The sequence below is a fragment of the Solanum dulcamara genome, chromosome 4, assembly GCF_947179165.1.
Source record: "Solanum dulcamara chromosome 4, daSolDulc1.2, whole genome shotgun sequence".
Classification (NCBI taxonomy): Eukaryota; Viridiplantae; Streptophyta; class Magnoliopsida; order Solanales; family Solanaceae; genus Solanum; species Solanum dulcamara.
This window is the reverse complement of record NC_077240.1, coordinates 2851944-2924032: the sequence shown is the minus strand read 5'-3', so window position 1 is coordinate 2924032 and position 72089 is coordinate 2851944. Positions and strand designations below refer to the sequence as shown.

At 34.1% G+C, this 72089-nt stretch overlaps 4 protein-coding genes and 1 long non-coding RNA gene across 7 annotated transcripts; all 5 read left to right on the top strand.

Annotated features, from left to right (window-relative positions):
* Positions 1 to 11552: 11552 nt before the first annotated feature.
* On the top strand, positions 11553 to 15378 carry LOC129885489 (uncharacterized). Of its 3 annotated transcripts, none has more exons than XM_055959777.1 (7): positions 11553 to 11717; positions 11802 to 11967; positions 12296 to 12354; positions 12658 to 12776; positions 13699 to 13933; positions 14312 to 14435; positions 15145 to 15378. In XM_055959777.1, the coding sequence occupies exons 1-7, from the start codon at positions 11658 to 11660 to the stop codon at positions 15222 to 15224; spliced, it is 843 nt and encodes a 280-aa protein (XP_055815752.1). In that variant the 5' UTR covers positions 11553 to 11657; the 3' UTR covers positions 15225 to 15378. The 3 variants fall into 3 exon arrangements, with proteins under 3 accessions (XP_055815752.1, XP_055815751.1, XP_055815753.1); XM_055959776.1 differs by having other exon boundaries at positions 15118 to 15378; XM_055959778.1 differs by lacking the exon at positions 15145 to 15378 and adding an exon at positions 14778 to 15111.
* Positions 15379 to 31945: 16567 nt separating this feature from the next.
* Positions 31946 to 33652, top strand: LOC129884498 (9-divinyl ether synthase-like). Its single transcript, XM_055958794.1, has 2 exons — positions 31946 to 32879; positions 32962 to 33652. Exons 1-2 carry the CDS (start codon positions 31987 to 31989, stop codon positions 33509 to 33511), a joined length of 1443 nt encoding a protein of 480 aa, XP_055814769.1. The 5' UTR covers positions 31946 to 31986; the 3' UTR covers positions 33512 to 33652.
* Positions 33653 to 37945: 4293 nt separating this feature from the next.
* LOC129885488 (uncharacterized) lies at positions 37946 to 42000 on the top strand. Its single transcript, XR_008766083.1, has 2 exons — positions 37946 to 38041; positions 41928 to 42000. It is a non-coding gene; the product is annotated as an uncharacterized LOC129885488 (long non-coding RNA).
* A 5059-nt stretch (positions 42001 to 47059) lies between these two features.
* LOC129885487 (9-divinyl ether synthase) lies at positions 47060 to 48703 on the top strand. The gene is made up of 2 exons (XM_055959775.1): positions 47060 to 48000; positions 48083 to 48703. Exons 1-2 carry the CDS (start codon positions 47108 to 47110, stop codon positions 48630 to 48632), a joined length of 1443 nt encoding a protein of 480 aa, XP_055815750.1. The 5' UTR covers positions 47060 to 47107; the 3' UTR covers positions 48633 to 48703.
* A 15388-nt stretch (positions 48704 to 64091) lies between these two features.
* LOC129885486 (allene oxide synthase 3-like) lies at positions 64092 to 66038 on the top strand. The gene is made up of 3 exons (XM_055959774.1): positions 64092 to 65007; positions 65116 to 65605; positions 65698 to 66038. The coding sequence occupies exons 1-3, from the start codon at positions 64143 to 64145 to the stop codon at positions 65807 to 65809; spliced, it is 1467 nt and encodes a 488-aa protein (XP_055815749.1). The 5' UTR covers positions 64092 to 64142; the 3' UTR covers positions 65810 to 66038.
* Positions 66039 to 72089: the final 6051 nt, after the last annotated feature.

The following is a 72089-nucleotide window of genomic DNA, read 5'->3' as shown; positions in this document are numbered from 1 at the left end:
AATATGTTATAGATTGTAATAAAAAAATATTTAAAAGAATAATTATTACAACAACAACAACAACCCAGTGAAATCCCACATCGTGGGGTCTGGGGAGGGTAGAGTGTACGCAGACCTGACTCCTACCAATTTAAAGGAATAATTATTAATGTAAAAAAATTCATTTCTATAAAAATTCTAAATCAAGCCGCCACGTAAAGTGCGCCTTATCACATTCATCTCTAATATCAATTTGCCACGTCGTGTAAAAAATCAGCATGGGCCGAAGTGATGTCATATTGCGGTTTTGGTGGTTTCCAGGTGTCGTCAGATTAGGGTTTTGGTGGTTGCCAGGTTTCGTCATATTAAGCCAACGCACAAAAAAAACTGCTTTGCATTTTGCATCTAAATATCTAATGAAGAGGGGCTTCAAAGTATAGCTGACACCTGGGGTATATGCTAAAAGCTAATTTGATGTTGAATTTCGAGTATTAAATGTTATTTAAAATCTTTTTTTTATATAATTTTAAATTATTTTGAAAAAATAAAATGTTTATTATTTAAATATATGATTAAAATTAAGAAGTTGAATTTAGAAAATTGAAAGCGTGCATCGGGACCAAGAGAGTATTTTAATTATAAGAAAAAAAAGAAGGAAAATTTACATTGTTCTGTATTAAGATGAATTTTTTACGTACCTTTTGACTTCTTGTATTTGACTTAATTTGTTTAATGAAAAAGTGCAGTACTTTTTGAATGTTAGGTTGAATTTCTAAAACAATCCGAAAGTTAAAAAATATTTCTATAAATAGAGTAGAGCAGGAATATGCATAATGTAGATGAGATGGTAAAGAAGAAATTGGCTTGTTTCTTGATTAAAATGGTTGTTATTCACAGAGGATTAATTTAGCAATGTGATTTTTTGTTACAATTTCATTATATCTTAATTTGTTATAACAAGCAACCAATCTTAATTCCTTGGTTATAATTAACTCCACCTTTTTTTTTGTATATTTATGTACTAGTACTTATTTTTTGTGTAGGGGAGCCTTGGAGTAACTGGTAAAGTTGCTGCCATGTGACCAGGAGGTCACGGGTTCAAGCCTTGGAAACAGCCTCTGGCAGAAATGCAAGGTAAGGCTGCGTACAATAGACCCTTGTGGTCGGGCCCTTCCCCGGACCCTGCGCATAGCGGGAGCTTAAGTGCACCGGGCTGCCCTTTTACTTATTTTTTGTGTGACCTTTAAAAAGTTCTTTTGTAATGTTTACGTATAAAATTTCATCTCATCCCGTTAAGCACATTAGAAGAATATAACATGGCGTTAATCACGTTCCCATAAAAATGAGAAACTAAATTAAATGTTGTGATTATAACTAATTAAACAATAGAGAGTATGTGTTTTTTTTCATAAGGTTTGGTGAAGTGATCTCAAGTTGAAAGCTTGGTTGAAAATTAGGTTTGTTTGTCCATTTCAAGTAGTTGCCTAGCTAAATGTAGATATACAATACGTGGGAGCATATGAAATAAGCCCCTATTCATGAGTTTCCTCTTTTGTTACGAAGGAGTACTCAGTCAACATAGTATGAAATCGTCTTTGTTAAAGAGATTTTTTTTAAATACTTTTAATATGAATTTGAATTTAATATCGGACAAAAAATAATAATTTTGCAACATCTCAGTTTAACATTATTTAATATTATTTTTTTAGCACATCAACTATATTAATGTCTTCCCATTAATTATTTGCAAACAGAATCAGGATGAGCTAAGCAGTATCTCACTAATTATTAAGGTTATTATCACATCCTGGACAAGCTATGACTTTGAGATCGTGCAGATTTATCAATAATACTTGTCAGCAATATTTTAGTTTTAATTATTTGATCCACATCTTGAAATTAGTGCTCCTAAGAGTTTAAAGAATAAAATAGAAGGCATTTTGTCTTAAGCTTCCAAATGTCAGGGTATTATGTATTTTTTAATTTTTTATATTAGCTTTAAAAAAATCATGACTTTCTTGTCAGTGTACTCAGCACCATAGATAACCTACTTTTGTGGTAAATTTGTCATCTTATTGGAAATAATATTATTTAATCTGAATCATTTGTCCTCTTTTGACTCTTGCTTATATACGTCGCCTAAATTAGAAAGTAAAATGACTAAACCTTACAAGATGAATGATCGACAAATTTAAGAAAAATTAATTATTAGAGTAATCATTTTTTATCACGTATTAGACTGAAAATTAATTCCATGATTAAACAACTAGCTAGCACATAAAAGTGTTAGGCATTATAAACAAAACAAATTGAAGTACTCTGGAAAATAATTAAGGATGACATAAACAAGAAAAATTTAATTCGGATATTCATATAGTTATAGAATATAGAATCTGCTATCATCAAGACGTATATAGCTAGTTTGTTGGGTATCTTCGTGTTTAATTTAAAGAAAGCATATTTTTCCCGATAACTTGAACTAATTTTCTTTATCTTGGTTAATAATATTAATGATATTCCCTAAATTTGCCACGTACACCCCAAAAAATTAAAACTTACTAACATCGAAATTCTATTTATTCATAGATATTAAGCTTAGGAATTGGCTTGACATGAATCAGGAAGCAGGAAAAACAATTTAAATATATTAGTATTGAATTAAGCATAATTGTTTTGCTACCTGAAGCTGTATTTTCTATGAAATTAATTACTGATCCAAATATATTCTAGAATCAAATGATTGGTTTGAAACTCTTTACGTGGCATTTTAAAAATAGAAGTGTTATTTATTTAGTTTCAGTATTAGTGACTGACAGATTCCACCAAAGTAGTTCAGAGAATTTGGGTTCCAATTTTTTTTTGGTTTAATCTACTGCAACAATGAGTTAATAAAATCAAAGAAGAATAGATGAGAGATTAAACGACAAAGAATAAAGGATCATTTTATATAAAACGACAACTATATTGTTGTTACTTTTTCTCTGAAAAGAGGCTGAAATTGCCAACTCCGCATTTGTAGAAAATTATATTCCCTACTTTATAATTACAAAGTGCAAGATCCAATAATTATAGTCATATGAATAGTAAATATACACCACAAATTAAGTGAAGATATTTTAATTGTTCCTCTTTCTAAGGGCTCCATGTTTGTCTAGTGATAGAATATGTTCCTCGTCAAATTATAGTAGTTCATTATGATTTAAAATATCATCCATTGATCTCGATAAGAAAGGCAAGAGGATTTTCTCCACAAAACAGACAAAGTGGTATTCTAAATTAATAATTTTATAAATGTATGAGTTCAGAACTAAAAACGTTTAAAAGTTAAACTCATTAAATCTAAATATCATATTTGTTACTATTATTGAATTATCCGATTGACCACGTAGGTACACGGCACGCACTAGCCAAAAATTATCATTATATATGTATTCAAGACGTGGCATTTGTTAAAGTATATAAATATTAATAACTCATCTATAAATTTAAATTATTAAAAAAAATACACCATTTTATTTATTTAATTATATTCTCAACTACTTTCAATAATATACTGTCAATATCCAGAGTAGTTAATAATGCTAATTGAGTTTGTGCTGAGTATTATATATATCTATATCCCTTTTTCTTGTTCTAATTATGATGAAAGTGCAAAACGTGGAGTGCTAAAATTTAAAATCTTTTTATCATTTCTTTGTTTTCTTTTTCTCTTTATTGCTTGTGATCAGGAATCGTACATATATAAAGCGCCAAAAAAAATGATTATGGGAGTTTTAGTTAGCCAATCAAATTGCTAATACATGTAAGAATACTGTAAATAAGAATGGCATAAGAAAAATCTCATGACTAGCAGCCATTACTATATCTTTCCTGCCTAATTTCATTATGTAATTTAAAATTTATGGTTGCAGTATTAATTATTATTGGATTATAGCTAGGGACAAGCTATTGACTTTAAGATCCTTCAGGTTTGGGCCACGTATCAATGCTTATCACTAATGCTTTTAACTTATTCAAATTTGATACCTTTGAAATTACATTTAGATTAACTTAATTAACTATATTATGGCTAATCAAATTCCTAAGCTAGAATCCAACGGTCTTAATATTATGCTTTTTTTTTTTTTTAATTTTAGCTGGTAATCTTAGTTTAAATAGTTAATTAGCTTATTAGCATAGATCATCTACTCTATCTTTTTATTTTTTTATTTTGTCGACTTGTCGGGAAACTATGTAACTCCCTAAATCAGAAAGTAAGAATCAGCATGCTTTTTAAGGACACAATATGAAATGATGCAATTAAAGAATTCATTTAGCTAATTAATTTGGAATGGAGTAGTGATAGATCATCAAATATTTTTATCAACCATATATCAACGATGAATTTCATAACTAATTTATGTTTTTAAATTTTAATTATAGGATGCGAAAGAATAAGTGTTCTCTTTTTTATCTACTAATAACAGCTAGCCTTATTTAAAACCCAATTATACATAGGATCATCAAAATCTTATCTATTAATGTAGCAGCTAGTCTTATTTAAAACCTAACTAATACCAATAGTATTGCCAAATCTTCTTACTGAGTAATATGTGTGATCACATATAGATGCTGCCACATGATAAATTATATGGCTCTGGCGTATATTGTAGACTTGTAATTCAGCCTAATTAATTAATTGGTGGCTGCTAATTTGAACAATTCAAGATAATTAAACAACAACACACACACACACACATATTTAACTCTAGTTGCTAATTAAAGTGTATCTGTTAATTGAGCATAAGGGAAATTAAATGTCATGATTTGAATCTAGACATGTCTCATGTTCTTTTTTCTTTATCCAATTTTGTCTCACCAAACAACATTGACTTCTTACTGCCAATTCACAAAGGATTATGAGGCTGACCACACTCTTCAAATTTCTTATGATAGACTAAACTTCTACTAAAAAAATCAAAAAAATTATATTCTGATGCGAGCATTCCGGGGCAAGACATAAACATCAATTTAATTATAAACTAAACAAAGTATCTTAAAAAGGTTAACCTAATTAGCAAGAAATGAAGATCAACTCGTTGGATTTACATTGTTGTCAACGCCGTTTTGTTGGATAGTTATATTTTAGTAGTTTAATCATGTCTTCTTATATGTAATGGGCCTTTTTAAAATCATAATGCTGGTAAAAAAACATTTTGTATTTAATAATTCTATTATTCTTATATATAATTCGAATCAGCGTGTGCTCTTCTTTCCTTTTTAGTTATTCCTATTTGCCTAAACTTGCCACGTTGCACCTTCCCCAAAATATAGTGAATGTATGTTATCTAATTAATTATTTAATGTTTTCGCTGCAATAACTCTGCCGTTTGATATAATTCAAGAACAAGATGACAGATTGTAACAAAGTTAAATGGAGCAGTTGTGCAACCATTGACATGACATATATAGTTTTTTTATTTTAAAAAAAAGGACAAAGTGGAGAATCGAACTCTCATTAACAAGATTGAAAGTTTAGGCAACCCGCCTATTAAGCTATTAAGATCCCCGACTCGGCATGAAATCATAAAAGAAATAGGAAAAACAATTTTAATTATACATGGATGATTCAAGAAAATTCTGGAATGAAATTATTGAAGAAGAAATACTCTGCGTTGAGAATAATTCTTTTAAGTGGAAATATATAGCATGCATGCATGCAGTAACTATCACTGCTCACTATATGTGGACATTAATAATATAAGTATATAAAGTATCACATTCCACTGTAATATCTTTCTCCAACGTTACTGTAATTATGAGTTAGTCTAAAATCAAAGTAAAAACCAAGAACTAGAAACCAAAGTACACTAATATTCCTACTTCTAGAAAGGGACAATGAAGAACACATATCCATCATATATTCATATTAAAAAGACAATCATTTATTCTTGCTTTTTCTTGTTATGTTATTATCTTTGAAAAGAATAAAATTGCCAATTCGTTAATTATCCCCATACATAACCCTATCAAAGTTAGATTAGATATACCACAATTTTGCATACACTGATTGAATAAGATATTTGAAATTGTCTAGATCGATCTCTTGCTAGGTGTCCATTTTTTTCTGGTAATATACGATGCATGGGATCCTCTTATTATCAAATCAGAGGGTTTTTAGAATAATATCCAAAATCATGATCCCCACTTGAAAAGAAACAGCGAATACTTGAGAAAGACACATCACTAGACGCTAGGGAGAACAAAATATCAAATATTTAAACTATATATATTGATAGTATGAATTTTGTTTATATTATTGATGTGTATAACATAAATAATTTTCATCAGCGTCTATTGGTCTATGTTTAACCTGTGTGAAATAGATGGAATTTTGCAACTCAAAAGAATGATGTAAGTAAACTTCTAAAAACATGTTAATTAATTAAATTATATATATATATATATATATCCAAAAATTTGTTTACATATTGTCAGCATGTACATTTAGAAATTGTGAAAAGCAGCTGATAAAATATTGGTGGAAAATGCACAATATTCAAGATAACGAGATGCTAATGCTGTCCAAAATAATGATACTTAGCAGTAGGGGTCTCAAGTCCAATTATAGATAATCCGTCCAAATTTTTATGTGTTGGGTCCAAGATAATTTGAATTGGATTAATATCATCCCAATCAAGTCTTAATCCAATTTAAAATAATTTTCAATTGAGCGCAATTTAATCTCTAATTTCAATCCATTTTAAGACTCTTTATTTGCATTGATATAATGTATGTTTTCATATTAAAGATACGAATTACTATCTATTTTATATCTTCTAGGGTTTATCTATCAATTTGTAACCTTTTATTTTTATTTTCTTGAATTCAAATTCAAATTGTTGTTATAAAAAATAAATAATAATATGTTAAAATTATTGATATTAACGGATCAAATTGGACGGATCATGACCCAACCCGAATTTTAGCTCATTTGAACCCAACCCATTTGAGCCCAAGACGGGTCATAACTCAATTTAATTTTTATTTCAACACATTTTAACATTCTCGATTTTAATCCAATCCGCCCATTTTGACATTCCTTACTTAGCAGTATTACTGCTGGAATGAATTTCTAATCAAGAAAGAAGCTAATCAAAAGCAGGCAAAATGGCCGCCCTTTAATTTATTGGGGCCTCATTAATTTTGACCTGAATCATACGTCAAAATTCCTATTGATAATAGATAACCAAAAGCAGGCAAAATTGCCCTTTGTTGTTACTTATATTTTTGATGTGGCTCTAGATTAATGTTAATTATGAAAGAAATCCTTATTAAGCATATATACATTTTTAGTAATTCCTTATTGATAATTCTCTTTAAATTTGATCTGTCATGTCATATCTGGATAATGTTGAACAAACCACAGCTATCAAATCAACTATTGAGGTGGCTTCAATGTTTTTTATCTCAGCAGCAAACTGAAACGTTGGTCCAGTTTGAGTGTTAATATCCTTTGAGTATTAGGGATTTTTTTTTTATACAAACGAATGTTTTTCAATTTGCTCATATTTGGATAACTTAAATGATTTGAAAAGTATTTTTCAGATGGACTTATTTTTTAAAAAATTTTAAAAAATGATTTTTCTAAATAAAGTAAGGAAACTTTTTTTCAAAAATTGTCTTTCAACCTCATGTTCACCACTTCACCTGACTCGAGACCTTAGATTTGACCTTGTCTCAGGACACCACTCACGATCTACATCGACCCTGACAACTCGAGACTCGACTCTCAACTCCGACTGATGACCCAACTCCCGATTATAGTTCTTATCCCAATTATAATATTTTCAGGTTCAGTGTCATAATATTTTCTTATATACCCATATATTTTAGGAATAATATTTTATTCTTACTAACCAATACCAAAAAAATAAGAAAGAAAAACTACTTAATTTCCCGAAAAAATATTTCTTTGAAAACATTAATTTTCCAACTAAACACACCTTCTTAATTTGGTTTGATATTGTATATATTCAGTATTTCTGGATATTGGGATTCCGTAATCTTTGACATTCATTGTACTTCCTTCATAATTAATTAAGGTCAAAAGGGTAAAATAATAATTCTTTTTTAAATAAAAGAAGGATGGCAAATGAAATGTTCACTTTATTATCTATTAATAGGAGCTAGCCTTATTTTAAACCTAACTAATAATAATAGTATCGACAAAATCTTCTATGTGTGATCATTTAGATGCTGCCACGCAGCTCTACGTATAATTAATTGTGTCTAGCATAGGAGACGAGTAATTAATTCCACCTAATTAATTAAAAGCCTAAATCAAACATAATTATATTCAACTCTAGCTGCTTATTAGATTGTAATTGGCAATTGAACAAAGGGAAATTATGTCATCCAAATCTACGTCCGACTAAACTTTTAATTTAAAAAATTAGATGCTGGCATTCCAGAGGCAACACATAATTAACAATTTAATTATAAACTAAACAAAGTATCTGAATAGAGTTAACCTAATTAATAAGCAAGAGATGAAAATCAGGTAGTTGGATATATATTGTTGTTAACGCCGTTTTGTTGGATATTTACTAGTTTAATTTTTTTAAGGGACTTCTGTCTAAATCTTAATGTTGGTTGAATGCATTTTGTGTTGATTATTATTTCTTTCGATAACTTGATCAGTTAGTATGTGTAATCTCTTTAATGTGATTTGGACAATTTTCACTTTTGAAACTATCTTAAGATAAAATAATTTTGATTATAAATGGATGATTCAAGAATATTCTGGAATGAAATTATAGAAGAAGAAAGACATTTTATGTCTTTTGAGTGGCAATAGGAATAATGATTCAAGTTGAGGCATGCATGGCGCAGTAACGTAACGTAACTATCAGTGTCCACTACATGTGGTTTAATTTATAAGTAGTATACATCAACTTCCACTAGCTATACAATTCATAGCATTTGGTTCAGATCGATCTTGCATTTCTGCATCACCAACTCTATTACAATAATAAGTTGGTCAAAAATCAAAGAAGAAACCATAAGTTAATTATTTTATCTCTAAAATTGCTAACTCCTTATTTCCAATCGTGGATTCGTAAACATGGTATATACCACAATTGAAGATATTTCAAATTCTCCATATCTCTTCATAGGTGCCCTAATTTCTCAATGTGGTTAGAAAGAGCATATCTTTAATGATTTAACTGAATATTATTTCAGTATGTACGTGGTTTCATGACCTTTGTCTGTTATACTTTTGCTAATTGAAGTGTCTGACTTTTGCTATTAGATATGCACACTTTAATTATATTATATCTCAATAACATGAAAAATTCCACACTAGTGACACTATCTGTATGAGACTTAATTTTTTTTGTTTCACAACAGAAAAGTGAATAAAAGTTTGTCGACCTAAAATATAAGATTTTGGTCTACTTTTTTGTGAGACAAAGAGAAGCCTAATACAATGAGTATCAGTTGTGTGGAAATTTTTTATTCTACAAGTGTAAGTTTAACCTATGAAATTAGTAACTTTAAAAGAAAAATGTAAGTTGTAAAACTATAAATAATGATCCAAAATTTTATTTACATTGTAAGTGAATATAAAAGATTAAATTGAAATATGACAAAAAGCTGCTGATAACATGTATGATCCAATAATATTGGTGGGAATGCACAAAATTCAGGATAAGGAGATGCTAGTGCTGTCCAAATGATACTTAGGTATAGATTTCTAATCAAAGAAAGAAGCTAAATCAAAAGAAGGCAAAATGGTCCTTTATTGGGGCCTCATTAATTTTGACCTGAATCATACGTCAAGGTTGATTAAAATTTGTTGGAATTAACGTTTAAATTGTTGTTACTTATATTTAATTGGATGCGCGGTTCTAGATTGAAGTTTTTTGTTTTTTTACTCGGTGTCGGTACCTATATTGGAGTTCGATTAAATCCGAATTCGCGTCAGAAAGTCCTACATTGGGGGCTAAAGCGCTGCCTAATAACAAAGGCGACTCCATACACAGAAAACTCAAACCCAAGACCTCTTGATAAAGGATGAAGGAGTACGTACCACTCCACCACAACCATTGTTGATGGCTCTAGATTGAAGTTAATCATGAAAGGAATCCAAATTAAGCATACATTACTAAACTCCTTATTGATAATGCTATTTAGTTAAGTTTTATCTGTCATGTGCATGGAGAATTAATATCTGGATAATTGATGTTGAATAAACCACAACTATCAAATCAACTATTGAGGTGGCTTCAATGTTAATTATCTCAACAGCAAAGTGTTTGATTTTTATATATGTTTTCACCCTCTAAGTAAGCCAAACATCATTGGAAAATTATTTAAATACCCAACTTATTTTATCATATTTTTTTAAAAGAATTTATTTGAAAAAATTATAAAATTTCTACTCTCTCCTATTCTCGGATACATCACTTATGTGATGTATCGGGACGTTGAGTGATATATTCGAAATCGAGACGCAATGTATCGATACATTGAAAGATGTATCCGAAATCGAGACACAATGTATCGGGACATTTTGGGATGTATCTGGATTCCACCAAATTTAAGAAATTTTTGTAATTTGGAAAGAATAGAAATATAATGTAATTAACTCTTAACACTATGAGATTTGTATAATCCCTACAAAATAATAGTACTAATAATTGGTTTACACTGCAAATAGTCCATTATTTCAATCAATGGGGCCAGAGTTCATCTGAAACTGTATTAATATCTTTGAATTTCATACAGATTTAGTTAGGAATAAATACAATAAAATCAAAAAATATATATAATAAAATATTACCACTAGTCGATCTTGTGTTTTGAAAAATAGATACTATCATGATATTTAAGATTTCACAAATAAAATTCCTGGGCAAAATTTCACTTGTAATAATTTAATTTCCAAAAAAGTGACAAGTTTACAATTACTAGGACTGCAAAGTTGTAATATGTGAGTTTTACACACACAAAAATAAATACATCAATGAAAAGAGTAAAAAAAAATTAGTTGAAAGTTCAAATATTTGCTATTCGTCTTCTCTATTATTTGGTTAGAGATTGTATTCCTGTTTTAATTTGTCGATGTTAACTCAGTAACACATGTACTAATAGTTATGGAGTGTTGCATTATCCTTCCTTGGAATTATTCATCCTCGAATGAAGACTATCACTTACTGTAGGCCTAACTCTGTCATTTTCTTAAAATTTTAACTAAGTTTCCTTTGTAAAGAAACTTGTCCAAAATCTATCAGTTAACCAGTATACATATAAATACACGTCGTATTCAGTGTGTTAGGATAAATGTTAGATTCAAAGTGAAAATTAATTAATAGTGGAATTAAATTACTCTAAATGAAACCAAATATCTTTTATAATCCATCCCAACTAGTTTAAAGTTATTCTTGATTAATTAAATAATTCTTCATACATTTATTTAGGTAATAAAGTGAGTAACTATCAGAACAATGAAACTTTGGTCCAATCCTCCCAGGCCCATAATAAAGTGGCCTATTTAAGTAAAATGGGCCTAAAACGAGAGAGGCCGGCTCAACTCCCAAGAAAGAAGAAGATTCAAAAGAAGCTTGCATTTCTTGTCCTTCAAGAACTTGGCCAACGCCGAATCAGTACGCTAATAATTCAACAGTCAATTAATGGAGTTTTATGCTGAGGAAGGAAATAATTTGAGCTCGGATAATTCCACGTTGATTCTGGTTTGTTTCTAGGGTTTTGTTCTTTACTGATTCTTCTACTGTTTTTGGTCATTTAATTTCTTTTTCGATCTTTTTTCACTGTAGCCGGCACTGTCCATAGGGAATGTAGGACAATTAGCGGTGGATCTTCTAGTAGCTTCTTTGAAAGCGGAGAGAATTGGATACTTTGACGATTCAAATGTCCTACCATGCGTTGGGAATGATGCTTATTGGCCTTCTCCACCTGGTGAACTCGCTCTTCCTCTCGAAGGTATCATTGAATTACTTATTACTCACTCCGTTTTAATTTGTTTGTCCTACTTTAATTCCAACTAAAAACTAGACAAACAAATTGAAACTGAGGATTACTTAATTTGTTTCATTTTATACTAGACACGATATTGAGGAACAGTGAAGAAAATATTAAAGAAGTAGTGACGTATTTAAAGTTAACTTGTAATTGATAAGTGGATTTGAATTCTTGAAAATCTTATAGAAAAGCAATGTTAATGGAATGGTTGGATATTTTATAACTTCACAAAATGGAAAGAGCCTTATATATTTTAGAACTTCACGATTCTAATTTTGGTTCTTGGCAGTATATGAATCATCTCCTGATGCATTGACTCTCGTACAACAGAGGTCTCCGGTTGTTAAGGTAATCATTCTTTCTTTATTCTCAACGGGTATCATTGTTGCTTGACTTGTTATGTACGGTGATGGTATAACATCTTTTTATACTATCGGGTGTTTAAAAGCAACTATAGCTAGTTGTTAATAGTAAGCGTGAATAATCAGAAATTTGGTATGCAAACTACTATACTGGATAAACTACATTGATAATGTGAAAATTCTTTACATTGCTAGTCTATATAACTTTAACCGAACTTCTTATTGCAATGCATCACATTAAGCCTTTTGCTTGTATGTGGTTGTTTAGTTCTAATCGCTTACCCAACAGGGCATGATGGTTGAATTTGCTAGGAACTTGGCAAATTTTGCTGCTGCCAACGGGAAGAAGCATGTTATTTTGCTCTCTAGCTTGGAGTTTGGGCGTTGGCAGAGCATTGATATGTCAAGGTATCAACATAAGAGCTTCTTATTTGAACATATTTTTCTGTTTTCTTTATGTGCTTCAATGATAGAAACTCTATGATTCCACTTTCTACTTATCTTGTGAATTGCAGACTGTTCCTGTTGGGGGAGTTTTAGCTTCTTACATCTTGATTCTTGACCAATACTGAAAATAGGGACTTAGGTTTTTTTTTTGATGAAGTAAATAATTCATTAATGGAAATCAAAGAGTTGCAGAGAGGACAAGCTATTACAAAAGATACGAAATACGAAAAGATTTTACAACTCCATACACTGAGGCCTATGCTAAAGAAGGGGAGTTGACAGAATCCAGAAAGGTGTCAGGTGAATCTACAGGGGATAAGGTGCTCCAACTATACAACTTTAATAGACATTTAGCTTTGAGGGAGAGGCTAGGAGATGAGAAACCATTAAAACATCTTTTGTTCCTTCCATTCTAACACACCAAAAAATTTAAGTAGGAATCCTTCTCCAGAGTTTCTTGGGGGTGTTCCCAACTTTCCAAGTGCTCTAGCTCACATATGCATCCTTGATACTCCCTGGCATCACCCAACTAAGTCCACAAAGGAAGATGAACATGTTCTAAATGCCAGCTGACACCATGCAGTGTAGTAAAAGATGTCTGTTAGTCTCTATACTTTGCTGACACAAATAACATCTGTTGACTATGAAAATAAAGACTTAATAAGTAAATACTAAATAAGACTCTTCTTTGCTAGAAATATTACTGCAGGATTGTTGGATGTGAAGAGTTCTTCTATTCGTCAAGACTAACATTACTAAACTGTCGTCTTTTCAAGTTATTAAGTTTACTGTTGCTTATTAAACCCACCTGTATTGAGTTCTTTTACCTGAACATGTTACTTGATTCTATTGTGAAACTGATCTTGTGGAGATTCTGTTCCAGTGGATCGCAGATTCATTATCTTTCTAGTTCCAACTCAGATGGAACAGACGATCAGTGTGAAAAACAGGGCTGGAAGAGATTACCCGAGTATAATCCTACACAGAGAATGTGGAAGCATTTAGACGATTTAGCCAAAAATACTGCCTCGGAGGTTGAGGAATTGCCTTTTGAAGAGCTGGGAGATGAGGATTACTATGCTAGTTTGCCTTATGCTGCGTTGTTCTCTTGTTTTAAGGTTGTAATATGTTTTTTTCACTTGTTCACCTGGATAACTTTATGCACAAATATCTTTCTTGAAAAAGGATTTTATTTTTCATATGTGACTGTCATATTATATAGAATTCTATGTTTACTTTGTAGTTGCTTCCAAATTGTATTTGCTTATGTTTATAAACCCTGCTGCCTTATTCTTGCTACATGAACATTGCACATGAGCTTCCATTTCTAAATAACCAGGTTTCTGGTATTGTTTTGGAATTGTGTTCATCCGGGGTAATTATGCTATGCAGAATATGTTATATGAACTCACATATTCATTGAGATTTTTTTTGTCAAGTACACATTTCTACCCTTATTGAGTTTCGTGTATTAATACATTGTTTTATTGGTCTAGGCCAAAGGTCTGAAAGTTACTTGTCTGCTGTGTTATTGCTCGGAGGGAGACAACATTCCTGATGCTTTCCATTTGGCTGATGCAGTATCAAAAGCTCTGGGGCTAAGACCTAACAGCTCTCAAGGTGAGTGGCTGTTTCCTGGTAGAAGAATCAGCTTTCTCTTATCGAAATCTCGAATATTATCCAATTATACGAAGCTTGGATAAAAAATAATGGTACTATAGCCTTCTGCTCCTAAATACATTCTAATAAGTCTTATCCTGTCAGCTAGTGCTTAGCTGCTGAATATTGACCTAGCCTATCGGCCCTATCTGAATCTGGCTGACAACTAGCACATATAAATATTAAAGTACTCTCGAAATAATTAAGGATGACATAACTAAGTGCTGTCTAATGTCTGCTTGTTAAATTTATGTAGTTTGGAGCATAATTCAGTTCTCTTTAATTGTTATTTTTGACTGTTAGGGCTGGAGGGAATATTCATGCATTTTGAGCTAAACTAAAAATATGGCAATCCAACACCGATAAATTGAATCATGAAGGTCAATATAGAAGAGTACTGTGTTTGTAACTTTTACAAGATTGATTCAAAACTTGTAGATGTTAGAGCTATTTATTAGGCCAAAGAAGGATCACAAATGCATATTTGACTGAAACGCTTAAATAACAAAAAAAAGAGAAAAAGAATAGATTTTTTCATGCAGGTCTATGTGGTGCTGGTTAAAGTTTTTGCGGCGTCAACCCACCCCCTGTCCTGTTTACCATCCGTATCTAAACTATGTTGTATCCTAATTTTCTGAGGCAGTAAATGAGCTCTTTTACTGGAGTTCAGGTAATGAAGGTGGAAGCTGGACTGTGCCGTTGTCGTGGAAGAGTGTGTATGGTCCTCCACCAGATATGTCTCTTTTCTAGGCTACTTTGTAGCTGTTTAAGTCTGCTGTTAAATGTTGTCTCGGCCTTTTGGCTATGTTCACATGAAATATATGTCTGGGGTTCACTTGGGCTAGTACAAGTTAATTTGTACGTTGAAAGTTTTCGGCATTAAAATTTGAATTCGGAATCATCATTTGAGCTCCGACTTTTTTCTCTCTTGATGATTCGAACTCACAACCTTACGATTAGAGGCAGAAGGTGTTAAATCACTTTAGGAACTCATAAATTACAATGAAATTCATCACACACATGTCACTTGGGGACATCCTATCATAATATGTCCACATACATTTATGGATGATTATGCATGTCTAATTCATCAAATTGAGAGTTGATTATTTTGTCGCCGTGATTAATTAAGAAAATTCAAAATCATTACAGTAGTTCGTGGTACGTTTAACTTAAGGAAAAAAAGATTGAAATGAATATTAATATATCAGACGAGAAATAGTCATAATCCATTGGAATTGATCCCAAGATCAAGAGCATACGTTCACGTATTCTTTCGTATTAAGATAATACTAATTGATATTACGTAGTATAATATAGATAATTATTTCATTTTCTAGGCCACTTGGAGCAATTTAAGGGTGTGTTTGGTACGAAGGAAAATGTTTTTCATGGAAAATATTTTCCTAGAAAATAAGTTGGTTTTCTAACTTATTTTCTCATTTTGGTTGGTGAGTGAAAAATATTTTCTTGTGTATGATTGGTGAATGAAAATACATCTTAGAAAATATCTTTTATAAAATTCGACCCCGAGACTCGAACCTTACTCGGGACTTGAGCTTGACTTGACTCCGACTCTCGACACCAACATTTGATTCAGAATTCAACTTTTGGATCGGAATTCGACCCCTCAACCCGATCCCGCCTCCGAAACTTGACCCTCGACCCGATCGCGACCCTGAGACTTGACCCCGACTCGAGACTCGGACTTAATTTTCTATTGGAGTTTTGGGATTAAGTTCCCCGTTTTGGGGACTATACTGAATTTGTTGTTGTTTGTGATTAACTTTTTTTAATAATCAATTTTTTCCTCCCTTTCCCAATCTGTGAGATATTTGTGTTTGTCCAACAAAAAAAAACTTCAGATTCACTTCGTAAGATCTTCTGGCTTTCGTTTGTGCCTTCCCTCTCTGTTATTGATCTGTCTTCGAAGAATCTTTTGCTGCTGCCACTGCTTCACAGCACCGTGGACAGTGCCTTGAGGGTGTTCGACGAAATTCCTCAACGAAATACTGCTTTATTAAATGCAATCATTTTAAGGTTTTTGGCCCAAAGATTTGTTCAACCCAAGATCTGCTACCCACACATTCCAAAGGTCGTTGTGAACTGCATCTTGGCAAGCTGACGTGGACAATAACTCCAACGTGTACAGTAACTCCGGAGTGAACAGTATTTTCCGACGGCAACCAAGTTCATTTCAACTGGAGTTGGTACCTCTGGTTTCCATATCTTTCCCTATCTATTCCTTGCTCATACAATTATAGTTACATTTTGCTGACTTTAAACCTTTGAATAATTTATTAGTTCATACGCATTTTCATGGCTTTGGATAATGATTGTAGACTAGGGTCATGTTCTCGCTCAGGGACGGAGACGAGGGTTAGAAGGGGTAAGTGGGTTAAAAGAGCGTCTAGACTGAGAGTAGGTTCTTGGAACATTGGGATGTTGACGGGAAAATCCATAAAGCTAATTAAGATTCTAAAGAAGAGGAAGATTAATATAGCTTGTGTACAAGAGACCAAATGGGTAGATTCTAAAGCCAAGGAGGTAGACGGGTATAAGCTTTGGTTCTCTAGTAGATCGAAGTATAGGAATGGGGTAGGCATTTTAGTAGATAGTAATTTAAGGGATTAGGTGGTGGAGATTAGGAGAGTCACTGATAGGATGATGTCGATTAAGGTGGTCGTTGAAGGGATCACGTTGAACATTATTAGTGCTTATGCGCCGCAAGCGGGCTTAAGCGAGGAGGATAAGAGGTGCTTTTGGAGGATTTGGACGAGTTAGTGGGTAGCATACTGCCTACTGAGAAGCTTTTTGTGGGAGGGGATTTCAATGGGCACATCGGATCTATTTCGGGAGGGTATGATGATGTGCATAGAGGCTTTGGCTTCGGGGACAATTGTCACGACCCAAAAACTGATGTCATGATGGCACACATCTCAAAACCCAATCTGATGTGTAACCCTAAAAATAAAACTCATACAAAACTCCCAAAGGGGAAAGTGATGCCACGATTTAAATAAAAAGAAAAAAAATAATGAAGAAATTATCCCAAAACCTGGTGTCATAAGTATAAAGAGCATCTAATACAAGGTTCGAATCTGAAGATACAATATAAGTCTCTGAATGATACAAAAGACTGAAAAATAAAGATAGACTAATGACGATCCGAATTCTAGGACCTCACCACTAATCTGAGAATACACAATCCGCTAGAATATTAACTGCCACGTGGGGTACCCCGACTAGTATCTGCATCAAAAAGGGACACAGAAGTAGGGGTGAGTACAATTCACATGTACTCAGTAGGTTTTAGATGACTGAGTATAAGGAATTAATCAAACCTATGAAATAAACTAAGGAACGCTTCCACCTGCATACAGAAAAGTCCCACTTCGGCATTGGTGCCGCCAGTTTATATATATATTGGCGCGAGTAAAGTAAACCCATAATAATAGCTCATAATCACAATTAATCAGATAATTCAAGCAGCACATATATCAATACAATGCAATGCAATATAATGATGCAATGATGTGGTGGTACGGTGGAATCAAGACTATCGCACAGCCTGTCGTATACACCTGCCGAGCTGTGCTACCAAGCAGGACCCATGGGGGTCTCGCAGACCATATACCTCAATCACAATATCTCATTATCCTTGCCACCTCCTCGTGGTCAAGGGATCACAATGCATCCACTACCCTGCCGGAAAACTGCCTCGGTCAGGGACTCAAGATACAAAGGTTAGGATCACAATGCATCCACTACCCTGCCGGAAAACTGCCTCGGTCAGGGACTCAAGATACAAAGGTTGGGATCACAATGCATCCACTACCCTGCCGGAAAACTGCCTCGGTCAAGGACTCAAGATACAAAGGTTTAAAGGTGTTTCATTTTCTTTCTCAAAAAGAATTTCCATATTTCTCAACTTCCCATGTTTCATGATATGATGAATGAGGATGAATGCATCAAAACACATATGCATGGAAGTAATAATCAACTCACATGTGGTATAAGGTTCAAAGTTCTCAAAACTTAACCTACACATGATATTCACCCTCAATAAATAGTAACGGGAAGAACACACTTTCATTTAAATATTCACCCCTTTCTCAACAATATTTCAATACTCAAGTATGCTCAAAACCCCCAACTCAATCTCTCAGGCGGCATCACAAGTCAAATAATATACTCAAGCCTCTCTCTTAGGCAAATCATAATTCACATGCTCTCAAAGCAAATAAGATAACAAATAAGGCCCCCACACGGGCTATGTAATACAAATAAACCCCGTCACGGCAACACATTAATAAATAAGCCTCCACACGGACATCACAATATATATAACATTCTCAACTCATACTACAACCCCATCCCAAAGTCTATAACATATGAATGACTAATTACCCCATCTCAATCTCAAAGAAAGATAGCCAAACCTACCTCAATTGCCGAAGCCGCACTCGAATACCTCCACCGGACAAGCAACTCTCGAATTCAGCGCCCGGAATGACAACCCACTATCAACAATGAAACATACACGTCACAAGGAGTCCAATGACACCCATATTGATAGGTTTCGAAACCGGGGGTAAAATGGTCCAAAAATTAACTATTTTCGAAAAGGGTCAAATCTGGAAATTTATTGAACAATCCCATTCTATTGGTAATAAGGAACTCATGGTTGAAAAACCCATAAAAATAGAGCTCAAAACGAGTTGGAAATCACAATTTTCCTTAAATTCGGATTAGGGAAGAAACAAAGATTTTTGGGGTTTGAAACTAAAATTTAAGAGTTAAAATCGTCAAAAACTTAATGAAAAAGGAAGGTTTTAGGTCAAAAATCACTTACCCAACACTTTGCCTCAAAAATCTCTTCTCAAATCACCTCAAAGAGTTCAAGAACTCAAACAAATGATGAAAAATATTGAAATGGGAAGAAAGGGGCATTTTCTGCCCAAAAAGTTACTGTTCACGCGTGTTTTGTACAAATTTTCGAAAATCACCCTCAAGGTCATTACATTATCCACCACTAAAAAGGATGTTCGTCCTCGAACATAAGATAAAATAAAGTACCTGGGGTCTCAAAAAGCTGAGGGTACCGAGCCTGCATATCAGACTTTAACTCCCAAGTCGCCTCCTCAGCAGGCCGATGCTGCCACTGCACCTTGACCGAAGCGACCTCCTTGGTCCTGAGTCTACGAAGCCGCCTATCTAGAATAACTGTCGGCTCCTTCTCATAAGTCAAATTCGGACTCAACTCTAGCGCATCATAAGAAATCACATGAGACTCATTCGGTATGTACTTGCGAAGCATGGAAACATGAAACACCGGATGGACAGCTGACAATTTAGGGGGTAAGGCCAACTTATACGCCACTCCACCTACTCTCCTCAAGATTTCAAACGGGCCAACAAACCTTGGGCTAAGCTTGCCCTTCTTTCCGAACCTCATCACACCCTTCATGGGCGATATTTTAAGCCACACGCAATCACCCACCATGAACTCTAAGGGACGAACCCTCCTATCAGCATAACTCTTCTGACGACTCTGAGCTGTCAATAGTCGACCCTGAATCAAACGTACCCACTCCACAGCATCCCTAAGTAAGTCAGTATCCAATGCATCAACCGCAACAGAATCAAACCATCCAATGGGTGATCGACACCTACGACCATACAATGCCTCAAATGGTGCCATTTGAATGCTGGAGTGATAACTGTTATTATAGGCAAACTCTGCTAAGGGCAAGTGTTGGTCCCATCGGGCACCAAAATCAATCACACAGGCCCTAAGCATATCCTCCAACACCTGAATAGTTCGCTCGGACTGACCATCGATTTGGGGATGAAATGCTGAACTCATCTCTAGCCGCGTACCCAAACCATGTTGTAATGCCTTCCAAAAGTAAGAGGTGAACACTGAACCCCGATCCGATACAATAGAGATAGGCACCCCATGCAGCCTAACAATCTCACGAAGATAGATCCTAGCTAACTGATCCGCATTGTAGCTAGTCTTCACCGGAAGGAAATGGGCTGATTTGGTCAATCGATCCACAATCACCCAGACAGAGTCATACTTACCCAATGCCATGGGTAATCCAGACACGAAGTCCATAGTGATACGCTCCCATTTCCACTCAGGAATGGGCATCCTTTGCATAGGACCACCCGGTTTCTGATGCTCATACTTCACTTGTTAGCAATTTAAACACTTAGCCACAAAATAAATAATGTCTCTCTTCATGCCACACCACCAATAGTGTTGTTTCAAGTCATGAAACATCTTTGCCACTCCCGGGTGAATCGAATACTTGGAACAATGAGCCTCCTCCAATATCATACGTACCCATTCACTAACCTTGGGCACACAAATGCGACCATTAATCCTCAAAACTCCTTCCGAATCAAGAGAGGCTAATTTTGCTTCACCACTTAACACTTTGTCTCGAATGGCCCTCAACTTTTCATCTTCAAACTGGTGTGTACGAATTTGGTCCATCAAAGTAGACCTAGCCTCCACAAAGGCCAAAATACCATGATGTGTAGAAATATCAAGTCGGACCAACTGTCTAGCCAATGACTGAACCTCCAATGCCAAAGGCCTCTCCACAGCCTTAAGAAAGGCCAAACTACCCATGCTAGAAGCTTTGCGACTCAGGGCATCCGCTACCACATTAGCTTTTCCCGGATGATAAAGTATGGTAATGTCATAGTCTTTCAATAACTCTAACCACCTACGCTGCCGCATGTTCAGATTCGGCTGAGAAAAGATATACTTAAGGCTACGGTGGTCAGTATAGACCTCGCAATGCACTCCATAGAGATAATGCCTCCACAACTTCAGAACAAACACCACCGCTGCTAACTCTAAGTCGTGGGTAGGATAGTTCTTCTCATGTACCTTCAACTGTCGAGAAGCATAAGCTATAACTCTACCTTTTTGCATCAATACACCACCCAAACCGACTCCCGAAGCATCACAAAACACAATAAATGCCACGCCCTCCTCGGGTAAGGCTAGAATAGGTGCTGAAGTCAATAATTCCTTGAGCTTTTGAAAGCTCGCCTCACACTCATCAGTCCACTGAAATGCCACGGTCTTTTGAGTTAGCCTAGTCAATGGGGCTGCAATAGAAGAGAATCCTTGAACAAACCGACGATAGTAGCCTGCCAACCCAATAAAACTCCGAATCTCGGTAACCGAAGTAGGCCTAACCCAATCACGAACCGCTGCAACTTTGGTTGGATCAACCATAATACCATCCTTGGTCACTATATGACCCAAGAATGTCACGGACTCAAGCCAAAACTCACATTTGGAGAATTTTGCATACAACTTCTCCTCTCTCAATCTCTGAAGGACTGTCCTCAGGTGCCTAACATGATCCGCCTCATTCTTGGAATAAACCAAGATGTCATCAATAAACACGATCACAAACGAGTCCAAATAAGGTCGAAATACCCGGTTCATCAACTCCATAAAAGCAGCCGGGGCATTAGTCAACCCGAAGGACATAACCACAAACTCATAATGCCCATAACGAGTCCTGAATGCAGTCTTCGAGATATCAGATTCCCGAACTCTCAACTGATGGTAACCCGACCTCAAATCAATCTTTGAGAACACCGATGCACCTTAAAGCTGGACAAATAAATCATCAATGCGAGGGAGAGGATACTTGTTCTTGATAGTGACTTTGTTCAACTGTCGATAGTCAATACACATCCTCATAGTACCATCTTTCTTCTTCACAAATAAAACCGGTGCACCCCACGGTGATACACTAGGTCTAATAAACCCTTTCTTCAACAAATCTTCTAATTGTTCTTTCAACTCTTTCAATTCTGCTGGAGCCATCCGATAAGGAGAAATAGAGATGGGTTTAGTGTCATACTCTAAATCAATCACAAAATCGATATCACGGTCAGGAGGAACTCCCGGCAAGTCTGTAGGAAATACATCCATAAACTCTCTCACCACCCTCGTAGTCTCTATATGAGATGACTCCTTGGTGAGATCACGTACATGAGCCAAATAAGACAAACAACCCTTATCCATCAAGCGACTAGCACGAATATAAGATATCACCCCTTTAGGATACGAACTCGGATTACCCTTCCATACTAAGCTAGGTAAATCGGGATAAGCTAAGGTCACGGTCTTTGCATAACAATCTAATATAGCATGATAAGGAGATAACCAGTCCATACCCAATATCACATCAAAATCAAGCATGTCTAGTAAAATCAAGTCTGCACGGGTCTCTCTACCCGAAAATATCACCAAATATCCCTTGTATACCCGATCCACTACTAAAGATTCACCTATTGGGGTAGAAATAGTAATAGGCACAATAAGGGACTCACTCACAAAATCAATACCCACATCGAAAGAAGTCGACACATAAGAATAGGTAGACCCTGGGTCAAATAATACTGACGTAAAATGATGGCAAACCAGAACAATACATGTAATAACCACATCAGAGGCCTCTGCCTCAAATTTACCTAGTATAGCATAGCATAATTAATGGTCACCCTTAGCCTGTGAACCACTACAACCACCACCTCGAGTACTCCATGAAGCACCTCAAACAACTAAAACTGGTGTATTGCAGACAACTTGTGACCCTGGCTAAATAGAAGAAGAATCACATATTTGCCCCTTATTCAAACTCACCATCACAAAACAACCTAAGTAAACTACTCCCAACTCATCATAGGAGGACCGACAGGTCTATGAGCAAGAACAGACCTCTATCACTTCTTAGCCATTCCCGCAATTATAAAAAGAAATAAGACATTCCATGTGCCTTCAAGATACCCAATTTTGAACAACCTGTCCAAACACTTGGTCAAAAAGATATAAGCCTTCTCAACAGTGATAACCTCAAACTTGGGAGACAATACCCTGACGAATCTCTCCAAATCTCTTTTGCTCCTAAGTAAACATAGCAACGCTAGAAGACATAGGTGGAACCACAGATCTCAAAGGAATCCAAAGTGGGCTAATTAGATATCTAAAATTTGAAATCTAACTATCAAAGTCTAACCGACCATCTTCCATACTTTTTTTTGTTGCTCCACATCTTCATACTCATAATCAGGCTCGAATAGGCATCACTAAATCATCCTTAAGCAAGAGCCGATATTTCGAACCCGACAGTTACTTTTAATGCGGAAGGAATAGATCAGAGGTAAATAACACTTGATATGAATAAATCGCACGAAGGGAGTAAAAAGAAAGAAATTCTCCTATTAAGTATCTTGTAGCCTCTCGAAGATAAGTACGGACGTCTACGTACCGATCCGCAAGACTCTACTAGACACCCTGCTCTTTAACTTATAAGACCGGTGAACCTAGTGCTCTGATACCAATTGTCACGACCCAAAAACTGACGTCATGATGGCACACATCTCAAAACCCAATCTGATGTGTAACCCTAAAAATAAAACTCATACAAAACTCCCAAAGGGGAAAGTGATGCCACGATTTAAATAAAAAGAAAAAAAATAATGAAGAAATTATCCCAAAACCTGGTGTCATAAGTATAAAGAGCATCTAATACAAGGTTCGAATCTGAAGATACAATATAAGTCTCTGAATGATACAAAAGACTGAAAAATAAAGATAGACTAATGACGATCCGAATTCTAGGACCTCACCACTAATCTGAGAATACACAATCCGCTAGAATATTAACTGCCACGTGGGGTACCCCGACTAGTATCTGCATCAAAAAGGGACACAGAATTAGGGGTGAGTACAATTCACATGTACTCAGTAGGTTTTAGATGACTGAGTATAAGGAATTAATCAAACCTATGAAATAAACTAAGGAACGCTTCCACCTGCATACAGAAAAGTCCCACTTCGGCATTGGTGCCGCCAGTTTATATATATATTGGCGCGAGTAAAGTAAACCCATAATAATAGCTCATAATCACAATTAATCAGATAATTCAAGCAGCACATATATCAATACAATGCAATGCAATATAATGATGCAATGATGTGGTGGTACGGTGGAATCAAGACTATCGCACAGCCTGTCGTATACACCTGCCGAGCTGTGCTACCAAGCAGGACCCATGGGGGTCTCGCAGACCATATACCTCAATCACAATATCTCATTATCCTTGCCACCTCCTCGTGGTCAAGGGATCACAATGCATCCACTACCCTGCCGGAAAACTGCCTCGGTCAGGGACTCAAGATACAAAGGTTAGGATCACAATGCATCCACTACCCTGCCGGAAAACTGCCTCGGTCAGGGACTCAAGATACAAAGGTTGGGATCACAATGCATCCACTACCCTGCCGGAAAACTGCCTCGGTCAAGGACTCAAGATACAAAGGTTTAAAGGTGTTTCATTTTCTTTCTCAAAAAGAATTTCCATATTTCTCAACTTCCCATGTTTCATGATATGATGAATGAGGATGAATGCATCAAAACACATATGCATGGAAGTAATAATCAACTCACATGTGGTATAAGGTTCAAAGTTCTCAAAACTTAACCTACACATGATATTCACCCTCAATAAATAGTAACGGGAAGAACACACTTTCATTTAAATATTCACCCCTTTCTCAACAATATTTCAATACTCAAGTATGCTCAAAACCCCCAACTCAATCTCTCAGGCGGCATCACAAGTCAAATAATATACTCAAGCCTCTCTCTTAGGCAAATCATAATTCACATGCTCTCAAAGCAAATAAGATAACAAATAAGGCCCCCACACGGGCTATGTAATACAAATAAACCCCGTCACGGCAACACATTAATAAATAAGCCTCCACACGGACATCACAATATATATAACATTCTCAACTCATACTACAACCCCATCCCAAAGTCTATAACATATGAATGACTAATTACCCCATCTCAATCTCAAAGAAAGATAGCCAAACCTACCTCAATTGCCGAAACCGCACTCGAATACCTCCACCGGACAAGCAACTCTCGAATTCAGCGCCCGGAATGACAACCCACTATCAACAATGAAACATACACGTCACAAGGAGTCCAATGACACCCATATTGATAGGTTTCGGAACCGGGGGTAAAATGGTCCAAAAATTAACTATTTTCGAAAAGGGTCAAATCTGGAAATTTATTGAACAATCCCATTCTATTGGTAATAAGGAACTCATGGTTGAAAAACCCATAAAAATAGAGCTCAAAACGAGTTGGAAATCACAATTTTCCTTAAATTCGGATTAGGGAAGAAACAAAGATTTTTGGGGTTTGAAACTAAAATTTAAGAGTTAAAATCGTCAAAAACTTAATGAAAAAGGAAGGTTTTAGGTCAAAAATCACTTACCCAACACTTTGCCTCAAAAATCTCTTCTCAAATCACCTCAAGGAGTTCAAGAACTCAAACAAATGATGAAAAATATTGAAATGGGAAGAAAGGGGCATTTTCTGCCCAAAAAGTTACTGTTCACGCGTGTTTTGTACAAATTTTCGAAAATCACCCTCAAGGTCATTACAACAGAAATGGAAGAGGAGTCTCACTTTTGGATTTCGCAAGAGCTTTTGGGTTGGTGATAGCCAATTCGAGTTTCCCAAAAAGGAGGACCACTTTGTAACCTTCCGGAGTGCGGTGGCTAAGATTCAGATAGATTTTTTAACTCCTTAGGAAGGATGATAAAGGTCTTTGCAAAGATTGTAAAGTCATTCCGATCGACAATCTTACGACCCGACATAAGCTCTTGGTGATGGATTTAGGGATCAAGATGACGAGAAAGAGGGTCAGGGATGACCGACTTAGGATCAGATGGGAGAGTTTGACCACGGCTAGTGCCTTGGAGATAGAAGAGAAATTGAAGGTTATGGGGGCCTGGGATAGTAGTAGGGATGCAAATACTACGTGTGGTAGGATGACTAGTTGTATTAGGGTTGTAGCAAGGAAAGTGTTGGGAGTCTCGACAGGTAGCCATGGCCGGCATCGAGGGGATTGGTGGTGGAATGGAGAAGTGCAAGGAAAGGTGGAAGCAAAGAAGATAGCGTATGCGAAGCTGATAGAAAGCAAGGATGAGGTAAAGAAGTGGACGAATAGGGAACTCTATAATATAGTGAGGAAGGAGGCGAAGTCGGCGGTTTCGACGGCAAAAATGACAGCTTTTGAATGCCTTTATGCTGAACTAAAAGAGAAACGCGGGGATAGAAAATTGTTCAAGCTAGCTAGGGTGCGGGATCAAGTGAAGTGCATTAAGGACGAGCATGGAAAAGTATTGGTAGAGGAGACCCTCATTAAACAGAGATGACAGTCATACTTCCATAAACTCTTGAACGAAGAAGGCGACAGAGAGATTGTGTTCGGAGATTTGGAACATACAGGGAGGCTTCACGATTTTGGGTGTTGCAAGAGTATTTCGGTCGAAGAGGTTAAGGGTGTTGTGCGTAGGATGCGCTGGGGAAGAGCGATCGGACCTGACGAGATTCTTGGGAAATTTTGAAAGAGCGCAAGCTCTGTAGGTTTGGAGTGGCTGACTAGGTTATTTAATGTCATCTTTAGGACAACAACGATGCCTAAAGAATGGAGGTCGAGCATAATGATCCCTCTATACAAAAATAAGGGGGATATCCAGAGTTGCAACAACTATAGAGGTATCAAGCTTCTAAGCCATACTATGAAAGTGTGGGAAAGAGTGGTGGAGATGAGGGTTAGGAGAGGCGTGTCTATTTCACAGAACCAGTTTGGATTTATGTCGGGACGCTCAACTACAGAAGCCATCCATATTATGAGGAGACTGGTGGAGCAGTATAGGGAGAGAAAGAGGGACTTGCATATGGTATTCATCGATCTAGAAAAGGCTTACGATAAAGTTTTACGAGAGATACTATGAAGATGTTTGGATGCTAAAGGTGTACCTGTGGCGTACATTAGGGTGATCAAGGATATGTACGAGGGTGCCAAAACCAGGGTAAGAAAAGTAGAAGGGGACTCAAAGCACTTCCCAGTTATGATGGGGTTGCATCAAGGATCAGCCCTTAGTCCATTTTTATTTGCCTTGGTGATGGATGGATTGACGAGATAAATTCAAGGTGAGGTGCCATGGCGTATGCTTTTTGTGGAAGACATAGTCCTGATCGATGAGACTCGTAGCGGAGTTAACGCTAAGCTGGAGGATTGGAGACATACCTTGAAGTCTAAAGGGTTTAAGCTAAGTAGGACCAAGACAGAGCACTTAGAGTGCAAGTTCAGTGAGACACCTCAGGAGGTTGGTGCGAAAGTTAGGCTTGGTGACCAGGCTATCTAAAAGAAAAGTAGTTTCAAGTACCTTGGGTCTATTATGCAAGGCAGCGGGGAGATTGACGATGATGTCACACATCGTATTAGGGTAGGGTGGATGAATTAGAGGCCCGCTTCTGGTGTGCTATTTGACAAAAAGGTGCCACCACAACTTAAGGGCAAGTTCTACAAAGTGGTGGTTTGACCGGCTATGTTTATATGGGGCGGAGTGTTGGTCAGTTAAGGTCTCTCACGTTCAAAAGATGAAAGTAGCCGAGATGAGAATGTTGAGATGGATGTGTGGGCATACCAGAATTGACAGGATTAGAAATGAGGCTATTCGGAATAAGGTAGAAGTGGCCTCGGTGGAAGACAAGTTGCTGAAAATGCGGCTGAGATGGTTTTGGCATGTAAAGAGGAGAGACACAGATGCCCCAATGAGGAGGTGTGAGAGGTTGACCATGGATGATTTCAGAAGAGGTAGGGGTAGGCCGAAGAAATATTGGGGAGAGGTGATTAGACAGGACATGATGCAGTTACAGCTTACCGAGGACATGACCTTAGATAGGAGGCTGTGGAGGACCCACGTTAGGATAGAAGGCTAGTACATAATCTCGTTATTCTTCCCTATTAGTAGGCGCATTAGCGCACTATAATTTCCTTTGTGGAGGACTCAGATTAGGATAAAAGGCTAGGTGACTTATCCTTACACCATAGTAGTTGTAGTTTTGCTCATTGTTTATTGTCATTTGATTTCTGCATTGTATTGTTGTTTATAGGTGTGGGGCCGTTATACTTTGATTATCTTATTTATTTATAGTAGTTAATGCCTCTTTCTTTCCGTACTATTCTAACATGACTTTTTCACTTGTGTTATCCCTTGTTTTCATTTTGTTTTCGTTATGTTTTTCCTTATCTGATCTTTTATCTTGTTTTCCTCTTTTGAGCCGAGGGTCTTTCGAAAATAGCCGCCCTACCTTTCAAGATGAGGGTTAGGTCTGTGTACACTCTACCCTCCCAGACCCCACACGGTAGAATTATACTGGGTTTGTTGTTGTTATATATATATATATATATTAACGTTGACCGATATTCTGCGCCCACCCACCACGACAAACACGTGATTAACAGCCAAAGGGTCCATACATGAACATAAAACCTATATAGTAGTACAATAATGTAGGGAAAAATTGAAAAGTCAGCAAAATATAATTGAACGACTATAATTTATTCATACAGAAAACAAAATTTGAACCCTCTCACTCTCTTCTGAATAACAAAAGTATTCCACGCGTATCTATTTCTCTCGTATTAAAGGATTTTATGCAACTAACATTTGAACATCTCCTACTTTGTACTCATTGCTCGCACCAATAAATAGAGTTGAGGTATAGATAGTTAAAATAAATCGAATCTGACAAATAGCAATCTGACAAGCTTATGTATATGTAAATAATATTTTTCACTTTTTAATAGTTAATTTATATGAATTTTGGTCAATATTTTAAGATTTATTTTATTATCATATTTAAATGAGATAGATACAATTTATACATAGTATTATTCATATAGTTTTATGAATATTTAAAATTTAAATTCAATTTAATTTTGAAAATCGATAAAATTAACTTTCATGAGATGAAAAATGACAAGTAAAAGTGGTGGGAGAAAATAATGAATAGTTCTCGACAAAAACAGCAAAATGCATGTGGGATGTTGTGCCTAGAAAACCTTAATGCCTTTTTTGCCTTCTATCACAAAAAATAATTGAACACACCAAGAACAACAATTATAAGTATATTAAATAATATTCCTTTTTACAAAATAGTTAGTGTCAAATTATTTATTATTTTAAAAATTTAAGACGAGATTAATTATCTTTAGTAATAATTGTACTTGAAGTATACAAACATCTTAATAGAGTACTATTTAATGAAATGAAATTATATTTTAAGACATATATAAAAGTAAAGGCAAAATTGTCATATTCCAACAACTCCTAGGTCAATTAAGGAGAAAATATTGGAACCTCATATGTAAGAATAAGATAATGAAATTGATAGAGAAATTCATAGACCTAAATAGGTCTTTAAAATAATTGACTTATTTTATCCTTGTTTCGGAGCAATCGTCAAAATGAAGGGCCATTTGAATAGTTGGAGAATATTTATGAACTAAAAATATAATGATGAGAATATTTTTAAGAAAAAATCGTAAATTTTCTTGATATTTTGGTCCTTTTTCCCAAAAAAGAATTTTCTGATGGTACACATGATCATTGCCTGTTAGAATGTATGCGTCCACCAAACTTCTGGGACAAGGTTCCTTATCAGAAAACAGTGCAAAAAACTAAAGAAAAGAAACGTAAAATTAGAGACATAAGATTTTACGTGGAAATTCCTTGCTCAATGTAGAAAAATCACGACCTGTTTCACAAGATTTCACCTCCAATCTTCACTAAACAACTGAGCAAAAGATTTAGATTACAAGTTCTTGCAATCTAGAAATTGCACTCACAATCCCTTTCTTCCTTACATAACAACTTTGTTACACTCAAATCTGAAGCAATAACTCTATAGCTTGCTAAATCACTAGACTCCTAGGTGACTTAGACTTCATGTAGTCTCCATAACTAACTCTAGTTATTTTGACAAGATAAACAACCAAAAACAAACAATGATCTGATCTAAATTCCTTTATAGATTAGGAATAGACCTTACAAGATTAAGACCAAGAAATCACAACTCTAAAACAAGAACAAAATGACTGATAACTTTATCAGGTCTTTCGTCTTCTTCAAGAGCAGATTTTAGATTCTTGAGAGCATGAGCTTCAATGATTTTTTTCTTTTTTAGTGATTCCAAAAAGGCAAATGAGAAATGTTGTAAAAAATGTATATATAAATGATATACATTGTGTTGAACGAATTCTATTGGGTAGACAACTGTCCTTCTGCACAGGAATTCGACCGCGCACACAACAGATCAGAAAATTTGGCAGGATCTATTTTGTACTGTTGTCTGCTATCATTTTCAATCTTCGAGTCCTCAAAGGGATCAGATCCCTTACCTATTCCCTTAATTTGTTAAATTATCAAAAACAATTAACATCAAGCATTATCACCGCCTATACCCCACCTCAACTAAGTATCGTTTATTTTATAAAAAATACATTTTTCATGTCATGTTACAAAAAATGTCCATTACAAAGACTTTTAAAAAGAAAAACATCTCTCCGTCCTTTTTATTCTCAAGTTCCCGTTTTATGATATTTCCTGTCTTTATGAAATAAAGCAAACTTATTTTGAGAATTTCTGGATGTATATATAATATATTGTATAGTCGTGTGTTTGTGTTTTCTCGTATTTTGTCATATATTTTTAGAGTGAATAAATATTTGAGTTTTTAGCTTGTTTAAGAAAGATTGCAGTCATACATCCTAATAAACACGATAGATCACTTAACTTATTCATAATAGACTTCAAATATATATCTACTAATTGAATCATACAAATAATTCATTAATCTATCTCTTTATTATTATTTCTTACTTATCATCTTATTTTCCCCTAAATTTGGTTCTACTAAATTAATTATACATATGTTCATGAGTCTCTGGCCGAAAATCATTTGTAAAGTTTACATGCCTTGCAAAATGGGTTCAACCTATAATTTAAGGAATATATGTGTGGTTGTTTGATCTCTTTTTGCATTTTTTGACAAGTTCAAGGAGTTTTTAATCAAGTCTTCGTTTACTTATTAATTTGTAAAAAAGAGATTGACTATGTGCACCAGGAAATTAGATTGGCAGTGGCATTATCATGAGAAAGTAAAATCTTTTATTGTAAGGAGGTGTTGTGTAAAGGTAAGATGAATATTAATATATCAGACGAAAAATCAAGGAACATATAAGTAATATTTTGTATTAAAATAATACAAATTGCTAGTAGTATAATATAGGTAAATGCAACTTGATTTTTTATTGGAGTTTTGTGATTAAGATGCTTTGAATTAAAATAATACAAATTGCTAGTTGCTCTGAATTATCAAACTTTTGTATTCAAATTATTTGAATGAATCAATATTTTTCAGCCGCCTGTAAAATATTTCTGTTGTATTAATTGGAAAATGGATTAAAATAAACATTCCCGTGACTAAAATTACGTTTGACATTATATCTTCATACCTATAAATACATTAGCCAGCATGTTAATAAACTCACAAAACCAAATATAACACAAAGCACAAACACCAAAATGTCCTCCTATTCATCATCAAAATCATCAGATCTTCCGGTTCGTGAAATCCCTGGGGACTATGGTTTCCCTATAATTAGCGCGCTTAAAGATCGATACGATTATTTCTATAACCAAGGTGAAGATGCTTGGTTCCATAACAAAGCTGAAAAATACAAATCCACTGTTGTCAAAATCAACATGCCACCAGGTCCATTCACCTCTAATGACTACAAATTGGTGGCATTTCTAGATGCCACCAGTTTTGTTTACATGTTTGATAATTCCCTCATCGACAAAACTGACACTCTTGGTGGTACATTTAAGCCCGGTAAAGAATATTACGGCGGTTATCGTCCCCTTGCTTTCGTCGATACGAAAGATCCGAACCATGCCGCACTAAAAGGCTACATTATTTCTTCGTTCGCAAAGAGACATAACTTATTCATTCCTCTATTCAGGAGCTCATTGTCTGATCACCTTTTTAATAATCTCGAAAAACAGGTTACCGAACAGGGGAAATCGGATTTCAACGCCCTCCTCCCCACTATGACGTTTGGTTTCATTTTTCGTTTGCTTTGTGATCAGACTAATCCGATTGATACAGTTCTTGGCGCTCAAGGACCGGAACATCTTCGTAAATGGCTTTTCCCACAGCTAATTCCGTCCTTGAGCGCGAAGAAACTTCCAAACTTCATAGAAGATATCCTCTTCCATAATTTTCTAATACCATTTGGTTTTGTGAAAAGTGATTACAACAAACTTGTTGATGTATTTAGCAAGTCTGCAGTGTCCATGTTGGATGAAGCCGAAAAACTTGGAATCAAAAGAGAAGAAGCCGTACACAACATGCTTTTTCTCGTGGGGATCAATATGTTCGCCGGCTTGAACGCTTTCTTTCCTCATCTCTTAAGGTCAGTATTATCGGAATAAATATACAAATTTTGATTACAGCAGTCATTAATGTTCTTTTTTTTCTCTCATGTGATTAATTAGGTTTGTGGGAGAAGCAGGGTCTAGTCTACACACACGACTAGTTAACGAAATCAGGACCGCTATTAAGGAAGAAGGTGGAGCAATCACATTATCAGCAATCAACAAAATGAGTTTGGTCAAATCTGTAGTCTACGAAACATTGAGGCTTCGCCCACCTGTACCATTACAGTACGGTAAGGCGAAGAAAGACTTCATGGTCCAAAGCCACGATGCGTCTTACAAGATCAATAAAGGACAATTCGTCGTTGGATATCAACCCATGGCTACTAGGGACCCTAAAATTTTCGCGAATCCTGATGAGTTCGTTCCCGATAGGTTCATGAATGATGGTGAGAAAATGCTGAAACATGTTCTATGGTCTAATGGAAGGGCAACGGAGGAACCAGCACCAGACAACAAGCAATGTCCAGGGAAAGACATGGTGCACCTATTGGGTAGGTTAATTTTGGTGGAGTTTTTCATGAGATACGATACGTTCACCGTGGAAATTACACCCCTATTTCGTGCACCAAATGTTGCTATCAAGACATTAACTAAAGCATCTGTGTGATCAAAGTGTGTGCATTGGATCTGTCGTATTTAATTTTTATTAATTTGGATTGTATTGTATTATATTTATTTATTGTATTTGTTCTTTATAATTCAAATGAATAAATGTTGATCATAGGTGAGTTTTTGGCCAAAAACATTCTTAAACTATACCCCAAACTTAAATTACGTCTTTAAATTATATGTTTTGACAGAAAATATCCTTCAAGTATTTGAAAGTTAACAATTTTCATCATTCAATTAGATATTCTCAAAAAATTAAGGAACCCTACAAAAACATGTGCAATTCATGTGAACAATTTATTTATTTTTTGCATAATTCGTTACCTTCTATAAAAAGCTTCTCAAAAAAAGAATATGCTGAAACAAAAAATGTTAGGAAGGTGTGAGGATACATGATCTGCTCTTTTTCTCTTTCACTAACGGAAAGAAGCTGAAGCTTAATTATCTTCACCATTTTTAAAGTCAAATTATAGTTAGATCAATAGACTGATTACTAGTGCAACTTGCAAAATCTATATTCTGAATTTTCCAACCAATAATAATTAGTTTGTGGACCCCACAAAGATAATACTCTCCATCCGTTTTTATCCATTTTTAACTGTTATCAACCAAATTAATGGTTGCATTGGTGGAAATATTGAAGCAATATTTAGGCGTGTCTAGTTCACATAATAATAATATTGAAACAAATCTGGCTCTGAAGGACGACGTTTTTAATGACTTCAATGATATTACTTATTTAAAGGTTGAAGACTTTTTTAAGGATTATAATTGATGTTAATTTCATTGTATGATTTTCAATATGTTGTCATTTTTATGTACCTTGATTTATCGTGTTTTCACATTTCTATGTAGAAGGGACTTATGATTATTTTTAAAATATACACTTTCTGTTATTTCATTTTCATAGGTTTTTATAGCACATTTTCTACATTATTCTAATTCTTTTACAACCTTATACATCAATTGCACGCCATATTATTATATATTTTTATTTATGCTGAATCAATCATATACCATCGTATTTGTATCTATTTTTATATAATCATTACATTTATCACTACTACATTAATTCGTGATTCATTCCTTATTACGTTACTACATGTTAGTACATCATACCTTTTAACTTAACTTATGTGCATATTGCTTTTATTACTTATTTCTTATAATGTATTTTTATTTTATGAAGATAAATAAATTATTCAATCTTCAATTGGATTCAAGATGAATAATGGAGATATGTGCCTTTTGGATAGTGCCACAACTCATACAATATTATAGTGAAAAGTGGTTTCAAAGTCTTTATTAATAAAAGAAAAGCAGGAAAGTAGCTACATAATGTAAGGTGGTCATTACTACTCCATTAGGGTGTAAGGCCACGTTTAGTCAGGTATAATGTATGATATTTTCGCAATAGAATGTAAGATTACTTTATTCTATATTTATTAGAGGTATTTGATAATTTTTGAATTATTCATCTTTTTTATTTTATAAAATTAATTATTTTATGTATATATTTTAAAATTGATATAATATTATTTGCTGCACCTAGCTAGTGCCGAGCTCTCACAAAATCCCTTTTTCCGTTTTTTTTTTTAAAAAAATAAATAAATTAGATTAGCCTCTCTCTATATAAGCAACATGTACTTTGGTTCTGGAAATTAAAGTGGAAACTAGACCACGGAAAAATGCATTACCTACATCCAAGGACTAAGCTAGTACTTAAAACATTTTCTTTGTGCCACTGTACTGTATTAAAAAGAATTTGGGGTGTCAAAAGAATATAAAAAATCGATCGAATCTAATTATGTCGAATTGATTTATATTATTTTTAAAATAAAATCGTGAACTTTTATTTAAGTGTATAACCTTCAACAATTGGGATGGTCTTTTTAATTTATAAAAAAATCAAAAAATTCCCAAACCGAATCGAATAACCGTAAATATATTTATATATTAACAATATGTTAAATTTAATATATAAATATACTTTATAACATTTTTCAAATATAAATATAACTTAGGTCCTAAACATCTGGTGATTGGATGACTTTGAATCTTTACTCTTTAATCATCCTTAAATTTATTAGATTTAAAATTAAAAAATACTATTAATAGATACCCCATCAAAAAATACGGCAAAATCTATGCAAGCACTCCTATTAAATGTTTAAGATCAAACAATACGGCAACAAGATTTTACATTCTTGACTTTTTGGTGAAGAATTGAAATACTTCGAACATACTTGTGAAAGAAATATTTTAATAATAGTATATTTTGACTTGATACTTTAAAAGTAAAAAAAAAAAGAAAATTAACCGAAGCGTACCGATATCGAAAAAAAACCGATATGATCAGAATAGTTTTAAAAGATCTAATTTTGATTAGACATTATAAAATATCCCCAAAAATGGGATGATATAATTTTTTAAAAATAACCAACCGAACCGTCTAATTGACAGAGTCTACTTTTATTAATTTAATTTAAAAATTAAGAGATAATTTAATACTTAATTTCTAATTTATTATTAGTATCTATAGAAGCGTTTCCTAAAATATTGGATTCATTAATAAACTTGTTGGATGCCGGAAATATCGCTACCTAAAGATTTGTTTCATAATTATCTCATTTGAATAATGGATTCTGAACAAAATGTATCATTGTAATGACTCTTTCTTTTATACAAGTAAAGATCACGATTGAACTGAAATTTCAATTTTATAAGATAATTCAACATCGCAAATCGAGTTGAGTTCTGCAACGTACTTTGTTAAATATTAAGGCAAATCGAGTTGAATCTTTCTAGAGAAAGCAATTGTGTATTCCAGTTCGAATTTCATATTATTTTATGTAGATTAATCATATTCCAGATTTTCAGAAGAATTCCCTCTCGACCCTCATTAGAGTAACACAAATATGTCGAGTATAATAATATTATACGTATATGATCCTAAGAAAAAAAAAGCTTGTTTAATCATGTAAAATTAGAAAGAAACAAAAAGGAGAGAATATTTTACCAAAGCTTGAACCCGAGACCTCTATTTAATGGTGAAACAGTCTCACCACTGCGCCACATCCCATATTGGTTGTTGGGATCTCATTATATGCTATAAAATTATTTTTAAAAAGTAATTTTGAAAGTTTTAAAATTTTTATGTCAGTTATGTTAATAAATGATAAATATTTAAAAAAGATTTGTGGTGTAAAAATCCCCAAAAAATTGAGGGTAACTTGCACAATTAGGACGACGATTATTTTAGATTAGTTAGTGGTTGACGAGAGTATTTGAGAGGAGGAAGTTTGTTCCTTATTGATAAAAAATCTTTTAGGTATTTGTGTTACTACACATAATCTTCATATTCATTTGAAAGAAGAATTTTTCACCTATAAATAGTGATGATGTTACATTATTTTAGGTACAAAAAAATATAGAGCGTAAGAAAAGATAAGAAGTATGATATTGTATTTATATTGAGGTTAATGTTGTGAAAGAGAGTTGAGACAAGAAAAATATTCTAAGCTTTTCACTAATTCACTATACAAAAAAGAGTAATTTTATATTGAAGGAAAGTGTTTTTTGATAGAGCTTTGAGCTCTTCAATTAATTGAAATTGTTTGAGTTGTACAATGTTATTGAGTTGTTGTATTCTGGAATAAGTCAAGAATTATACTGCTGAATCAGTATAAATTATATCATAGTGTACTTGAATCTCCTTTAAAAAAAGTGAGATATATATGCTCAACTTGAATATTTATTTATTTATTTTATGTAACATAACCGCCCAACAAATTCTACAATAAAAGATAACCATAATTCTTATGTTTACAAATTTAGGTAGTGTGATTATAGTCTACACATCTTATATTGATTATACACTTATTATACAAACAGTTAACAATAGATGTGTACAAATGTTTTTGAAGCCCAACTAGAAAGGTTAAGATCAGGCCCTTTTTCTTTTGCCTTTTGAAAAAAGAAATAATAGTTATTTCCATATTGGTTGTGGAATCTTTAATCAAGCTTGGTTTAAAGTTGCATTTTGCCCATGCTGTATTGTTTTGGATCTCACACTCATAGTGGTGCACTGTTTAGAACTCGGTGAATATAGAAAAGAAATTATAGGAATTGTTTTGCTGGTTGGCTGACGCATCTTTACAGTCTCACAACAGAAAATCTCTCTGTCGATGATCTGTTAATCTATTCACCGGAAATCTTAGTGAATCTGATTCATCGGTTTCTCATTTTTTCCGGCGACTTCTCCATCGGAATTTCTCCATTTCCGTAAAGCTTCTTAGAGACAGATCTAGACAGATCCATCCAGATCTCAAGTTTTTCCGGCGAAGCTTCAGTTTTTCCGGCGAAGCTCTAGTTTTTTCGGCAAAGTATTTTTTTCTTTTCAGGTGTACAGATCTGTATTTTCGGTGACGAACAACCGTTGCAACTCAACCAAGTACGCCGACGTGAACAGTATATCGACGTGAGCAGTATTTTTCGACGGGAACCAGGTTCATTTCTACCGGAGTAGGTACCTCCGGTTTTTATATCTTTATATTCTATCCTTTGTTCATATACTGGTAGTTACATTTTGCCAATTTTAAACTCCCGAATAATTTATTAGTTCTTACGCATTTTCGTGGCTTTGGATAGTGATGGTAGACTAGGGTCATGTTCTCGCTCATGGACGGGGACGAGGGTAAGGAGAGGTAAGTGGGTTAAAGGAGCGTCTAGACTGAGAATAGGTTCTTGGAACATTGGGACGTTAACGGGTAAATCCATAGAACTGGTTAAGATTCTAAAGAAGAGGAAGATTAATATAGCCTGTGTCCAGGAGACAAAATGGGTCGGCTCTAAAGCTAAGGAGGTAGACGGGTATAAGCTTTGGTTTTCTGGTAAATCGAAGTATAGAAATGGGGTAGGCATTTTAATAGACAGTGATTTAAGGGATCAGGTGGTGGAGGTTAGGAGAGTCAATGATAGGATGATGTCGATTAAAATGGTCGTTGAAGGGATCACGTTGAACGTTATTAGTGCTTATGCGCCGCAAGCGGGCTTATGCGAGGAGGATAAGAGGCGCTTTTGGGAGCAGTTGGACGAGTTAGTGGGAGGCATACCACCTATTGAGAAGCTTGTCGTGGGAGGGGATTTCAATGGGCACATCGGATCTATTTCGGGAGGTTATGATGATGTGCATGGGGGCTTTGGCTTCGGGGACAGAAATGGAGGAGGAACCGCACTGTTGGATTTCGCAAGAGCTTTCGGATTGGTGATAGCCAACTCGAGTTTCCCAAAGAAGGAGGACCACTTGGTAACCTTCCGTAGCTCAGTGGCTAAAACTCAGATAGATTTTTTACTCCTCAGGAAGGATGATAAGGGTTTGTGTAAAGACTGTAAGGTCATCCCGATCGACAACCTTACAACCCGACATAAGCTCTTAATGATGGATTTAGGGATAAAGATGACAAGGACGAGGAGGGTCGGGGAAGAACGACCTAGGATCAGATGGGGGAGTTTGACAACGGTGAGTGCCCTCGAGATGGGAGAGAAATTGAAGGATATGGGGGTCTGGGATACTAGTGGGGATGCGAATGATATGTGGGATAGGACAGCTAGTTATATTAGGGTTGTAGCAAAGGAAGTGCTAGGAGTCTCAACAGGCAGTCATAGTCAGCATCGAGGGGACTGGTGGTGGAATGGAGAAGTGCAAGGAAAAGTGGAAGCAAAGAAGGTGGCGTATGCTAAGTTGATGGAGAGCAAGGATGAGGTGGAGAAGTGGACAAATGGAGAACTGTATAAGATAGCGAGGAAGGAGGCGAAGTCGGCGGTTGCAATGGCAAAAATAGCAACTTTTGAACATCTTTATGCTGAACTGGAAGAGAAAGGTGGGGACAGAAAATTATTCAGGCTAGCCAGGGCCCGGGAGAGAAGGGCACGCGATGTGGATTAAGTGAAGTGCATTAAAGACGAAGACGGAAAAGTATTGGTAGAGGAGACCCTTATCAAACAAAGATGGCAGTCATACTTCCATAAACTTTTGAATGACAAAGGGGACAGAGAAATTATGTTGGGAGATTTGGAACATACAGGAAGGAGTCACGATTTTGGGGGTTGTAGGAGTATTACGGTCGATGAGGTTAAGGATGCTGTTCGTAGGATGCGCTGGGGAAGAGCGACCGGACCTGACGAGATCCCTGGAGAATTTTGGAAGAGCGCGGGCTCGGTAGGTTTGGAATGGCTGACTAGGTTATTTAATGTCATCTTTACGACGACAACGATGACCGTAGAATGGAGATCGAGCATCATGATCCCGCTTTACAAAAATAAAGGGGATAGCCAGAGCTGTGACAACTATAGAGGTACTAAGCTTCTAAGCCATACTATGAAAGTGTGGGAAAGAGTAGTAGAGATGAGGGTGAGGAGAGGCGTGTCTATTTCAGAGAACCAGTTCGGATTTATGCTGGGACGCTCAACTACAGAAGCCATCCACCTTATGAGGAGACTAATGGAGCAATATAGGGAGAGGAAAAGAGACTTGCATATGGTGTTCATCGACTTGGAAAAGGCTTACGATAAAGTCCCACGAGAGATACTATGGAGATGTTTGGAGGCTAAAGGTGTACATGTAGCGTACATAAGGGTGATCAAGGACATGTACGAGGGTGCCAAAACCAGGGTAAGGACAATAGGAGGGGACTCAGAACACTTCCCAGTTATGATGGGGTTGCACCAAGGATCAGCTCTTAGCCCGTTCCTATTTGCCTTGGTGATGGATGGATTGACGCGACAAATTCAAGGTGAGGTGCCATGGTGTATGCTTTTTGCGGATGACATAGTCCTCATCGATGAGACTCGTAGCGGAGTTAACGCTAAGCTGGAAGATTGGAGATGCACCTTGGAGTCTAAGGGGTTTAAGCTGAGTAGGACCAAGACAGAGTACCTAGAGTGCAAGTTCAGTGAGACACCTCAAGAGGTTGGCGCGGAAGTTAGGCTCGGGGACCAAGCCATCCAGAAGAGAAGTAGTTTTAAGTATCTTGGTTCTATCATGCAAGACAGCGGAGAGATCGACAAGGATGTCACACACCGTATTGGGGCAGGATGGATGAAATGGAGGCTCGCCTCCGGTGTGTTATGTGACAAGAAGGTGCCACCACAACTTAAGGGCAAGTTCTACAAAGTGGTCGTTAGACCATCTATGTTGTATGGGGCGGAGTGTTGGCCAGTTAAGGTCTCCCACGTGCAAAGGATGAAGGTTGCCGAGATGAGAATGTTGAGATGGATGTGTGGGCATACCAGGAGTGACAAGATTAGAAATGAGGCTATTCGAAAAAAGGTAGGAGTGGCCTCGGTGGAAGACAAGATACGGGAAACGCGACTGAGATGGTTTGGACATGTGAAGAGGAGAGTCCCAAATGCACCAGTGCGGAGATGTGAGAGGCTGGCCATGGATTGTTTCAGAAGAGGTAGGGGTAGGTCGAAGAAATATTGGGGAGATGTGATCAGACAGGACATGGCGCATTTACGACTTACCGAGGACATGACCCTAGATAGGAGGGTGTGGAGGACACACATTAGGGTAGAAGGCTAGTACATAATGATTTTATTCTCCCTTATTCGTAGGCGTATTAACGCACTATGATTTCTTGTACTCTGATGTATGCTATTTATGGTATTTATGTTATTATCCAATAATAATATCTACTGTTTTTGTGCTTTGATTATAATATTGTTTGGACTGTTTTCGTCATCTACTTATTTATTCTAATATTCTTGTCTAACCTTTTTCTATGCTTTTATTGAGCCGAGGGTCTTTCGGAAACAGCCGTCCTACATTGGTAGGAGTTAGGTCTGCGTACACTCTACCCTCCCCAGACCCCACGATGTGGGATTTCACTGGGTTGTTGTTGTTGTGCTGTATTGTTTTGATCCTTGAGTATTTAATTATTTTTTTTGAAAATATCAGTTTTGGAGACTTAGGTATTTCTCCATAGTGGAAACATATCTCTAGTAATTATGATTCACGTTATCAATTATCGAAAATTCTGACAAAGTGAATGAATCTCCTTGTTCATAACCTAAATTTCATGTAGGGATGCAGGGCATTTTAGTAACCTCTAGTTGTCATCTCATGTGGAAAATTGAATATTTTTTATGGTCATAATAATGTATTAATTCATAAACATTAGGATTAAAGATGAGGACAAACTAATAGACTAACAGGCTAATTAGCACCCCTTATGAGTGTACCCAACTCAATAGTTATTTCCAACAGATCTGTTTTGACCTAAAATTTTAACAGATCACTTTATGATCAACTCGTATGGTCAAATTAAAAAATATATGTCAACCCAATAAATTTAAACTTAGACGAATTGGACGGATTAATTAGTTAATATTGCTATATCAATTAATTTCAGGGTTCAATGCTTATGGTCACTGATCAAGTGGGTTGCTAGTGGAGGAAAGAGTTTACACGCTCGGCTAGCAAATGAAATCACGATGATCATCACTCTATCAGCAGTCAACAAGATGAGTTTGACTAAATCAACGGTGTATGAAGTGTTGAGAATTGAACCTCCAACGCCGTTTCAATATGGTAAGGCTAAAAAAGACACGATGGATGGTCCAAAGCCATGATTCAAATTTCTTGATAAAGAAAGGTGAAATGATATTAGGAAATTAATCATTTGCTACAAAAGATGCAAATATATTTGAAAACACAGCAAAAGAGAGACTGATGATTCAACGGTGGATAATAAATAATGCGCAGCAAAAGATTGTGTTGTTATGCAAATGAATCTTTTTTTATATTATTATCGAGTTTAACTAATATATATCAATCAATGACCATTAACAAATAAATTTTATATTATATATCACTTTAATGAAAATTGGGACGGGGCAGGACAAAGGCCTAATAGAGCAGAACAGGGCAATGCTTAAATAGGATAGGGTAGGGCAGGACGGATCAAAACTTATATTTTCAAAAATTAAAATATGGGCAGGACAAGGGTATGTAGTGTATTGGGCCTTTTGGCCCATTTTTTTCATCTGAACTTTATTTGTAACTTTCTGAAATTTGTGAATTTCCCTACAAATTTCAACACTTAAATAGATGTATATTTTCATTTTACTTAGTAAAATTACTTCGAATATCTATTTTTTTTAATTTTATTTTTATAGTTGTAGTATTGCATTGGCAATTAAAAACTATCATAGTAATTGATACTATATTATTTGTTTATATATAACATTAGGAACTTCTTTAATGCTTATTTAGTTTTATACTTTACGTGACTCTAGTGTTACACGATGATTCTTTAAAAAAATTAACTATAGAATGCTGGATAAAAAATTGAAATATTTAATAATATAATATTTATTTTTATCATCGCTTGACTAATACTATTACTTGCTTTTATAACCAACTAATCATGATGACCTTTTGTTTTAAGTAATTTTTATTTAAATGCATACTGCAAATGAAGAAACACACACAATAGGGCAGGGGGGGCAGGATAATTTTTAAAAAATATGCTAAATGGGGAAGGTTAAGGCGGATTAAAAATTTAGCGGGTCAACACTTGCTCTACCCCGTCCTATTTACATCCTATGTTCATATAAAATAGAATTTACTAGTATGGGAATAAGGCATATAGCCTACTATAATTGGTAAATAGTGGAAGAATTTATTCTTTGTATACTCCCAGTTTTTATAAGTTAAAATTTGCACCCTCTTTTTAATGTGTTTAAATTATATATGGTTAAACTTATACATATCATTATAAAAGATTATCACTCTATTTTTCAGGTAATTACCCTATCATTCTTGATACTTTATGTTGGTGTATATGCATTTTATTATTAAAATAAAATATTAAGTGCATATATTAGTGGATATAAAGGAACCCTGATATTAAATCATCATTTGAAGTGTTAAACCAAAGTTACATGCTAAAGAGAGACTTAAAACAAAAGTTAAAGGTAAAGTCGTTGTGATGGAGTATTTCAAGCGATCCTGAATATAATCATACTTTGAATGAGCATATATCCTTATATATGATGAGTTAGAGAATCAAATACCTATAAAATGAAATGAAAGATATGCGAGTTTTGTTTCCAGAAAAATAAATTGCTCGTTCATCTCACTTTGTAATAAAAAGTAATGTCTATTTTACCGTAAACATTCTCAATGCAGAGACATTTCATGAGACAAAAGTCAAAGAAATTTCATAGGTCAAAGAGGGTGAAATTTTGGTTTCTTGGACAACGGCAATCCATGGCCCATTGATGCAATCTACGGTGGTATTTTTATGACCTATGAAATTTATACGACCGACAGTCATTCATTTTGTTCACATATTTCACCCATAAGCTCTCCATAAGGAAACTATTTGTATTCGAAAAATTACAAAGTGTCAAAATGAGATAGCAAAATCCTAATTGAGATATTTAAAATGAACAAAATTTAATTAAAGTGTCCAAGCAAAAATTGATGACAATTATAAAGAAGTACCGACGGATTCTGCCATAGAACTCGTTAATTTACATTAACATTGTAGGAAACGGTGCGTGAGGGCACTCTCTACTTAACCCTTTATGAGTTAAAGAAAGTTTTTTCTAATATAAGGACAAAACTTTTTCTTTCTTCTATTAATGAGGGAGAAATGACTTTTCATTTTTCATTTACTTGGTTCCCCCACATTTCCCAATTCGTATTTCTCATTCACACTTCACCTAAACCCAACAGGAACCACATGCATGTAAGATACAAGGCATGTATAATATATAGATGTGTCATTTAACGTGACCTTAGCTGATATATATGTCCTTCAATTTTGAACGTGTACAATCTAAGTAGACACTTAAATTTGTACAAATTGAACAAATAGGCATATGTATTCTATATGACAATTTGTGTCATACGTGTATTATGTCATGTAGAACATGTGTGTAACAACAACATATTGGCATTGTTTGCCTAACCAAAGACAATTCATTCTAAGCAAATATAATCACCAAAAGTGTGAAACACGTGCCTTATAAATTCTTAACAGTATTATATAGTTGGATGTGGTTTTAAAGTCGTAGTAAAATAAAAACACGGTGAAATGATCGTTCCTACTCCACTAGGGTGTAGGGTTTTTATTCCTCCTAGAGTTCACATGTTGTGGTACTTGTAAAAGTTACTAGATGAGGCAAACACGTAATAAGTCAGTTCAGTAATTAAGTTTTACTCTTAATTTCTCATGTTAATTAACTTTAAGTTTAATTTTACTATTTTCTGAAACTTAATTATCACAATTTAATATATCATCAACTATTTGTAATCAATCGTCTCTTATCTTCTATATTATTAGGAAATTCGTCTATCACAAACTAAACATTTATCCTAATACAAAGCTGGGGAAAGGTGATATTGCGGGGAAACAGCATATGATGAGATAATATGACAAGTAACTAAAATGACGAAAATAGACTCCATAAATTGATAAAGGACAATGTTGATATCAATATCAACTGAACTCTTTTATAATAGTAGAAAAGAAAAGTCTACTTGATTATAAGTATAGAATAGAAAGAAAAAAAAAATAAGAATTTGGGGTTTACCTATTAGTATTACTGTATTAGAGCTATATTTTTAATTTTTACATCCAAATATATATAAAGATTGATTATATGTCTTACGTACTCTTTTCCTTTCCATACCCCTCAATACCAAACCCCATAAACAACAAAAATAATTTAGAAAAATAAGGCACCGCATACTGTTTACCTAACCACAAACAATACATTGTAAGCAAATATAATTACCAAAAGAGTGAAAAACGTGCCTTTTGTTAAAGAAAAGTAGGTGAATGTATTGTAATGGGATCCACCACCAAATTGATGAGCATGTCATTTTACTTTGGTTATAAATTGCCCTTTTTCATAACACGTTATCAACATGAAGTTCAAGTTTTCTTCAGATATATTATTTTTCAGATATATTAACTTCTATATCAGGTATATTTACTGAAAATTTTTATTTTTAGCTGTTTTTATTATTTCTAAATTAATTTCTATCTCAGTTTTATCATGTCAAATTTATCAAAACTTGAATTTGTGGCACTTGACATTGCTCGAAAAAATTATTTATCATGGATCTTTGATGTTGAAATTCACCTTGACGCTAAAGGTCTTGCTGATACTATTAAACAAGATAATAATACATCAACCCTAGATAAAGCAAAGACCATGATTTTTCTCTTTCATCATATTCATTAAGGATTAAAAACAGAATATTTAACTGTTAAAGACCCTCTTGAATTATAGACTAATTTGAAGGAACGGTATCACCACCGGAAGCTTACGGTGTTATCAAAAGCCCGATATGACTGAATACACCTTCGATTTCAAGATTTTAAAACTGTGACAGATTATAATTCTATTATCCACAAGGTAAGTTCCATGTTAAAATTATGTGGAGATTCTATCACTGATGATGACTTACTTGAGAAAACTCTTTCCACTTTTCACGCTTCAAATGTGTTGCTACAACAACAATATCGTGAAAAAAGGATTTAAGTAGTATTCTGAATTAATAACATGCCTACTTGTGGCTGAGCAAAATAATATTATGCTGATGAAAAATCATGAAGCCCGTCTCACTAGCTCTACTCCATTTTCTGAAGCGAATGTTGTAGCAGCGCATAATCAATTTGAATCAAGATAAAATAATTATCGCGGTTGTGGTCATTTACGTGGACGAGGACATGGTAGAGGACGAAAAAATTATCGTCATCATGATGGAAATAAACATGAGAACAATAAAATTCCTCAAAATAATCCTTCCAGGGGTAAATCTAATATTTGCCACTAGTGTAATATGAAGGGTCATTGGGCACGTGAATGTCGTACGCCCGATCATTTTTTGAAACTTTATCAAGCCTCCCTAAAAAAAGATAATAATGTGGAGGCATACTTGAATTTCTGAAATGATGATGAAGCAACCCCCTCAAATAAACATGAAAATATTGAGGCAAATCTTGCTTATAAAGATGAAGATTTTGGAGATCTACCAAATATTACTCATTTGAAAGCTGAAGACTTTATGAATATTGACTGAGAAATTAATCATCTAACTGGGAATAAATCTTATAAAAATAGTTACTGTTTTTTTATAATGTTTGATATTATGGTGTACTTCGTAGGATTTTTTTTAAGACAGTACAATTTCTTAAAGTTTTTATGTTGTTAGTATTTCACGTTCTTACAATGTATCTTTTATTTATAAAGAATATGAAAATTCTCCAGTCATCCGTTGGATCCAAAATCAATTATGATGATATGTGTCTTATTGATAGTGCCACAACACACATTATTTTAAGAGATAAGAAATAATACAAATTGCTAGTTGCTCTGAATTATCAAACTTTTGTATTCAAATTATTTGAATGAATCAATATTTCTGTTGTATTGATTGGAAAATGGATTAAAATAAACATTCCCGTTACTAAAATTGACTTTGACATTATATCTTCATGCCTATAAATACATTAGCCAGCATGTTAATAAACTCACAAAACCAAATATAACACAAAACACAAACACCAAAATGTCCTCCTATTCATCATCAAAATCATCAAATCTTCCGGTTCATGAAATCCCTGGGGACTATGGTTTCCCTATAATTAGCGCGCTTAAAGATCGATACGATTATTTCTATAACCAAGGTGAAGATGCTTGGTTCCATAACAAAGCTGAAAAATACAAATCCACTGTTGTCAAAATCAACATGGCACCAGGTCCATTCACCTCTAATGACTACAAATTGGTGGCATTTCTAGATGCCACCAGTTTTGTTTACATGTTTGATAATTCCCTCATCGACAAAACTGACACTCTTGGTGGTACATTTAAGCCCGGTAAAGAATATTACGGCGGTTATCGTCCCCTTGCTTTCGTCGATACGAAAGATCCGAACCATGCCGCACTAAAAGGCTACATTATTTCTTCGTTCGCAAAGAGACATAACTTATTCATTCCTCTATTCAGGAGCTCATTGTCTGATCACCTTTTTAATAATCTCGAAAAACAGGTTACCGAACAGGGGAAATCGGATTTCAACGCCCTCCTCCCCACTATGACGTTTGGTTTCATTTTTCGTTTGCTTTGTGATCAGACTAATCCGATTGATACAGTTCTTGGCGCTCAAGGACCGGAACATCTTCGTAAATGGCTTTTCCCACAGCTAATTCCATCCTTGAGCGCGAAGAAACTTCCAAACTTCATAGAAGATATCCTCTTCCATAATTTTCTAATACCATTTGGTTTTGTGAAAAGTGATTACAACAAACTTGTTGATGTATTTAGCAAGTCTGCAGTGTCCATGTTGGATGAAGCCGAAAAACTTGGAATCAAAAGAGAAGAAGCCGTACATAACATGCTTTTTCTCGTGGGGATCAATATGTTCGCCGGCTTGAACGCTTTCTTTCCTCATCTCTTAAGGTCAGTATTATCGGAATAAATATACAAATTTTGATTACAGCAGTCATTAATGTTCTTTTTTCTCTCTCATGTGATTAATTAGGTTTGTGGGAGAAGCAGGGTCTAGTCTACACACACGACTAGTTAACGAAATCAGGACCGCTATTAAGGAAGAAGGTGGAGCAATCACATTATCAGCAATCAACAAAATGAGTTTGGTCAAATCTGTAGTCTACGAAACATTGAGGCTTCGCCCACCTGTACCATTACAGTACGGTAAGGCGAAGAAAGACTTCATGGTCCAAAGCCACGATGCGTCTTACAAGATCAATAAAGGACAATTCGTCGTTGGATATCAACCCATGGCTACTAGGGACCCTAAAATTTTCGCGAATCCTGATGAGTTCGTTCCCGATAGGTTCATGAATGATGGTGAGAAAATGCTGAAACATGTTCTATGGTCTAATGGAAGGGCAACGGAGGAACCAGCACCAGACAACAAGCAATGTCCAGGGAAAGACATGGTGCACCTATTGGGTAGGTTAATTTTGGTGGAGTTTTTCATGAGATACGATACGTTCACCGTGGAAATTACACCCCTATTTCGTGCACCAAATGTTGCTATCAAGACATTAACTAAAGCATCTGTGTGATCAAAGTGTGTGCATTGGATCTCTCGTATTGAATTTTATTAATTTGGATTGTATTGTATTATATTTATTTATTGTATTTGTTCTTTATAATTCAAATGAATAAATGTTGATCATAGGTGAGTTTTTGGCCAAAAACATTCTTAAACTATACCCCAAACTTAAATTACGTCTTTAAATTATATTTTTTGACAGAAAACATCCTTCAAGTATTTGAAAGTTAACAAATTTCAACTTTCAGTTAGATATTGTCAAAAAATTAAGGAACCCTACAAAAATATGTGCAATTCATGTGAACAATTTATTTATTTTTTGCATAATTCGTTACCTTCTATAAAAAGCTTCTCAAAAAAAGAATATGATGAAACAAAAAATGTTAGGAAGGTGTGAGGATACATGATCTGCTCTTTTTCTCTTTCACTAACGGAAAGAAGCTGAAGCTTAATTATCTTCACCATTTTTAAAGTCAAATTATAGTTAGATCAATAATTTTTAGGTGCAATCTGATATTAAGGTGATCAAAGTTCTATTTATGTCTTGCATTCGAATTTTTAATCAAAATTCTGATTATGTCTTGCATTTGAGTTTCATTCACCATTATTAGAAGTGGAAGTCTCCAACAAACAATGCTTAAGTAGATTTAGTTGAGAAAAAATATATTCCAACTAATAATTTTTTAATAGTAAATCACATGAAAAATAAATGAAAAAAACTTTGAATTAAAAGATTTTGCATAATGTTAAACTCAACTGCCCAAAAAGTTTATGATAATGATTTTGGTGTATTTTAGAATAATAAATACAAATGGTGACTTGATTTTTGTAGTATATGTTAGTTTTCTGAAAAGTTCTAGTAGAAGAATGAAAATTGTTAAATTTTAAATACTTAGGATATTTTCTACTAAAATTAATATTTTAAACATGTAATCTAAACTTGGAATATAGTTTAAAAATAATTTTGACCAAAAACTCATCATAGATCAAGTCAAAAGAATTGAACATTACAAGTTTTAGATATATATGCTAGTCCACTAAGAAAGATGACACTCTTTACTTTTTTCTTTTTTTAATTTTATCTTTAAAAGAATGTTATTTCTTTATAATTAAAAATAATTTTACTTTAAAATTTCTCTCTTACGTTTGTTAAAACAATATATAATTAGATAGATATCTAAAATTTATTTTAAAATACAAGTTTTATTTTTTTGTCTGACAATTCACTATGATGATTGGTGGGTATGGAAAGAGAAAATGAAAATTTGAAGCACACCATTGAAGTAACTTTTGTCAGCATAGGTCTTTGGAAAAGACTTGTATATTCCATGTAAGGGTCCTAGGCTACGTTTACTTTTTCAATAGACGGATTACTAGTGCAACTTGCAAAATCTATATTCTGAATATTTCCAACCAATAATAATTAGTTTGTGGACCCCACCAAGATAATACTCTCCGTCCCTTTTTATCCATTTTTAACTGTTATCAACCAAATTAATGGTTGTCCACTTTGTAGTAGTGGATAGCCCTCTATTTTTTTTAATGGCAATTTATCCACTAATATTTTTCCTCCACTTACATATGACTATAAATAGTCTTTTTTTTCAATATAAAGATGATATAGATACTGCAATACACACAAACATTTTTTTTCTTTGTTCTCCTTTCTTATCTTTTACTCTAGCTTCCTTATTTTGTTGTATTTCATAACACATTATCAGCACGAAGCTCTAATTTTCAGAAAATTAACTTCTATATCAGGTATAGCTATTGAAGAAATTTAATTTTCAGTTGTCTTTGTTATTTTAAAAATTAATTTTCATCATGTCAAACTTGTCAAAATTAGAGTTTGTGGCACTTGATATTTCTGGAAAAACTTATTTGTCATGGTACTTGATGCTGAAATCTACCTTACCGCTAAGGGTCTTGGTGATGCTATAATTGAAGGAAATACAACATCAAGTTAGGATAAAGCAAAGGCTATGATTTTCCTTCGTCATCATCTGGATGAAAACCTAAAAATTGAATACTTGACAGTGAAAGATCCACTTGAATTGTGGAAAAACTTAAAAGGGAGGTATGACCACCTCAGGGCAATGGTATTACCAAGGGCTCGTTATGACTGGATGCACTTATGGTTTCAAGACTTTAAAACTGTAATTGAGTATAATTCTGTTGTATTTAGAATAACTTGCCAATTAAAATTATGTGGGGAAACTATAAATTATGAGGATATGTTAGAAAAGATACTAACTACTTTTCATGCCTCTAATGTGATATTACAGTAACAATACCGTGAAAAGAATTTTCAAAAATACTCTGAATTGATCTCATGTCTTCTAGTGGCTGAGCAACATAATGCCCTTTTAATGAAAAATCATGAAGTCCGTCCCACAGGAACTGCTCCGTTACCGAAAGCAAATATGGTAGAAGCACATGGGCAGTCTGGAAAAAAACAAATTAAAAATTATGGCCACAATAATATGCGTGGATGTGGCAATGACAGAAAACGATATAATAATCGTCGTAGTAATGGTCAACATAAAAGGGAGAACAATATCAGTTCTCAAAATGGCCCTTCAAGAAGTAACTGTAATCGTTGTGACATGAAAGGCCACTGGAAAAATGAATGTCGAACGCTAAACATTTTGTAAGTTTTATCAAAATTCATTCAAAAAAAAGACAAATAGAGGTGGCGCCTTCTTCTAATGTTTGGATAGAGTCACACTTGGCATTTGAAAATAATGTTGAGGCAGGACCTTCACATAATAATAATATTGAAGCAAATCTGGCTCTGAAGGACGATGTTTTTAATGACCTCAATGATATTACTCATTTAAAGGTTGAAGACTTATTTAAAGATTATAATTAATGTTAATTTCATTGTATGATTTTCAATATGTTGTCATTTTTATGTACCTTGAATTATCGTGTTCTCACATTTCTATGTAGAAGGGACTTATGATTATTTTTAAAATATATACTTTTTGTTATTTCATTCCCATAGGTTTTTATAGCACATTTCCTATATTATTCTAATTCTTTTACAATATTATACATCAATTACACACCATGTTATTATATATTTCTATTTATGCTGAACCAATCATATATCATCGTACATGTATCTATTTCTATATAATCATTATATTTATCACTACTACATTAATTCAAGATTCATTCTTTATTACGTTACTACATGTTAATACATCATACCTTTTAACTTAACTTATGTACATATTGCTTTTATTACTTATTTCTTATAATATATTTTTATTTTATGAAGAAAAATAAATTCTTCAATCTTCAATTGGATTCAAGATGAATAATGGAGATATGTGCCTTTTGGATAGTGTCACAACTCATCCAATATTAAAAGAAAAGAAATATTTCTATCATTTAATTATTAAAAAGGCCTATGTCAATACAATATCTGGTAGTACAAAATTGATTGAAAATTCTGAAAAAGTGGTCTTATTACAACTTAGAGGAACGATATTGATAATTGATAATGCATTATATTGTAGTAAGTCTCAAAAAAATTTGTTAAGTTTTAAGGTTATTCGCAAAAATGGTTATCATATTTAGACTGCAAATGAAGAAAAGGTTGAATATCTTTATATTACTACAATAAATATGGAGAAGAAAATTTTGCACGAAAAATTACCTGCACTTTCTTATGGATTGTACCATACAAATATTGGTACTGTTGAATCACACGCCATAGTAAACAAAAGGTCTATTAATTCTAATAATTTTATCATTTGGCATGATCGGTTGGGCCATCCCGATTATAATATGATTCACATAATTATTGAGAATTCACATGGACACACTTTGAAGAATCAGAAAATTCTTCAATCTACGGAATTCTCTTGTGTTGCTTGTTCCCAAGAAAAACTGATTATCAAACCATTAGCAACTAAGGTTGGGATTGAATCCCCTGCGTTTCTGGAACGCATACAGGGTGATATATATGGGCCAATTCACCCTTCATGTGGACCATTTAAATATTATATGGTCTTGATAATTGCATATACAAGATGGTCACATGTGTGCTTATTATCAACTCACAACATGGCTTTTGCGAGATTGTTAGCTCAAATTATAAGGTTAAGAGCACAATTTCCAGATTATGCAATAAAGACAATTCGTCTTGATAATGTTGGTGAATTTATATCTCAATTATTTAATGATTATTGTGTGTCAGTTAGAATAAAAGTTGAGCATTCGATCGCTCATGTCCATACTCAAAATGGTCTAGCAGAATCATTGATTAAACGTCTCTAATTGATAGCTAGACCATTGCTAATGATGACAAAACTTCTTATTTCAGTATGGGTAGGGCTGGGCATAAAATTCCGAAAACCGAATTACCGAACCAAACCGACTATTTCGGTATTTCGGTATTCGGTATTCGGTAATTCGGTTCGATAGTCGGTACCAAAAGTCCACAATTTCGGTATTTCGGTTTCGGTTTCGGTATTTTTTTTTCCCGTTCGGTAGTTCGGTAAATACCGAATACCGTAATTAATATGGCTAGTGGACCACTAGTCCACTATTGTATGTCTGTTGGGCCTAAGCCCTTTAGGAATTATTTTAAGCAGCCCAAATCCCTAACCCAATAACCCAACAGCCCACTCCAACAACATTACAACAAAAATCCATTTAGGGCTAGGGTTAACTTTCATTCTTTCTTTCTGTTTCTCAGTTTCTCTACTTCTCACTTCTCACTTCTCTCGTTCTTCACTTCTTCTTCTTCTTCAGTTCTTCACTTCTTCAGTTCTTCTTCACTTCTTCTCAGTTTCTCACTTCTTAGTTCTCGTCGTCATCAGTCATCGTCTCACAAGAAAGTAAAAAAAAAAAAGAAAAAAAGTAGCTTCACAGGAAAGCAAAAGCTTTTTTGGTCTAAGTAGCATCATGCTTCTTGTATCATGTAACAGCTATTACTTGCCCAAACTAACTTTCAAGAATATACTTGTCTATTAATCTTTTGAGAGTGACATACTTCTGCGGTTTGGTAAAATGAAAAAGAAATAAGAATTTTTATTTAGAGAAGAATGATATCGAATATAGGTTTAGCTTATGTTAAACAATATCAGTATGAACTGATTTTTTGAAGCAAAATAGACACCTAAATACCATTTGTAGAAAGTTCTCGAGATCTTGTAGTGGAACTTTGATTTCCATCATTTCAGTTGCTGGAAGTGTGGAACTTCAATTTGCATCTATTTTTTGGTTTGTCAATGAGTGATCAAGATGTGATTATCTAGTATATATTTTGCAAGTGTTCAAGTTCTGCCCAAAAGACTCTTTCATATTAAAGTTTTGTGGACTTCTTTTCTTTCCGTTTGGACTGTTTGTTGCAATAGGCTATGTGGATGGTCTTAGTGTTAATTGATCTCTCTGTTATGGCAGAATCGTCAGTGTTACTCCCAGCTGCCAGGGGATGCTAAGGCTTCGTTTATCAAGGCAGCTCCTGATGTGTTGGCAATTTCAAATTCTTTCCGAGATGGCTCGTGATGTGTTGGCAATTCCAATTTCTAGTGTGGCATCGGAATGTGCCTTTAGCACCGGGGGCCGTATTCTTGATTCATTTAGGAGTTCTTTGACTCTTAAATTGGTGCAAGCTGTTATTTGTCTTCAAGATTGACGTCGAAATGAGCCTTATCCCATAAATGTTGAAGACGATTTTAATAATCTTATGAAACTTGAACTTGGTATGTTTTTCAGTTTCGGTATTTTATTTTTATATTTTTTTACTTTGTTTAATTGTTGACACATTTTAAATTATTTTTAGCTATGGATGATATTGACTTGCATTGTTCAAGCTGAAAAACAGTAAAAGCAGATTTTGGACTCTATTTCCTCTGCTGCTACTGTTTCTGACTTCTGATTTTGGAGCTGCTTCAGGTGGTGGTGGTGTTGTTGTGTGTAGTGTGCTGCTGCTGCAGGTAGTGTTGCAGCTTATGTTGTTTGTTGTTGTTGTGTGTTGCAGCTGAAGCATTTTGTTGTTGTTGTTGTTGCATGTTGTATGCTGTTGCAGGTGCTGTTGTTGTGTTGCTCCTGCCAATTATTGGCTTATTGCTATTGTAGTGTAGCTGCTGCAGCCTGCAGGTGTTGTTGTTGCAGGTTGTTGCTTGTTTTGGTGGCTGTTGGAGGGAGCTGCTGCAGGAGGTGGTGGTGTTGTGTGTAGTGTGCTGCTGCTGGGTGTAGTGTTGCAGCTTATGTTGTTAGTTGTTGTTGTGTGTTGCAGCTGAAGCATTTTGTTGCTGTTGTTGCATGTTGTATGCTGTTGCAGGTGCTGTTGTTGTGTTGCTCCTGCCAATTATTGGCTTATTGCTGCTGTAGTGTGCTGCTGCTGCAGCATGCAGCAGGTGTAGTGTTGCATCTTATGTTGTTTGTTGTTGTTGTTGTTGTGTGTTGCAGCTGAAGCACTTTGTTGTTGTTGTTGCCTTTTAGTTTTAGGTTTTATTTTAAGATGGTTTGTGGCTACTTATCTTGTAAAAAAAAATGCTTGCATTTGTGTTGATCTTATAAGATGCAGAAATTTTGGTATTACCGAATACCGAACCGAACCGAATTTTTATTTACCGATTACCGAATTACCAAACCGAAGTTTGAAAGTTCGGTATTTGGTATATACTTTGAATTATCGATTACCGAATTATCGAATCTAAATTTTGAAAATACCGAACCGAATACCGAACGCCCAGCCCTAAGTATGGGGGCATACTATTTTGCATGCAGCAGCACTTGTGCGTATAAGGTCAACAAATTTTCATGAATTTTTCCCATTACAGTTGGTGTTTGAAAGGGAGCCAAATATATCTCATCTTAGAATATTTGGGTACGCGGTATATGTCGCAATTGCTCCATCACACCACACAAAGATGGATCCCCAAAGAAGATTGGGAATATATGTTGGGTATGAATCTCGTTCTATTATAAAATATTTAGAACCTATGACTGGAGATTTATTTACGGCAAGATTCGCTGATTGTCATTTTGATGAATCAGTATACCCAACATTAGGAGGAGAACATAAGCAGTTGAAAAATGAGATAGATTAGAATTCATTGTCATTATCTCATTTAGATCCTCGAATAAATCAATGTGAGCAACAAGTTCGAAAGATGTTTTTTTGCAGAATATTGCAAATCAACTGTCGGATATATTTACTAACCTTTCAAGGTTACTAAATCGCATATCTCAGCTGTTAATGCTCAAGTTCGAGTTGATGTCTCTGTAAGACAACTTTTTCAGGCAAATGAGTCTAGGCCACACTTAAAACATGGAAGACCATTTGGTTTCAAAGATAAAAATCCTCGAAAAAGGAAAGAAATAAATGACCAAGATGATCATAATTTGAAGACGGGTGCTCAAGAAGAGCCCAAAGACACAACAAATGATGATACCACCAAGGAGGTCCAAGTACCTCAAAATAATGAGAATGAAGAAATCTCAATAAGTTATGTCTCGACAAAAAAAAGGTGAAATCGAAATGATATTGTAGTCGATAATATTTTTGCTTATAATGTTTTCATTGAAACAATGCAACAAAATAAGGATCTTGAACTAAAATCTGTCGATGAATGCAGACAGAGAAATGATTGGCCAAAGTGGAAGGATGTAATTCAAGCAAAGTTAACTTCACTTAAAAACTTGAAGTTTTCGGATCAATAATCCGAACACCTGAAGATGTCTAGCCAGTAGGGTACAAATGGCTTTTTGTGCGTAAATGAAATGAAAAGGGTAACATTGTAAGGTATAGAGCATGACTTGTAGCCCAAGGTTTTTCGCAAAGACCTAACATTGATTATATGGAAATATATTCCCCTCTGGTGGATACAATTACCTTTAGGTATCTAATAAATTTAACAGTTTATTAAAATCTTAAAATGCACCTAATGGACGTGGTCATGGCCTATTTATATGGCTCATTGGACCACGACCTTTTTATGAAAATTTCCGATGGGTTCAAAGTGTCTGAAACATAGAAAGATTCTCGAGAAACTTGCTCAATAAAGCTTTAGAAATCCTTATATAGGTTGAAACAATCAAGACGCATGTAGTACAATCATCTTAGCGAATATTTGCTAAAAAGGATATAAAAATGATTCAATTTGCCCTTGTGTCTTTATGAGAAGGTCTGAATCTGAATTTGTCATAATAGCAGTATATGTTGATGATTTGAATATTATTGAAACTCCAGAAGAACTTTCAAAGGCAGTAAAATATCTGAAAAAAGAGTTTGAAATGAAAGACCTTGGAAAGATAAAATTTTGTCTTGGTCTACAAATTAAATATTTTACAAATGGGATATTTGTCCATCAGTCAACATATACTGAAAATATTTTAAAGAGGTTTTATATGGATAAACCACATCCATTGAGTACCCCAATAATTGTGAAATCTCTTAATATTAATACAGATCCATTTCGACCTCATAAAAATGATAAAAATCTTGTTGTTTCTGAAATACCATACCTTAGTGCAATTGCTGCATTAATGTATCTTGCCAATAATTCTAAATCGGATATAGCTTTTTCAGTAAACTTGTTAGCAAGATTTAGTCTTCTCCAACGCGCAGACACTAGAATGAAATTAAGCATATTTTCAGATACCTCCGAGGAACCATTGATATGGGATTGTTTTACTCTAATGAATCCACATCACCATTGATTGGTTATGCAAACGCAAGATATTTGTCTGATCCCCATAAAAGTCTATCGCAGACAACTATTTATTTACGTGTGGTGGTATAGCTATATTATGGCGTTTAACAAAGCAAACTATGGGTGCCACTTCTTCAAATCATGCAGAGATAATAATCAACCATGAAGCAAGTCGAGAATGTGTTTGGTTAAGATCAATAACTCAACACATTCAAGAAACATGCGACCTTTCTTTGAAAAGAGACATACCAACAATATTGTATGAAGACAATGCTACATTTATATCTCAATTGAAGGGAGGATACATCAAAGAAGACAAAATAAAATATATTTCACCAAAATTCTTTTTACTCATGATCTTCAAAAGAAGGGTGAAATAGATGTCCAACAAGTTCGTTCAAGTGACAATTTAGTAGATATGTTTACCAAGGCATTGCTAATTTCAACCTTTGAGAAAATGAGATACAAAATTGGAATGCGTCATCTTCGAGATATTAAGTGATGTTTTCATCAGGGAGAGCAAAATACGCGTTGTACTCTTTTTTCCTTAGCCAAAATTTTATCCCACTGGATTTTCTTGATAAGGTTTTTAATGAGGCAGCACTCAAGGCGTATTACTAGATGTGTGTACTTTTTTTCCTTCACTAGGCTTTTTCCCACTGGATTTTACCTAGTAAGGTTTCAACGAGGCACAACATCTATGGATGTTCAGAATAACTATGTATATTGTTTCTTGTAAAGTTTTTAATGAGACACATTTTACGTGGACACCCAAGAGAGAGTGTTATCAACCAAATTAATGGTTGTCCACTTGCATTAGTGGATAGTCCTCTATTTTCTTTAGTGAGCAACTTACCCACTAATGTTTTTCCTCCACTTACATATGGATATAAATAGTCTTCTTCTTCAATGTAAAGATGATATAGATACTGCAATACACATCAAACATTTTCTCCTTTGTTCTCCTTTCATATCTTTTACTCTAGCCTCCTTATTTTGTTGTATTTCATAACATTAACCGTTTATTTTTAACTTGAAATACTTTAAGAAGTAGTAATTAATAAAATGAAAAAGGGTAAAAAAAAAAAACATGCTCCTAAACTATGTAAAATTGAACAAAAATTAACTCAGTTAATAATTTAATCAAAAAATAAACTTATTTTTACTTAATAGGTCAAAAATGCATGCCCAATTCTTGTTTCTTTCTTTCTTTCTTTGGTAGAAACAGGATATTTTATAGATATAACTTATAGCATTACAATAGGACTAGTAGGTACAATATTAGCATCATTATCAGTAGCACTATTAGCGATAATACTAAGGTTTCCCAGCATAGCTAGTTTAGTACATGTATCCAGTGATATTAGTTTAGTACATGACACTCCATCCTTATCTGCTTGCAAAATACGCCTGGCTTCCATTGGAGCTTCTACCCATATAGCTGGTTCAGTAGTAGTAGTACTTAAGATATGCATCCTTCTTTAGAAAAAAGTCAGCTAGCTTGTTGCCTTGGCGGAAGTTATGGCGGACCACTGGATTTGTCAACTTCTTCAATAGAGACCTACAAGATTCCAAAACAAAATGATAATTAGGATGAGGGTGATGGAGGAGTTAAATTACCTCAGTGGAGCCAGTTTCCACTTCAGTTGGCAATTTATGTTTATCAAGAGCAAGTTGTAGTCCCAGTTCCAGAGCCTGTAGTTCAGCCATTACGTGACTGAAGACATATGTTTTCCTGCTATAACCAATTACCCAATTACCTTGCGAGTCTCCGATGACACCACCAACTCCTCCTAAATGGTTTGTCCGTGTGAAAGCACCATCAGTGTTCAGCTTATAGCTATTGGTGCCTGGAGGGAACCAACCTATTTTAATTTCCTTTTTACCAGACACTATAGAAGGAGAATCAGTCATATATTTGAACTCAATAGCCTGCATGAGGATCTGTTGTAAGGATATGTTATGCATATCATGAGGAGTGCTACTGAAAGCTTTTTGATTTCGTTGCATCCAAATATGTCAAAGTGCAAAAGGATAAAAATCTTTCCAGGTTAATGTGGAATTGTGAAGGGGAAAAGCAAGCTTGTTAATATTTTGGAGCCAGTGAGAATGGGTGTTAATGATATAATGCATATTTAGACCCATATCTAGCCAAAACTTCTTAGTAACGTGACACTCCAAGAAAATATGTTCAGTGGTTTCAATCGCACAATTGCATATCGAGCACGAAGGGTTAGAGAGCATCCCTAGATGATGGAGGTAAGAACTAGTGGGTAATCTATTATGAGAGCAAAGCCATAGCAAAAAATTGAGTTTATGTGGCGTATTAAGGGACCAAATCCAGTCAAAGGCGTAGTCTTGATTGGTAGTAGAAACAAGGAGATTACGTAGTGATTTTGTAGAGAAGTTACCATTAGGTTGAAGGGCCCAATACGGAGTGTCTGGTTTGTTCACAATGGCCTTATTAGCAATATCATCAGGAATGATGACAGAGAGAGAATCCCAGTTCCATTTATTCTGGCTCCAAAGGGTAGAGAGTTTAAGAGTTACCTCATTATGCTTCAAGGGACCTTGGATGAGAGTTACCTCATTATGCTTCAACTTGAGCCTTGAGCAATGCCCGGATGTAGGTAGTGCATTTTTTCCATGCTCTAATTTCCACTTTAATTTCTAGAACCAAAAGTACTTGTAGGCTATATATATACCCTTCAAACACAATTTACTTCGAATATTTCAATTCGGCTCATCTAAAAGTTGACCTGCTTCGAACTAAGCATGCAGCCCAAATTTCTAGCTATTTGGCTAAAACTTTTCTAAAAAAAGCAATTATCCCTTTAAACCACTCCCCAAAGACATTATATGGCCATGGTTGCAAGTAACGTCAAATTAAAGACTGCCTACAATTACTTTTCTTGAACTCAAATAATCGACTACTACTGTTGCTTCAAGAGAGTGGAATGAGTAATTTGTAATGCAAGATAAGTCTACTTATAATAAACTCTATGTATTCATTCTTTCGCTTTACTTGAGCCTAGATTTATCGAAAATAACATTTTTACCTTCACAAATTAAAGGTAAAGTTGTGTTATATACACACCAGACCCCATTTGTAATATTACACTATATATGTGTATGTTGTTGTTGTTGTTGTATTTTTGTTCGTTCCTATCAATTGGTTTTAAGCAATTGGTGATGATGCTATTGTAATACTGGTATTATCAGTTTTTAGATAGATATTTAGTATGCTAATTAATCATTTATCCATCAGTAATAGAATTTTAGTGTTAAAGAAGAGAAATTAAGAGTTTCAAATTTGAATTGGGCTTATTTGGGTTATGCTAGTAGCCCAAATATCCCTTTTAATGATTTTATATGGCATATTGACAGTCATTTGTAAAAAAGAATACCCATTATATAACAGACGAAGATTTAATGAATGTTGAATTATTAAAAGCTACTAATATTTTCCCGCTTATCTTGTCACTCTCCATTACGAATCACCACTCTTAGGGTCGTTTCGTAGAATGCATTTGAAGAAAATAATGCATATATAAACTTTGTGTATTAGTAATATTTTATTTGGTATACTTTTTCAGTTAATGTATAATTAGTGTTTGTATTAGTTATAACTCTATTTGTATTGAGGTGTGTATTACTAACACATGAAAATCCACCGAATTAGTAATACTAGGGGTTTTAATGCATGTATTAGCATGTTTAAACACACAATTGCCCGTCAAAACTTTTTTACATATTTTTCACCATATTTGTGAAGGATATCTTTGTAAATAAATATTATTTTTAAAAATTATGGAATGTATTCTATTTTTAATTCACTAAACCAAACAATGCATAAGAAATAATTTTTGCGTCATTAATGCAAGCATAACTAATATAAACATTACTAATACACTTTATTTAGCATTATTCTTATGCATCTGACCAAGCGACCCCTTAATGAAGTAGTTAATGGTAGGGTTACCATTAACCTTTTTGTACTGACTGATATTTCATGTCCATTTTTCAGGGTCTAAAAGGAGTGTAGAAATGCTTAAGAACTCTTGAATGAAAAAAAAAGATATAATTTCAGTTCCTTCGAAATTGATATCGATTTTACTATCAATATGACAGTTGACAAATAAGTTTGATTGAGCTAATTATAGCGCAAAGATAAATCTCTTTGGTTAGTAAAATTCAATAAATTTATCACTGTCGGAGATTCAAATTCGTAATAGCCGTATAAAATTATTTTACATCAAATAATATAATTTAAAAACCGACTTATTAGTGCAAACAATTAAAAAGAATCATATTGTAGTATAGGACAAACCCTCAAAATAAATAAAGTCGGATTGGATCGATTTATTTTAAGTTTGTTGCCGGAATAATCTATTTTGATTATTTTGAATAATCGATTTTGGGTTTACGAATTGGGCTTCTCTTTTTTAACAAAAGAGGAACGTCCAAATAAGATCTTAATATCGCAAATAATTCAAAGAGAAGTTTGTTTATTAGTAGTTGGCATACTAATAAGCATTAAGTGGGCTAATGGGGTATAATTTATGATTTATTTAATATTTTTTTGTTTATTTTTATTTGTTCACTATATTAAAAATAATTATTTATTTTTTACTTATTTAATTTTAAAAATTAAAAAAATAATTAATCACTTTATTTCTAAATTACCCTTATTATTAATTATAGTCATTTTTTAATAAAATTCCCAAAATACTGAATTTATTACATTCAAAACACAATATAGTAAAATTGTTATTATATTTATTATTCTAACTATGCCAAATCAATACTGAAATTGGGCTAGGGAAAGTAATGAATAGTGCTAACTGTTAAATATAAGATTTCAAAATTTCGGGTGCACTACGTTTTCAAAAGCTTTCTGTCGAACCGGCTCCTATTTCAATTCGTGCTGGACCGATCGATATACCAATAATCAAGTCTTCAGTAAATTGGTGGAACACTTTGCATACATAAAAATAAGGGTAAGAAGCAATTTTATCCATCTCTGAATGTACACCCAATGGATTATTGGATCCATATTGATGCAATGCGGCCAGATGAAGAAGACTGGCGCCTACTAAAATAAAGGGGAGTAAACGATGAAGACTAAAAACACGATTTAAGGTGGCATTGTCCACGGAGAATCCCTTAAACCACTCGGCCATCTCTCCTACATAATGATTAAAGTTCGAAATCCCAATCCGACCTATATTACTAGAAATAGAGGTTGTTTTCTTCTTGAATCAATGAAAAAATATGTGTTATAAAATATAATTATTTCAGCAAATCTACTCACTAGAAAAAATGCATAGTTGGAAACGAATTTTCACTAAAATTATGAAAAACTTCTTAATTTTTTCGTATGAAAAATACTATAATTTTATTCTTTTCTCATTGTTAATTAAAATATCTGTAAAAATAAATCAATTTCAATGCAAAAATACTTTTTTTTTAGTGCTCTAATCCGAAAAATTGAAACTAAAAATTCAAGTTCCGATATACAGATTTCTATGATATATATCGAACAGAAAAACATTAATTTGTCGAGTGTTCGAGGTAAAAGATATAATTCTTTGATTAAAGGATGACCAGAAGCTGGTTGGTGAGACTGAAACATAACACAATCAATAATATCACCATATTCTAAGTATTATTTTTCCTTAAAAAAAAAAACATGAATATAGAAAGATATACAGGCTACAAAAACAGCAAAATGCATGTGGGGTGTCGTGCCTTGAAAACCTTATCGCCCTTTTTGGCTTCATCACAAAAAAACAACTTCCATTTTCACTTCCAAAAATAATTCTCTCAAATTATTTATTATTTTAAAATTTAAGATAAAATTAATTATTATTTTTTTATTAATAATTGTATGTATTCGATATTTAATATATAAATAAAAAAAATTAACCTATATATACTTCATATAATTTTTTATATATATAATATAATTTTTTTATTAAAAATATTTGACGGACCACCCTTTACCATACAGGGCTACACACTGTCTACAGAGAGACTCTATAATGAGGTCACGTAAGCAAGTGTTAATTGACATACTTTATCTTTCTTAAAAAAAGAGGCTAATTATGAAATTTAGGACAAAAACAGTAGAAATTTAAATTTAGAAAAGATTCTCCAAATTGTATATTTATCCACGTTAACTTGTCATACCGAACCTCAACGAAGTATTGTTTACTTTATTAAATTATAAGTTTAGTTTATATCTGTTCATTCAAACTTTCATCTTTTGTGCCAAATTAATTAATTTTTGTAGTGAAAAATTATTTAATTTTATCTTATATCAAAAACTACTCATTTTTTTATAAGCAACAACAACAACAAGCCCAGTATAGTTCCACCGTGTGGGATCTGGAGAAGGTAAAATGTACGCAGACCTAACCCCCACTTGAAAGGTAGGGCGACTGTTTTCATTTTTTTTATAAGCATGGCAGAAAAATCACTAGGAGGAAATAAATGAGATATGGGGACATTGCACATGATATTATTTCTTATGATACATAGATAAAATTAAATAACCTTTTAAAAGATATTTGATCTACTTTTTATGTTTACTGAGACAAATAGAGTATTTTTTTCATTATAAAAATTAGTTATAATAATACTTACGTAATAGTTTTTATACAATAAAATAAAAATTGATAGCGTGAGCATTTGAAAAATGAACTCATCAAACGTGAATCATGCCCGGACATGCCGCCCATTACCTATTCGTCCCTTTATCTATAAATATTTACTACCAAAAGGTTTGTGGGATATTTCTCCCAAATCATACACACACACACATTACAATTAACAAAAAAATGTCTTCAATTGCCAACTCTTCTTCAGACAATGAGTTCTACAATTCAAATCTTCCAGCTCGAGAAATCCCAGGTGACTATGGTTTCCCATTCTTCGGAGCTATTAAAGATCGATTCGACTATTACTACAACCTCGGAACGGAGGAATTCTTCCGTACAAAATCCCAAAAATATAATTCCACTGTATTTAGAACGAACATGCCACCAGGTCCATTCATTTCTAAAGATCCCAAAGTCATTGTTCTACTCGATGCTAAAAGTTTTCCTCTTCTTTTCGACAATTCAAAAGTCGAAAAGAAGAACGTTCTTGATGGCACGTTCATGCCATCAACTGATTTCTACGGTGGATATCGTCCTTGTGCATATCTCGATGCATCAGAGCCAAAACATGCTACACTTAAAGGGTTCTATTTATCTTTAATCTCCAAATATCATAGTCAATTTATTCCTATATTTAAATCCTCTGTTTCTGCCCTGTTTCAAAATCTTGAAATAGAAATGTTCAAAAATGGGAAAGCAGATTTCAACCACATTAGCGATGCAATGTCTTTTGATTTTGTTTTTCGTTTGTTGTGTGAGAAAACAAGTCCCCATGACACAATTCTTGGCTCTAATGGACCAAAATATTTTGATATATGGATGCTGCCTCAACTGGCTCCATTGGTTACTATTGGTCTAAAATTTATGCCCAACTTTTTGGAAGATTTAATGCTGCATACTTTCCAATTGCCGTTTTTTCTAGTGAAATCGAAATATCAGAAGCTTTACGATGCTTTTAACAAGCACGCTGAAAGTATACTGAATGAAGCAGAGAAGAGTGGGATTAAAAGAGATGAAGCTTGCCACAACTTAGTTTTTTTCGCAGGTATGTTGAATTGTTTTATATTGAGGTGTCATGTCAAGATTATACAACGAATATGCCATGGATTGTTTAAACTTAGATGAGTGGAGAAATTAATTGATTTTATTTCAGGGTTTAATGCTTATGGTGGTATGAAAATTCTGTTTCCGTCACTGATGAAGTGGGTCGCAAGCGGAGGAAGGAGTTTACATGCTCGGCTAGCAAATGAAATCAGGACGATCATCAAGGAAGAAGGTGGGTTCATCACTCTATCAGCAGTCAACAAAATGAGTTTGACTAAATCTACTGTGTATGAAGTGTTGAGAATTGAACCCCCAATTCCGTTCCAATACGGTAAGGCTAAAGAAGACATTATGGTACAAAGCCATGATTCAAATTTCTTAATCAAGAAAGGTGAAATGTTATTTGGATTTCAAACTTTTGCAACAAAAGATCCAAATATTTTTGAAAAAGCAGAAGAGTTTATTGCAGAGAGATTTATGGGAAGTGAAGGGGAAAAATTGTTAAGATATGTTTATTGGTCAAATGCAAGAGAGACCGATAATCCAACAGTGGATAACAAACAATGTGCAGGGAGAGATCTGGCTGTGCTGTTATGCAGGTTAATAATTTTTTATTTTATCGAGTTTAACTTACGTATATGTATCGACCACTAATTAACAAACAAATTTGGATCTACAAATGTATATGCAGGTTGTTGTTGGTGGAATTTTTCATGCGTTACGACACATTTACTGTGGAGTCGAGTAAATTCTTGGCTGGGTCAGCAGTAACTTTCAAGACATTGGAGAAAAAAACGACATGAATTACTATTCATTAACCCAAGGTCAAATAGTAGTTAATAATAAGCTCATGGGGTCTGCAAGCAAATTAAATAGTACTTGATTTGCCTTTATAGTAGTCAAAAGATATTTGGATCTCATTACTGTTTGCGTGTGGTTACTTTGAACATTTATTGTTGAATTTAGCGGATGTAATAGTTAATTAAATCTTTCTATTGCTGAATCAAATCCATTGAAAGTAATTAACCAACACTTTTATATATTTCATATAAAAATCTTACTTGGATGAAAATATACTCACAATATTCATCTTCATATCAGGCTAAAAGTGGTAGAACTTTAACCCAAATGATTGAATACAACTCATAGATATCAAATCATTTGTAAAAGTCGACTAACTCCAAGAAAGTATGCACCTCTGTCAGAGTGGTCTGTTGAGACCAACTCTTCACAACCTCTATCTTTTGAAAATCTACTTTAATGCCTTTTTCAGACACCACATATCTAAGAAAGGCTATTTATTTCAGCCAAAACACACATTTAGATAAATTAGCATAAAATTGATGTTCTTTGAGTGTCTGTAACAACCCATAGTTTCTAGGACATGTCCGAATTGTAAACACTGATGAATCTGTGTGATACTTGAAGCATATAAAGGAACCCTGATATTAAGTTATCATTTGAAGTGTTAAACCAAAGTTACATGCTAAAGAGAGACTTAAAACAAAAGTTAAAGCTAAAGTCGTTGTGATGGAGTATTTCAAGCGATCCTGAATATAATCATACTTTGAATGAGCATATATCCTTATATATGATGAGTTAGAGAATCAAATACCTATAAAATGAAATGAAAGATATGCGAGTCTTGTTTCCAGAAAAATAAATTGCTCGTTCATCTCACTTTGTAATAAAAAGCAATGTCTATTTTACCGTAAACATTCTCAATGCAGAGACATTTCATGAGACAAAAGTCCAAGAAATTTCATAGGTCAAAGAGGGTGAAATTTTGGCTTCTTGGACAACGGCAATCCATGGCCCATTGATGCAATCTACGGTGGGATTTATGACCTATGAAATTTATACGACCGACAGTCATTCATTTTGTTCACATATTTCACCCATAAGCTCTCCATAAGGAAACTATTTGTATTCAAAAAATTACAAAAAGTGTCAAAATGAGATAGCAAAATTCTAATTGAGATATTTAAAATGAACAAAATTTAATTAAAGTGTCCAAGTAAAAATTGATGACAACTATAAAGAAGTACCGACGGATTCTGCCATAGAACTCGTTAATTTACATTAACATTGTAGGGAACGGTGCGTGAGGGCACTCTCTACTTAACCCTTTATGAGTTAAAGGAAGTCTTTTCTAATATAAGGACAAAACTTTTCCTTTCTTCTACTAATGAGGGAGAAATGACTTTTCATTTTTCATTCACTTGATTCCCCCACATTTTCTAATTCGTATTTCTCATTCACACTTCACCTAAACCCAATAGGAACCACATGCATGTAAGATACAAGGCATGTATAATACATAGATGTGTCATTTAACTTGACCTTAGCTGATATATATGTCCTTCAATTTTGAACGTGCACAATCTAAGTAGACACTTAAATTTGTACAAATTGAACAAATAGACATATATATTCTATATGACAATTCGTATCCTACGTGTATTATGTCACGTAGAACATGCATGTGTTTAACAACATATTGACATTGTTTGCCTAACCAAAGACAATTCATTCTAAGCAAATATAATCACCAAAAGTGTGAAACACGTGCCTTATAAATTCTTAACAGTATTATATAGTTGGATGTGGTTTCAAAGTCGTAGTAAAATAAAAACACTGTGAAATGATCGTTCCTACTCCACTAGGGTGTAGGGTTTTTATTCCTCCTAGAGTTCACATGTTGTGGTACTTGTAAAAGTTACTAGATGAGGCAAACACGTAATAAGTCAGTTCAGTAATTAAGTTTTACTCTTAATTTCTCATGTTAATTAACTTTAAGTTTAATTTTACTATTTTCTGAAACTTAATTATCATAATTTAATATATCATCAACTATTTGTAATCAATCATCTCTTATCTTCTATATTATTAGGAAATTCGTCTATCACAAACTAAACATTTATCCTAATACAAAGCTGGGGAGAGGTGATATTGCGGGGAAACAGCATATGTTGAGATAATATGACAAGTAACTAAAATGACGAAAATAGACTCCATAAATTGATAAAGGACAATGTTGATATCAATATCAACTGAACTCTTTTATAATAGTAGAAAAGAAAAGTCTACTTGATTATAAGTATAGAATAGAAAGAAAAAAAAAATTAAGAATTTGGGGTTTACCTACTAGTATTACTGTATTAGAGCTACATTTTTAATTTTTACATCCAAACATATATAAAGATTGATTATATGTCTTACGTACTCTTTTCCTTTCCATACCCCTCAATACCAAACCCCATAAACAACAAAAATAATTTAGAATAATAAGGCACCACATACTGTTTTGCCTAACCACAATACATTGTAAGCAAATATAATTACCAAAAGAGTGAAAAACGTGCCTTTTGTTAAAGAAAAGTAAGTGGATGTCATTGTAGTGGGACCACCATCAAATTGATGAGGTTGGGCCCATTAGACAATTTGCACAATTTGCACTTTTTCTTTGGTTATAAATTGCCCTTTTTCATAACACGTTATCCGTATGAATTTCTAATTTTCTTCAGATATATTAATTTCTATAGCAGGTATATCTACTGAAAAATTTATTTTTATTTGTCTTTATTATTTCTAAATTAATTTCTATCTCAGTTTTATCATGTCAAATTTATCAAAACTTGAATTTGTGGCACTTGACATTTCTGAAAAAAATTATTTATTATAGATCCTTAATGCTGAAATTCACCTTTACGCTAAAGGTCTTGATGATACTATTAAACAAGATAATAATGCATCAAGCCAAGATAAAGCAAAGGCCATAATTTTTCTCCGTCATCATATTCATGAAGGTTTAAAAACTGAATATTTAACTATTAAAGACCCTTTTGAATTATGGACTAATTTGAAGAAACAGTATCACCACCTGAAACTTACGGTGTTACCAAAAGCCCGATATAACTGGATACACCTTCGATTTCAAGATTTTAAAATCGTGACAGATTATAATTCTGCTATCCCCAAGGTAAGTTTCATTTTAAAATTATGTGGAGATTCTATCACTGATGATGACTTACTTGAGAAAACTTTTTCACTTTTCACGCAACAACAATATCGTGAAAAAGGATTTAAGAAGTATTCTGAATTAATAACATGCCTACTTGTGGCTGAGCAAAATAATATTATGCTGATGAAAAATCATAAAGCTCGTCCCATTGGGTCTGCTCCATTTCTTGAAACGAATGTTGTAGCAGCGTATAATCAGTTTGAATTAAGACAAAATAATTATCACGGTCGTGGTCGTGGACGTGGGCGAGGACATGGTAGAGGACGAAAAAATTATCGTCATCATGTTGGAAATAAACATGAGAACAATAAAGTTCCTCAAAATAATCCTTCTAGAGGTAAATCCAATATTTGTCACTGGTGTGGTATGAAGGGTCATTGGGCACATGAATGTCATACGCCCGATCATTTTGTGAAACTTTATCAAGCCTCTCTCAAAAAAAGATAATAATATGGAGGCACATTTGAATTTCTGAAATGATGATGAAGCAACCCCTCAAATAAACATGAAAATATTGAGGCAAATCTTGCTTATAAATATGAAGACTTTGGATATCTACCAAATATTACTCATTTAAAAATTGAAGACTTTATTAATATTGACTGAGAAATTAATCATCTAACTGGGAATAAATCTTATAAAAATAGTTACTATTTTCTTATTATGTTTGATATTATGGTGTACTTCGTAAAAATATTTCTTAAGACAGTACAATTTCTTAAAGCTTTTATGTTGTTAGTATTTCACGTTCTTACAATGTATCTTTTATTTATGAAGAATATAAAAAAAATTCAGTCATCAGTTGGATCCAAAATAAATTATGATGATATGTGTCTTATTGATAGTGTCACAACACACACTATTTTAAGAGATAATAAATATTTCTCTTATTTGATTATGAATGATGCTAATATTAATACAATATCTGATATTACAAGATTAATTGAAGGATCCGGAAAAGCTAAAGTTATACTTACCGGAGGAACATATTTAACAATTAATGAAGCATTATATTGTAGTAAGTCTCAAAGAAATTTATTAAGTTTTAAAGACATTCATCTAAATGGTTATCATATTGGGACTACAAATGATGAAAAAAATGAATATCTTTACATTACTACAATGATGTCGGATAAAAAATTTATACTTGAAAAGTTATCCGCTCTTTCATTCGGCTTATACTTCACAAGTATCAGCATTGTTGAAATACATGACATATTAAACCAAAAGTTTACTAACTCAAATGATTTTATTATTTGGCATGACCGATTGGGCCATCCCGGTTCTAATATGATGCGCAAAATAATTGAGAGTTCGTATGAACACTCTTTGAAGAACCAAAAAATTCTTCAATTTAAAGAATTTGCTTGTGCTACATGTTCTCAATGAAAATTGATTACTAGACCATCAGTAATCAAAGTGGGCATTGAATCTCCAATATTTCTAAAACTTATACAGAGTGATATAGTGGGCCCATTCACCCATCATGTGGACCATTCAAATATTATATGATTTTAATAGATGCATCTATAAGATGGTCATATGTCTGCTTATTATCAACTCGTAATATGGCATTTGCGAGATTATTTGCTCAAATAATTAAGTTAAGAGCACAATTTCTAGATTATGCAATAAAGATAATTCGTCTTGATAATGTTGGTGAGTTCACATCTCAGGAATTTAATGAATATTGTTTGTTTACTGAGATAATAGTTGAGCGTTCGATTGCTCATATTCATACTCAAAATGGTCTAACGGAATTATTAATTAAACGTCTCCAATTAATTGCTAGACCAATGCTTATGAGAACAAAACTTCTAATTTCATTATGGGGTCATGCTATTTTGCATGCAGCAACTCTTGTGCGGATCAAACCCATAAATTTTCATAAAGTCTCCCCATTACAATTGACTTTTGGTCAGGAGACGAACATTTCCCCTCTTAGAATATTTGGGTGTGCAGTATATATTCTGATTGCTCCACCACAACGCACAAAGATGGGACCCAAAGAATATTGGGGATATATGTTGGGTATGAATCTCCTTCTATCATAAAATATTTGGAACCTATAACTGAAGATTTATTCACTTCAAGATTTTCTGATTGTCATTTTGATGAATTAGAATACCCAGCATTAGGGGGGAGAAAATAAGCTGCTGAAAAGGAAAATAGATTGGAATTCATTATCACTATCTCATTTAGATCCTCATACAAATAAATGTGAACTAGAAGTTCAAAAGATAATTCATTTGTAAAATATTACAAATCAACTGCCATATGCATTCACTGACCTATCAAGAGTTACTAAATCTCATATCCCAACTGCTAATGCTCCAATTCGAGTTGATGTCCTAGTAGGAAAATTAATTAATGCAAATGAGTCTAAACCACATTTAAAATATGGTAGATCGATCCGTTCCAAAGATAAAAATCCTCAAAAAAGAAAAAGAACAAACAATCAAGATGGTCATGATATGACGAAACCTACTCAAGAAGAGCGAAGAGATATAACAATTGATAAAACCTTAAAAGAGGTTAAGGCGTCTAAAAATGATAAAAAAAAAATCAATAAATTATGTCTCATCGAAAAAATATGAAACCAAAATAATATAATTGTCGACAATAATTTTGCTTATAATGTTGCTATGGAAATAATGCAACAAAATGAAGATCTTGAACCAAAATCTGTCGATGAATGTAGACAGATGAATGATTGGCCAAAATGAAAAGATACAATTCAAGTTGAATTAGCTTCGCTTGAAAAATGCAAAGTTTTCGGACCGATAGTCCAAACACCTGAAGGTATTAAATCAGTGGGATACAAATGGGTCTTTGTGCGAAAAAGAAATGAGAAAAATGAAGTCGTAAGATATAAAGCACGACTTGTGGCACAAGAATTTTTGCAAGGACCCGGCATTGATTATATGGAAATATATTCTCTTGTGGTGGATGCATCCACTTTCAGATATCTTATAATCTGGCAGTTCATGAAAAACTTGGCATGCATCTGATGGATGTCGTTACAGCCTATTTATATTGCTTTCTGGATAACGATATTT

Bases quoted from the DNA above. Each gene is read 5' to 3' on its own strand.
- LOC129885486 (XM_055959774.1), top strand. From the start codon at position 64,143: ATGTCTTCAATTGCCAACTCTTCTTCAGACAATGAGTTCTACAATTCA. The intron at 65,008-65,115 runs GTATGTTGAATT...ATTTTATTTCAG, and splicing joins CAACTTAGTTTTTTTCGCAG to GGTTTAATGCTTATGGTGGT. The intron at 65,606-65,697 runs GTTAATAATTTT...ATGTATATGCAG, and splicing joins CTGGCTGTGCTGTTATGCAG to GTTGTTGTTGGTGGAATTTT.
- LOC129885489 (XM_055959776.1), top strand. From the start codon at position 11,658: ATGGAGTTTTATGCTGAGGAAGGAAATAATTTGAGCTCGGATAATTCC. The intron at 11,718-11,801 runs GTTTGTTTCTAG...TTTTCACTGTAG, and splicing joins ATAATTCCACGTTGATTCTG to CCGGCACTGTCCATAGGGAA. The intron at 14,436-15,117 runs GTGAGTGGCTGT...TTTCTGAGGCAG, and splicing joins AAGACCTAACAGCTCTCAAG to TAAATGAGCTCTTTTACTGG.
- LOC129885487 (XM_055959775.1), top strand. From the start codon at position 47,108: ATGTCCTCCTATTCATCATCAAAATCATCAAATCTTCCGGTTCATGAA. The intron at 48,001-48,082 runs GTCAGTATTATC...GTGATTAATTAG, and splicing joins TTCTTTCCTCATCTCTTAAG to GTTTGTGGGAGAAGCAGGGT.
- LOC129884498 (XM_055958794.1), top strand. From the start codon at position 31,987: ATGTCCTCCTATTCATCATCAAAATCATCAGATCTTCCGGTTCGTGAA. The intron at 32,880-32,961 runs GTCAGTATTATC...GTGATTAATTAG, and splicing joins TTCTTTCCTCATCTCTTAAG to GTTTGTGGGAGAAGCAGGGT.